Source organism: Microcaecilia unicolor, chromosome 1, assembly GCF_901765095.1.
Source record: "Microcaecilia unicolor chromosome 1, aMicUni1.1, whole genome shotgun sequence".
In the NCBI taxonomy this organism is placed as follows: Eukaryota; Metazoa; Chordata; class Amphibia; order Gymnophiona; family Siphonopidae; genus Microcaecilia; species Microcaecilia unicolor.
This window is the reverse complement of record NC_044031.1, coordinates 692,056,987-692,129,075: the sequence shown is the minus strand read 5'-3', so window position 1 is coordinate 692,129,075 and position 72,089 is coordinate 692,056,987.

The following is a 72,089-nucleotide window of genomic DNA, read 5'->3' as shown; positions in this document are numbered from 1 at the left end:
TCTGCAGAGGGAAATAAGTATTTAATCCCTCTGGCAAACAAGACCTAATACTTGGTGGCAAAACCCTTGTTGGCAAGCACAGCGGTCAGACGTCTTCTGTAGTTGATGATGAGGTTTGCACACATGTCAGGAGGAATTTTGGTCCACTCCTCTTTGCAGATCATCTCTAAATCATTAAGAGTTCTGGGCTGTCGCTTGGCAACTCGCAGCTTCAGCTCCCTCCATAAGTTTTCAATGGGATTAAGGTCTGGTGACTGGCTAGGCCACTCCATGACCCTAATGTGCTTCTTCCTGAGCCACTCCTTTGTTGCCTTGGCTGTATGTTTTGGGTCATTGTCGTGCTGGAAGACCCAGCCACGACCCATTTTTAAGGCCCTGGCGGAGGGAAGGAGGTTGTCACTCAGAATTGTACGGTACATGGCCCCATCCATTCTCCCATTGATGCGGTGAAGTAGTCCTGTGCCCTTAGCAGAGAAACACCCCCAAAACATAACATTTCCACCTCCATGCTTGACAGTGGGGACGGTGTTCTTTGGGTCATAGGCAGCATTTCTCTTCCTCCAAACACGGCGAGTTGAGTTCATGCCAAAGAGCTCAATTTTTGTCTCATCTGACCACAGTACCTTCTCCCAATCACTCTCGGCATCATCCAGGTGTTCACTGGCAAACTTCAGACGGGCCGTCACATGTGCCTTCCGGAGCAGGGGGACCTTGCGGGCACTGCAGGATTGCAATCCGTTATGTCGTAATGTGTTACCAATGGTTTTCGTGGTGACAGTGGTCCCAGCTGCCTTGAGATCATTGACAAGTTCCCCCCTTGTAGTTGTAGGCTGATTTCTAACCTTCCTCATGATCAAGGATACCCCACGAGGTGAGATTTTGCGTGGAGCCCCAGATCTTTGTCGATTGACAGTCATTTTGTACTTCTTCCATTTTCTTACTATGGCACCAACAGTTGTCTCCTTCTCGCCCAGCGTCTTACTGATGGTTTTGTAGCCCATTCCAGCCTTGTGCAGGTGTATGATCTTGTCCCTGACATCCTTAGACAGCTCCTTGCTCTTGGCCATTTTGTAGAGGTTAGAATCTGACTGATTCACTGAGTCTGTGGACAGGTGTCTTTCATACAGGTGACCATTGCCGACAGCTGTCTGTCATGCAGGTAATGAGTTGATTTGGAGCATCTACCTGGTCTGTAGGGGCCAGATCTCTTACTGGTTGGTGGGGGATCAAATACTTATTTCCCTCTGCAGAATGCAAATAAATTCATATACTTTCCACAATGTGATTTTCCGGATTTAATTTGTGATGTGCTATCTCTCACTGTTACCAATAACCTACCCTTCAATTATGGGCTGCTCATGTCTTTGTCAGTGGGCAAACTTACAAAATCAGCAAGGGATCAAATACTTATTTCCCCCACTGTAGATTGTAAGCTCTGTTGAGCAGGAACTGTCTCTTCATGTTCAAGTGTACAGCGCTGTGTACGTCTAGTAGCGCTATAGAAATACTAAGTAGTAGTATAATATCATTTAAATAATTTTTTGTTTATTTGTATTGATACATATTTTAGCATGTTTATAGTTTTATTTAATCAATGTTTTATTCACATGTACATTAAACATTTCAACATATTGCTGTCTAGGAAAAATGGATATTTAAATTCAGTAATATATAAGCTTATTTGTTTGTTGGTTTTTATATGCTTCATGTATTTACATGGTTTATTTTCAAGATTTTGTGAAGGCTGATGGACTCCTGATGTTGGCATCATTGCTGAAACACAGCCTTGTCGAGTCCCTTCAAGAGTATTACTTTAATATCATGGATTGTTTACTGTAACTCACTCCTCTTTCTCCTTTGTCCTCTTTATACCTCCTTCATATTTTTTTTCTTTTGTCATCTACAGTGAGAGCAATCGAATGGCTGTATGTGTGACAAGTGCTTTGTGACCCAGTCATTTACATCATGCTTTAGGTTTTTTTTTATTTGTTGCATTTGTATCCCACATTTTCCCACCTCTTTGCAGGCTCAATGTGGCTTACAATACATCATGAATAGTGAAAATACATGAGAAAGTATAAATTTAGTATAACAGAGGATTCTGGGTAACATGATAATGATAAAACATGATAGTATTTTAACAAGCAACATAGTAAGAAACGTTTAAATAATATATAAGAATTATACAGAAAATATACATTTAGTAATAGTAAAGGAGCTTGGGTGACATGATGATGCAAAAACATGATAGTAGTTTGGTAAGCAAATATTGTAGAGGTAGTTCTGGATATGTGTACAGGGGTTCATATTTGTTAATCATTTTGGAATGATGCCTTCATAGCTTTAGGAATGCGTTTAATTGTGCCTTATTTTTTATCCAGAAAAGAAAAACTAAGGGGCACCTTTATCAAGCGGTGGTAAAAGGTGGCCTGCGGTGGCATCGGCACGTGTGATTGCCATGTAGCCCGGCAGTAGTCCCAATTTGATGCACGGCAAAGCGGCGGTAACTCTACCATATCTCCCCATACTAGTACCATACCCTCCAGAATTCTATAAACACCACTATAAATACTAGCCGACTCTGGGCTTGCTCCCCACCTTTCCATCCTCAGAAGGAAAGACACCCATCCAGCCAATGAGAAGGAGGAGTTGGGGATGGAGCAGGAGGAGACCTCTTCAGCACCCAAGCTCAAGCCAGAGGAGGAAGAGGAGGACCTGGAGAGCTGGGGAGCAGCCTTGGCTCCATCACACTGCCAAGCCCCAGCAGGGCTCCCAAAGGGGCAACATAGAGAACAAGGATCCCCTCTAACTCTGGAGCATGTGGAGGAAGATGAGGAGGGGCAAGAAAGGGGAAAGAAGAGGAGGGTAGAGAAGAAGAAGGGGAGGCAGAGGTGGGAGTTGCATTGGGCCCAATGCCACCACTAAAGTCCATACCAGCACCACAAGACAAGCAGGAGAGCCTGGTGGACAACAGTTGCAAAGGCTGGACAGAGGACATGATGTAGCGGGTTCACTCCTGCAGCAGATTCCCCCCCCCCATCTAGTGCACGACTAATGCATAGGTGACTTTGAGGTGCATAAGCATGGGTTGGCTTTTGTGGAGGAGGAGTTTCAACTGTTGGCAAAGATGCTGAATGGCTGCCTTGTCAAAATGGAAGTTCCTTATGCACTGCTCCTCTATGAGGTCAAGCAATTGGCATGAGCCTATATATCCTGTGATAAAGATGTGGCCTGTTGACCTGCATGACCAACAATTCCCACCACCAACAACCAGACTGGCACACCATGCAGCAGCACAGCCAGTGTCATGGCTGCATATAGGGCTAGGAACTGAGAGGCAACAGTGCAAACAGACAGACTAAGTTGGGGCAGGGTCAATGATGGATGTGGAGGGGGCTCCACTGGGTATGGAAAAAGGTAGCAGGGAGATGTTTGTCAGGGCAGGCAAGGTAGAGGGGTGAGAGATGAGCTCCAGGGAGATTGTGACATGGGTGGAACTGATAGAGGTGAACAATGGACAGAAGTAGATGGACAAAGATGGCAATAGGGCTCACAAACTCTTATATCAGCACTCCTCCAGTCGGCACCAATGCAAGCTATCACAAAGATATGCTGCAGTGGCACTTATTTGCCCTTTATATGAGGTGTTTAGTGACTTGCCCAGGACTGGCCAAAATGTCTCCAGCCTGGACCTGGGTAACTAAGTTGGCATCTCTGGAATATCAGTCAGTTATATCCTGGCTCCACAGCAGAACGCAAGCCTTTCCATACAGCTAGATAAGATACTAGAAGAACTTTGTGCCACTCCATCTACTCTAATTCATGTTGGAGTTGACGTCTCCTTGTGAATATTAGAAAATTCAATGTTTCCAGAGAAATGTGACTTTAAATGCTGCTAAGTGAACTTATATTTCCTAATATAAATGGGGATTTGGAGAGATAAAAGTTAATAATCATTGTAGAATTTTGAAAGATTTCTAAACATTTGTGGACCAGTGATGATTTAGGTGAAGAAACATCAGCTATGAATATATCAATCTGATATTCCCTCTGATGGTCCTAAAAAATGTTCTTATTTTTATACTCATGGAATTTAGAAGTTTTTTAGAATTGTTGTGACTTTTATTCCTCTGATAATTGAAAACACTATGGGACACTTTTACTAAACTGCATTAAGTATTAATATGTGCTTAATGCAGAAAAAATGGCCTAATGCAGGATGCAGTAAAGCTTATTGCATTAATTATGCAATTTTTGTGCGCTAACCATGCAATATTTATTTTAAAATATTTTTTGGGAGGGGATGTGTTAGGGCAGAGACTGGCTGTAGAAGTGCCAGTCAGCTAGTGTGCTGACGTTAGTGTGTGCTAATTGAGGGGCCCTTTTGTTATGTTGTGGTAAAAAGTGGCCTGCGGTAGTCTGGATGCGTGAAATTGACGCATTCTGGGTCATTTTTTACAGTGGCTGGGAAAAAGAGCTTTTTTTTAATGGGGTAGTAAATGGCTGTGCACTAAAATTAAAAGTAGTATGTGGCTATTTACTGTCTGAGCTGTTACCACCACCCATTGACCTACCAGTAAGGACTCACGTGCTACTTGCGCGGTAATCAGGTAGTGTGCACCAATGTGGCTGCACTGCTGATTACCGCCGGGAATGCTCCCTGTGGTAGAAAATAGAAAAATATTTTCTACCGTTGCAAAAAGCATGCGCCAACTTTGAAATTACCGCTGGGCGACTGCGCTAGCCCAGCAGTAGTATCAATTTGGTGCACACAATAGCCCTACCACAGCTTAGTAAAAGGCCCTCTGAATAACATTGTCTTAATGTAGGTGCCCTTAGCGCCAACTACATAGGAGGCTTTCATGTTAATTTTTTCCAGTGAATCCGAAGGAGTAGAGGATGAACCACTGACTTCCACACAGGGAGTATTGTTAAAAGTGTTCTTTATTAAGGCACCAGAAGAGACCTGACACAGGGCTGTGTTTCGGCACATTACAACAGTACTTGAAGCTGGAAGATGTTACACACAGTGCCTTGATAAAATGGCTCTAAATTTGAGCAGAGTTAAGGATATGCAAAGCCGCAGCTATGTTCAGACAGACACTGTGGCTCCAAAATTGCCACTACAACAGTTCCAAAGCAATTTTGGCACCAAATTTAGAGCCATTTTATCAAGGCAACACCTTCCAGCTTCAAGTACTGTTGTGTTGACCCCTGAGGCAGGCAGACGTTTCTGCCGAAACACGGTCCCATGTCGGGTCTCTTTTGGTGCTTTAATAAAGAATACTTTTGATGACACTCCCCGTGTGGAAATCAGTGGTTCATCCTCTACTCCTTTGGTTTCTTTGGACGCTTGAAGAGGTTACTTTCCTGTTCCCCTTTGGACTTTTTTCCAGTTGCCATGGGCTAAAGCTAACAGCGTACAGCCAGAAATAGAAATAAATAACACCAAATTTATGGCTTAGCACATGGGAAAGTCCTGTATTAGGATGCACCAAACCTGTGTACTAATGCAGCTTAGTGAATGGATTCCTAGCTACCTTATGATTCACTCTGGCACATTGCTTCCCTGTTTGAGAGAAAATTGACTTTATTAGTAATACTTCTCTTATTCTCTGTCTTAGGATAGTTATATGATCCAGCACACTCACCATCTGTTGATATTCCACATACAGCTTATCATATATTATATTATCCATCTACAATTTAAATAAATAAATAAATAAAATATAATGAGGCATCATTGTTTGTTTCAGCTTAAGAACTTCTAGTCTTAAGAACTCCCTACCTTTTGTGACCTTACTAAAGGCCCTGTTTACTAAGGCGCGCTAGCGTTTTTAGCGCACGCTAATGCTAGAGACACCGATATTCCTATGGTTGTCTCTAGCATTAGCACATGCTAAAAATGATAGCATACCTACAGCGCAGCTTAGTAAACAGGTCCCTAGGTTAATTAATTAATTAGAATTATATTTTAGTTCCTTATTATTTGTATTAAGTTTCCCATATAGTCCTACGCATCTTTGTTTCCATCCTCCCATTTCAACCCTAATAAATTTTGATTTGCAAACTGCTTAGATAATTGTTTATTTGTGGTATATTAAATAAAATTGAACTGTGAACTAGTTCCTAAAGAAATAACCCTCCCCCATTCCAGCTGAATGCATGGGAGAACCCTGCCAAATTTAGGTGCCCTTTTACTAAGCTAAAACGTTTCCAGTGCTATCCCTAGCATGGGTCTTTCCCATGTGATGAGGCCACTTTTAGTCCTATTAGCACATGGACGTTAGCATGTGAGCACTTACTGAAACCTATTTTCTAGGCGGTAAGGGCTCATGCACTATTTGGTTAGAGTGTGGTGATGTAGCTGTGCTAACTGATTAACACAAAACACATCTATTCTCCACCCCCAGACATGCTCCCAGTGCTAAAAAATAAATTCTATGTTTTAGCATGTGGTAAAAGCAGTTAGCTTAGCAGGGTTTAAAAAAGGTTTAAATAATTTCCTTAAAGGAATGTCCATAAGCCACTTGGGAAAATCTATGGCTTATTTCTAGGATAAGCAGCATAAAATCTGTTTTACTGTTCTGGGATCTTGCTAGGTACTTGTGGCTTGGATTGGCCACTGTTGGAAACAGGATACTGGGCTTGATGGACCTTCGGTCTGTCCCAGCATGACAACACTTATGTTCTTATGAAACACACGCTAATCTCAAAACTACTGGGGGATGCCCAAGCACACCCTGTGATAGTGCTTTTTACTCTGCGGTACTTGTTTCTTTCAGTTTATCATATAAATACAAAAAAATATTTGAGTTGTTGAAGGTAATAAATAGTAGCCTAACTTGTTTGGCCTTTTGCAATTAATATTTTCCTATAGGCACAGATTGGAAAAAAGTCAAATTTGATTAAGGTGCATGATTTTTTTTTTTTAATGCCCATAGGCACAACTGGAAGACTTCCCTGATGAACTGATGCAAGATTAATCTGCTCTTTAAAAAAAATGCAGACCTGTAAGGAAAAACAATTACACAGAATCACATTTAATATTCTATAAAATGTGCATGTTGTGCTACTGTTTCTCCCTGTAAAAACTCATATTGGGAATATATTCATACAGACAGTGCTAGCTCACATCAGATTAGCTATATTCCTACTTTAAACAGTGTAGTCACTGCAAAATAAGCTAGCCTTTTAAAAAATATATTGCACCTTTTAACAAGCTTCACATACTACTATTAATTTGTTGCAAATCACTTAGGAGTGGAATGTTTTTTGCTTTCAACATATTTTGATAAGAAAGGGCCAGAGGCAAAATCTGTTTAAACCAAGCCAATTAAGAAAAATGTTATTTTAAATTACATTTTTTGTGACAAATGTTCCCAGAAAGCCTGTTATCCTTAAGCAAAGGTACTTTATAATAAAATGGCCAATGCTCATGTTACAATAAATACAAAACAGTTCTCATGTAACTGTCTCCAAACATCCAAAATTTGACGGCTATCCAATGACATTCCACAAGAATTCTAAGACATTTAAGATGAATTCATTGATTTCAAACTGATTTGTTGAAAATAATCACTATGCAGTCCCCCATTCCTCTAGGAAATAATGCAGACATAGGTTAATTTACAAATGAATGCACATTATCATTGTCATCATAATGACAGAGAGACAATATACTATTTTTAGCAAAACTGTTCCGTGTTCTTTTCATTTCTTTTTTTTTTTTTTTGTGGAACGGAACCAGTGAGATTAGCAAGAAATACAGAGCTAGTAGACTGGTGATCATGTGCATGTGGATAAAAAGTTCAGTACCAATACTGAAGAAAAGAGTAGCTAAAACTTTATTATATTCACAAAAAGTCCCTAGGAACAGACCTTTCCTCATTGCCAGGTGTTCTGCGGCACAGAATGCTAGTGATTAATAGGAGTTATTCCTGCAGTAACCTCTAACTTTCTTTCTGGGCTAATCATGAAAGATCTGCCAGGGACTGGCCTGCTGGTTTTACCAGCATGTTCTAATCATAATGTTTAATTTTAGTGCGAAATAACAGCTGTATTACTATCATTTAAATGTGCATTTTATTTCCAGTTCTTTGCATTCCAGTAATTGTTATGGAACATGTCAGAACATAAGCATTGCCATACTGGGGCAGACTGAAGGTCCATCAAGCCTAGTGTCTTGTTTCCAACAGTGGCCAATCCAGGTCACAAGTACCTGGAAAGATCCCAAAACAGTAAAACAGGTTTTAAGCTGCTTATCCTAGGAATAAGCTGTGGATTTCCCCAAGTCCATCCTAATAATTGCTTATGGACTTTTGGGAAATTATCCACACCTTTTTTAAACCTTGATAAGCTAACTGCTTTTACCACATTCTCAGGCAACGAATTTCAGAGTTTAATTACTCGTTGAGTGAAGAAATATTTTCTCTGATTCATTTAAAATTTAGTACTTAGTAGCTTCATTGCATGACTCCTAGTCCTAGTTATTATTGGAAAGAGTAAATAAGCAATTCACATCTACCCACACAGTACTTTATAGACCTCCATCATATCTCCCCCCATCTGTCTCCTCCAAGTCGATGAGCCCTAGCCACTTTGGCCTTTCCTCATAGGGAAGTTGTCCCATCCCCTTTATCATTTCCATTGCCCTTCTCATATAAACATATAGATCAATATTCAGCCAGCGTGGTGAACAGTTTTTTTTAAACGTTGGCCATGGTGTTTTAAATGTATATTCAGTGCTGCCATAGGCGATCGGTGGCCCAACTGTTTGGGGAGGCTAAAGGGGGCGGGGTTAGGGGTGGGGCCCGGGGTGGAGCTTAAATCCATAATTGTCTGATAACACACAGAAAAAAAAATAAATAAAAAGTCACAATTAATACCTTTTATTAAATTTAGATATTAGATATGTATCATATGTCAAAGAATAAAGTGGTTGCTCAAAGCATATACTAACCACAATCGTAACTACAAAACACTATGCACAACTTTGTGCAAAAACATACTCAGAACCTTACTGTACCATACATATTACACTGGGCAGAACCTAATACACCAATATACCACCCATACGGAAAATGCAGACCGTCAACAATATGAAACAAGGATCATAATATCACAATTCTCATGTAGAGCCACAAAACATCCTAATTCATGTTTAATGTGGGATAAAATGCCATACATAAGTAAATAAATATAAACATTTAATGTTGAGCACCTGATTCTCAAGTGGACATATTCCAAGCACTATAATGAAAATAAAATTATCTTTTCTACCTTTGTTGTCTGGTGACTTTGTTTTTCTGATCATGCTGGCCCAGTATCAGATTCTGCTGCTATCTGTCCTCTTAACTCCGTTTCCAGGGCTTCCTTTCCATTTATTTCTTTACTTTCTGCCTTTCTTCTTCATTTCTTGTCCTTGCTCCCCTGCCCCCCCCCCTCCAGCCATCCATACCCACCCATTGATTCTCTCCTCTCCCCTGCCCCCCCTCCAGCCATCCACACCCACCCACCCATTGATTCTCTCCTCTCCTCTCTGTTCCCCGGGCAGATTTTCTAACAGGAGCTGCTCATCCAATCAGAGAGCTATATTTGAATGCAGATTAACATACAGTCACTCTAATGGGAATTGTTTAGTCAAAAACACTAGCTAAACCCTTCATTTTTGGATCAAAGTTCACATTTTTGATCAGAGCCATGCCCTAACATTAAGGCTGTAAACATTTCCAACATTTTTTACCCACAAATATGCAAATGAGAACCTCCCAAAAACGGACTAATTTGCATATGGCTTGAGCAATTTTGAGTACATAGCATACCAATCCCACTTCCTAGCACCTAAATTCTGCAATTAGATTTAATGCAAATACTTTTAAAACTTATTTTTAGCACTTTTAAAATTTCAGAGGTCAGTGCAAGTCTCTTTCGTGTGAATTGTTCATGTGCAAGTATTCATGATCCTAGTTAAATATCTCCCTGGCAACCCAGGACACCTCCAGCCAACCCCCCTCCCCTGCTCTGTTCTCCCAGCAGTAAAATGATCAAATTTCAACTGGTTATACACAAGGTTAGAGACGCTTTCACTGCAGCTGCTGCTATCCCAGAGCAGCAGGACTCTGCAAGAGAACTACTACTAATACTATTTAGCATTTCTATAGAAACAGCTGATCCATCCTGCTGTGGCTGGGAAGGCATAGCCTCCCCAAGCCTCTTATACCGGGCGCCTATGAGTGCTGCTTTCCAGATACTTCCTAATTCTATAAATTTGCACGCACAATTGTACCCTTAGGAGCAAATTCTATATATGTCACTGAAAAAATTGGCATAGAACGAACATGCTTAGTGCTATTCTATATACCACACTTAATATTAGGCATGGTTTATGTGTAGTACCTGGATCCATGACTAAATTTAGGTGCAACCATTTATGCCAACTAAAACCTGGTATAAATGTCCACGCCTAACTGAGGTGCAGATCGGGCATATTCTATAACAGTTTGTGTAATTTCTAGAAACATTCATGCCACTCCTATGGCCACACCCCCTTTTTAGATCCATTCATTAGAATTTACATGTACCACTTTACAGAATACACTTGAGGCGCTGTTTACTAAGGTGTGCTAGCGTTTTTAGTGCACGTTAAACGCTAGAGACACCGACTTAATAAGCAGGGCCCTTAGAAAGTTGCTTGTGTAAATTCTAATTCGTAACAATTGGTGCCGATAATTGCTTGCTATTGGCCAGTTATCAGCACTGATTGGCTTGTTATAATTAAGTTGTGCATGTAGTCTGGTTGCACTGCCAAATTTATGCACGTGCCACTTTAGTCACCTTATATTGAATCCAGGGGTTAGTGTGCAAGTTATAGAATAGTATGAGTTGCTGTGTAATTTAATATAATAATTAGCTAATTGGCATTAACAACCAATTATTTTATATAATTAGTATTGACACTAATTAGCATTTATGCATGTAACTGCCCTTAGTTGGGATTCTACAAGTTGTGTGCGCAAAACCCATAGCGTGCACAAAATCTATAGTGTGAAACTGCAAGAGGGATGTGGACTTGGAAGGGGTGTGGGCAGATCAGGGGACTGCTTGACACGTACCCACTTTGGTTACAGAATACTATCAGTTACACACACACCTGATTGACAGCAGTTAGGTGTAAGCTTTGCCGTAACACTGCCTTTCTCTTTTTCTACCCTTGCTTTTGGATTATCCCCACTCCCCTCAGCTCGGCCCTTTCTCCTCTAACCCTCCTCAAGTCTCACTTTTTTCTTTCCCTTTCCCCTCTGACCCCTCTTCCTATCATCAACATTATTTTACCTGTTTTTGTAAACTGTTTAGCTGCCTGTATGGATCTATCTGCAGTATATCAAGTTTGAGAAATGAATAAAAAATACAGCAGTCTTTGAGCTAGCGTAATGCTGGAATTAGGTTAGTATTCTATAACCAGAATTACATGCGTAATAGCTGATACAGAATTCATGCTTAGATATCCGAGTGCCTAACTTTTAGGAAATTTTTCAGAATTAAAGCGGGCTGACTGACAATATTCAGCCGCTATCCATACAGCAATGCATTTGAATTTAAGACAGCAAACATGGCTGCCCTAAATTCAACTGTATAGCTATATGAATAGTGGCTGAATATCTCTGATATCTTGGTTTAGTTTAGTTTGCTTGATATCCCACTGTTTGGACAATCCATCACAGCGAATTACAAAAACTAGAATACAATAGTCATACATAGAAAAAAAGGCAATAGAATAGTAAAATGTATATGTGCCTGCCTAGCTGCTGAGTTCACTGCTGTCCACCTTCCCAATTTATATACCAAAAACATGTTGGAATAGGAATGCTTTCAACTCTTTTCTAAAATGTATATATGAAAGTTCTTGTCACAGATAGTTTGGCAAACTGATCCAAAGTGAGGGACCCACTACGTTGAAAATAAAGGGGCCCTTTTACTAAGCCACGGTAAAAAGTGGCCTGCGGTAGTGTAGGCACATGTATTGGGCGCGCGCCGGACCAGATTTTACTGCATCTACAAAAAAGGGCTTTTTTTAATGGGACGAGAAAAGAGCCTTTGGTAAAAATGAAACCAGCATGCGCCCAAAACTGGCCTAAGCCCTTGACACCACCCATTGATCTAGCGGTAAAGGCTCACGCACTACATGCACGGTGACTGGTCGGCGTGCGCCAAGTGCTGATTACTGCCAGAACTGGGGCGTGTAGGAGGAAATAAATAAATAATTCATCTATGCATTATGGGCACGCGCCATGGAGGGTGCGCTGGCCTGGTGGTAGTCTTATTTGGGCATGTGCTGCACGTGCATAGAGCCTACCGTGGCTTACTAAAAGGGCTCCAGAGTCTCTTATTGAATCTAGGTGAATATGACAAAATGAGGCCACCACAAGTGGAATGATATCAAGGTTCCGTATAGAGAATATAGAATAATGTAATGAGACAATGATATAGGGAACCAAAAATGTAAAAGTTTATATACCAAACAGATTATATCTTAAAAGAGATCCTATGATTACCAGTAATTAATGATCTTCCTTTAACAATGGGGTAATATAATCCTATGTACATGCATTTTTCATTAACCTAAGAGCAGTATTTTGAAGTAGTTCTAAGCATCGCATATCAAGAACTACTACTACTACTTATAATTTCTATAGCACTACTAGACATACGCAACACTGTACACTTGAACATGAAGAGACAGTCCCTGCTTGACAGAGCTTACAATCTAATTAGGACAGACAAACAGGACAAATAAGACATAAGGGAATGTTAAGGTGAGGATGATAAAATACAAATTCCTTTCAACAGGGAATTACATTAATCAATATTACTTAATACTGTAGAAATAGTTATCATTCACAATGCATCCACAGTAATGAGATCTTACTGACCGTATTCCCCTGGATTCTATATATCACACCTAGCGTTCCGCCCTGAAATCAAAGTGTATTCTATAACAATGCGCGCAACTTAATTGGCTTAACAACCTAATCAGCATAGATAACAGCACTTAACAAGCAATAATGAGAACTAATTGGCAATAATTAGCATTTATGTGCATAACTCACTAAGCGTATTGTGTAATGAACAGTGCCTAAATTCTAATGCACGCAGTTGAAAAGGGGTATGGCTATGGTTGGAAAAATTGGCATTTTGTGGGTGTTTCAAAATTTATGTGTATAATTTTAGAATATGGCCCAGTGCACTGTCAGCTGGTTCCTCTTCCACCAACCAGCCAGGGCTGATCCAGTTTAGCTTCCACAGATTCACTGTAGGTCAGAATACTCAAACCACAGCCTTGTCCTTGACCGCACACTCCCTTTCTGCCACTCCTCTCAAGTAGGCACTACGCAAGATGTCTTAATGGTAGCGCTCACAAAAATGTGCAGCAACTCCAATACTCTTATAAGTTAGGGGTTTTTATTCACAGAATCTTTGATCACACAGTTCACCATTTTTACTTCTCACAATTGTTCCATTTTACCAACACAGTTCAAGCTTCTTTCCTCAGGAAGACTTAACTTCTGTTTAGCTTCTGCTGACACCACTTTATACTCTCCAATAGTTTGTCAGCTCCTTCAGCTCTTCACCATCATTTCATTTCATCAACATGGTTTCAGTTAATTTCATCAACATAGCTTCATTACATTTCATCATCATAGTTCAACTTTTCATAGCACTACCTTCTGCCCCTGAGTAGTTTGCTGGGCTAGCCTCCTCCACAGGCTCCTTCCAAACAGCACCAGCTTCTCCTCCCCAATCCTAAATAGTTGAGGTAATGTAGCAGCGAGGAAACCTTTCACCTTACCCCCTTGAGTCCGTGCTAATGCTGAAACCTTCATACTCTCCTCCCCCAGCACCTCAACCGCCTCCATTTTATCCCATTCCATAGCCTCCTCCTCACAGGGTTCCCCAGCTGCTTCTCCTCTCCCTGATCAGAGACCATTTCCCAATCATCTCCCCCACCCTCCAATTCCTGAGAGTCTTGCATAGGAACTGATGGCTTCTGGGGATGGTAGTTCCTACCCTTAGTCAGTAGTCTGACCGGCCTCTTGGCCACTAGGGAGCAAATCTCATGTTTATCAGGAATCTGTGAATGAAACTTTCTCTTCCTTAAAAACACATCTCCCTCAGGCCTCTGCCTCAGCCCCCCTTGAGACAGGCTCCTCTCCAATCCCTTACAGCATGTAAATCTACACACAGGGATTTATACCATGTTTTCACTGGTATACATGGAGGCACGTAGTTTTAGGTACTGGGATATCAACTAAGTGTATTCTATATACTGCCCCTAAATCTAGGTGCTGCTTATAGAATACGCTCAGTTGGATATGTTTACCACATGGATTTCATAGGTGCTATACATAGAATCTAGCCCATCATGTGCAATTTATAAAAACACTTTTTTGTAAGATATGAAATATATGGTTTAAATAAAAATTCTTCAATCCGGCTGATATTACATAAGAAAAGAGTAGCCATACTGGGTCAGACCAATGGTCCATCTAGCCCAGTATCCTGTTTTCAACAATTACCAAGCCAGGTCACAAGTACCTGGCAGAAACCCAAATTGTGGCAATATTCCATGCTACAAATCCCAGAGCAAGTAGTTGCTTCTCCATGTCTGTCTCTATTTATTTATTAACATTTCAAATTTTCAAACCAAGAAATATCTTGTACAGTAAAGTATAGCTATCTAACATAATTAGTTAGTTTTTCTTCTTAAGCATTAAAGATGTCCATTAAGGTAGCTTAAGTCCACAACTGTTGATCCAAGATTGCACATAGTAGAGTAAAAAAGGAAAATTTTAAATTAAAGATTTAGCCCTGATATACTAGGAAAACCCCCTTTAAAATTAGAGCTATTTACCCCAAGGTCAGATTGCCTGCAAGAAAAACAGTGAGTTGGGAAGGTTCAAAAAAGACATATTTTACATCTTGATGCCTAACGACACATTTACAGGGGTATCACAAGTAAAATGTAGCTTCTATCTGAAGAACACCTGGTTTAAGTAAAAGAAATGTTGATGTTTCTTTTGGGTTTCCCTTGTTACATCTGGGAAAATTTGAACTTTAAAACCCTGAAACGTTTTTTGTCTATTTTTGAAGAATAATTTCAACAGCCAGCCTTTATCTGGCGCAAGAGTAACAGTTACAAGCAATGTTGAAGGTAAAGCATTCTCTGTGTCCGAGGACTCCAAAATATCCGAAATATTCAAAGGAAGATTATCCTGAACCAAATCTTTTTACTGACCCTCTAAAATTTTTCTTTTTTCTGGCAAGTAATACACTTGGGGAAAACGGAAGTATATTGTCTTCAGAAACCCCTAGAGTTTCTTTAATATAACATTTTAACATCTCTCTAGGAGATATAGAACAAATCTTTAGAAAATTCAAAAAACGCAAGTTATTAGCTCTTGTTATATTCCCCAATGTCTCTATCTTCCTACAGTGATCAGTTGTATCTTTAATTATAACTTCCTGTATCTTCTGTATATTTTCCATTTCCTTCTCCTGTTTTTCAACCCTTCCCTTTAATTGCTTAAATTCAGAGTCAACTATTTCCAATTTTTTCCCTTGAGAGACAATTCGTTGTTCTGATTTTTGAACTTGAGGGCATAGCTCCTTATCCAGGTTTACAATTAGGACCCAAAGAGTGTCCAAGGTTACTTCAGCTGGTTTACTACTTAGAAGAGAAGAAAATTATGAGGAAGGCATCAAGTCTTGTATCTGGGGACTTACTTCTTGCTCACTGTCTGCTGCAATCGGATCACTCACATTAGGCTCACCTGGTGTAACGTGGAGTGGTTAGGAAAGGGATACCCTGAAGACCTGCAGTTTAAAACAGCTGACGTGGTGGGACTGAGGGAGGGGGAGGGAGTGCCGGAGATGTGTGGAGAAGGGTTTAGTAGTAGGTGTGGCGATGCGATTCGCTGAGTGTCATAGCCCTGCCCTCAATGTCATAACGTTGTGACGCGAGGGCGGGGCAGACAGTCATGGGTGAAAATTCCGATCTATGCCACCTCAAAACGGAAGTTGCAGCTTCATTTAGAACGTTGGAGTTGTGAATTATGTGCGGAAGGGGCGTGGCTGAGGGCGGGTCTATGAGTGACAGTGAGTGGTGCATGAGTGACAGTGAGTGGTGCTGACAGCCTCAACAGTGCAGGGCTTCAGTGTTTCCCTGCCACAGAGTGAGCTTCAGAATGTTTGAGGTGAGAATTATTTATATAGATACTGTACAAGTATCACTTTGGAGAAATGTTCTGTGAAACAAACTGTAAGGCAAAGTCAAGAGCCCTTCACCCACCCATAACATTAACAGAGAAACTTTAAAAATCTACCATCACAATAATACTTCCTAAAATTAGTTTGTACTAGATTCAATAAATCTACCCTGCAGAGACTGAGTTTGTTTTATTTGGATTTAGCTCATGCTTTTTGGTTACTACTTCATGGTGAGTTGTATTCAAGTTCTGGAGGTATTTCCTTGTCCCTAGAGGGCTTACAACCTAGACAAGGTTTACTAACTTGCATTAATATTAGTGATCAACTGATTTAAGTTTTGAATCCGGTTCAGAAACTGGCCTGAAATTCAGATTTGGCCATGGTTCAGTTTCAGCTGAAAATACTGGTACATTTTTGGCTGAAACTAAAACTCCCCCTGACCAAAACTGCCACCCACTCTCTGCCCCTGACCCAAACCACCACCCTCCCACCAACTCTAGCAGCCTAACTGGGGCAGGAATAATCCCCTAGAAGAGATGTCAGGGGCAGGAGTGACCAAGGATCGCTCCTGCCCCAGCTAGATCATTAGATCACCAGGGTTTAAGGTAGGCTGTGGAGGGAGGGGGTGAAGTGATGGGTGGGTCCAGGAGGGAGCTCTGCCTGGTTGTTGGGGGAGGGAGTGGATGCTGTTGGGGGGGGGGGGGAGGCTGGGCCAGTTTCGGTTTTATCTTCAGTTTCTGCCGAAAACGAGTGGTGAATTTCAGCCACAGATTCTGGTTCGGTTGGCCTCTAGTTAATATGCATTAATTTTCACAAGTTATTAGTAAACGGGCCTCAATGAAAACATAATGAAGCTTGTGTTTTTAATCCTGGGTAAATTTGAATTAATATTTGTTAGCATATCTAGCCCTAAATTTGTACCTCAGGCAATGGAAGGTGAAGTCACTTACCTAAAGTTACCAGGAAAGTCAGTGGGACTTGGAACATTAGTTTTTGCAGTTTGCAGACTAATGCTGTAACCAGTAGGCTACTCCTCCACTCCAATATAGACATGGCGTGGAGTCTGGTATTCAGTAATTAGGCAGGATTTTGTCCTATCAATTTTTGACAGGCTATAATCAAGCACTTGTCAGAAAATATTTTCTTGCAAAAAGGAATTACAGGTTCATTTACACTGGAATCAATTTGGATGCAGAACCATCACTACTATTCATGATGATGTAATTTTGTTTTTCAGCTGCCCATGTGGCATGCTCTTGACGGCAGTGCAAAATATTTCCAGGCTCAAAGTTGTCTAGCCACCCCCCCCCCCCCCCTTGTGATACTCTGAAAGTTTCCCAAAGGAGAAAGCCACTGAGAGCAAGTCGCAAATCACTTGACTCATGAAAGGTTTTCTGGTGCTGCTTTGATCCCGGGTGAAGACAGGTAGCAGGCTCTACACAGTGTAACCTTTTTACATAAAAAGGTAGAGCATCGATGATGATGATGAAGAAAATCATTTCATTATTTATGAAGCAGTTACAGAATCAAAAATATCACAATCATCATTGTCCAGAAAGCGTGGTTTACAAAAGGTTTGCACTAAAGTCTTAGAGTCCAATTTTCAAAATGTTTTCTACAGGTTAATCATTGAGGGGTCCTTTTACTAAGCTGCACTGAAAAATGGCCTATGCTGGTGTAGACGCGTGCATTGGACGCACACAGGTCCATTTTTCAGTGCAACTGCAAAAATGGCCTTTTTCGGGGGGGCTGAAATTGAACGTGTGGCAAATTGGCATGCGTCCATTTTGGGCCTGGGACCTTACCGCCATCCATTGACTTAGCGGTAAGTTCTCATGAGTTAAGCAGGCAGTAATGGTCTACGCATGTAGAATGACGATTACTGCCCGGTTTCCACCCTGTGCTCGAAAATAATAATTATTTTCCGGCATGTGTATCAGACGTACCTAAAAAACAAAATTACCGCCCAGGCCACGCGGTAGCCGGGTGGTAACTCCGAATTGATGTGCGTTGGGCACGTGTAGGCACCTACGCGCCTTAGTAAAAGGGCCCCTATATGCAGTCTTTGCAGACAGCTTGAAAATTTGATGCAATATAAAGAAATAAAGCAACATTTTAAAATAAAGATTAGAAACAGCAGCTGCAGCTCACCAGTTAGATCTTTACCATCCAGTTTGTGCAGAACATCATGCAGATAATAGTTTAATTTGAAATGTTTGTGCTGTGCTCTAAAGTGTAATTCTGAGAACAGCTGCTGCTTTTTCTATTGCTGTCTCTCAGAATTAGCTACTGAGATTTCATGACAGTAAATGTAAGATTGGCAAGGACAAGATTTCAAAATCTGAGACAGAACCACAGTACTGCATGCAGCTCTCATAAGTCTCCGGAAATCATGATCAGGGAATAATTTTCCCAACAGCACACTGCGAAAAGGAGGAAAATCTTGTCTGTGATATTTATTTATATTTATTTATGAACATCATTTGATATGCCAAACTTCTGGCTTGGGGCCAATCACAGCAAATTACAATGTGTCAGAGCATAAGATAATGAAAATAATCACTAACTAACAATTACAATTAACATTAAAAACACACAACTGTGTAAAATTCAACATAAATATGACAATTAACTAAAATTGGACCATATACAGGTCAACCAAATAAGACAATAGGGTTATACTACTACTAGTGGTTATACTACTACTAGTAGTTATCATTTCTATAGCACTACTGGACGTACATTGCACTGTATACTGAACATGTAAGAGACGGTCCCTGCTCAGCGGAGCTTACAATCTAATCAAGACAGACAAACAGGGCAAATATAGAATAAAGGAATTACTTAAAGTGGGAATTATAAAACAGACATGGGTACTGAACAAGTGAATAAGAAGAGTTAAAAGCAGCTTCAAAAAAAGTGGGCTTTTAGCCTAGTTTTGAAGATGGCCAGAGCTGGAGCTTGACACAATGATTCAGGAAGTTTATTCCAGGCATATGGTGCAGCAAGATATAAGGAACGGAGTCTGGAGTTCACAATGGAAGAGAAGAGTACAGATAAGAGAGAGTCATAGGCGGTCAGTGGCCCAACTGTTTGGGGAGGCTAAAGGGGGCGGGGTTAGGGGTGGAGCCATGGTGGAGCTTAAATCCATAATTGTCTGATAACACACAGAAAATATAAATAAATAAAAATAAAAGTCACAATTAATACCTTTTATTAAATTTAGATATTAGTTATGTATCATATGTCAAAGAATAAAGTGGTTGCTCAAAGCATATACTAACCACAATCGCTCAACTGCAAAACACTATGCACAACTTTGTGCAAAAACACACTCAGAACCTTACTGTACCATAAATATTACACTGGGCAGAACCTAATACACCAATATACTACCCATACAGAAAATGCAGACCGTCAACAATATGAAACAAGGAATCATAATATTACAATTCTCATGTAGAGCCACAAAACACCCTAATTCATGTTTAATGTGGGATAAAATGCCATAAATAAGTAAAAAATATAAACTTTTAATGTTGAGCACCTGATTCTCAAAGTGGACATATTCCAAACACTATAATGAAAATAAAATGATCTTTTCTACCTTTGTTGTCTGGTGACTGTTTTTCTGATCATGCTGGCCAAGTATCCGATTCTGCTGCTATCTGTCCTCTTAACTCCGTTTCCAGGGCTTCCTTTCCATTTATTTCTTTACTTTCCGCCTTTCTTCTTTATTTCTTGCCTTACATCCGTAAGTAAAAGCTGGGTCCTCTGCAGACTTGACTGTCCAGTGGATCCAGCTTCTGCCTATTTTCTCCATCGATGTGCAGGTTTTCTCCCTTTTCCCTCATCTTATCTCCTTCCTCTCTCTTCCCCTCCATCCATGCCCAGCATTTTTTCTCTCTCCCTTCCCCTCCATCCATGTGCATCTCCTTCCTCTGTCTTCCCTCCTCTCCATGCATGTCCACAATTTCTCCCCTTCATTCATGTGCATCTCCTTCCTGTCTTCCCTTCCCTCCATCCATGTTCAGCAACCTTCCTCTCTCCCCTGTCCTCCATCCATCCAAGTCCACCAACCCTCTTCTCCCCTCTAGCCACCCATGTCCAGCAACCCTCCTCTCCCCTGCCTCCCCTCCATCCACCCATGTACAACAACCCTCCTCTCCCCTCTAGCCACCCACCCATGTCCAGCAAATCTTCTCTCCCCTGACCTCCCCTCCACCCATGTCCAGCAACCCTCCTTTCTCCCCTGCCATCCCCTCTATCCACCCATTCCAGCAACCCTCCTCTCTCCCCTGCCCACCCCTCCATCCATGTCCAGCAACCCTGTTCTCTCCCCTGTACTCTATCCACCCATGTCCAGCAACCCTGCTCTCCCCTCTAGCCACCCACCCATGTCCAGCAACCCTCCTCTCTCCCCTGCTCTCCCCTCTAGCCACCCACCCATGTCCAGCAACCCTCCTCTCTCCCCTGCCATCCCCTATATCCACCCATTCCAGCAACCCTCCTCTCCCCTGCCCTCCATGCACATCCAGCAATTCACTTCTGTCCCCTGCCCCCCTCCATCCATACCCAGCCCGATTCTCCTCTCCCCTGCCTCCATCCATCTGGGCCAGCGGCGCCCTGGGTCTGGGTCTCCCCTTTCCCTCCCCTTGCTTACTATCTGCCCTGCGCCATCTTTAATTTACTTCCGCTCCGTCCCCAGCGTCGACTCGGCCGCATCATTTCAAAGCCCGCCCTGCTGCCCGTCTCTATTCTCCCCTCGCTTCCTTTGCGACGTGATTCGTGAAGCAGAGTCCCGCCTTCTGACATCATTTCCTCGAGGGCGGGACTCTGCAGAACGAATCACGTCGCGAAGGGAGCGAGGGGAGAATAGAGATGGGCAGCAGGGCGGGCTTTGAAATGATGCGGCTGAGTCGACGCTGGGGACGGAGCGGAGGTAAATTAAAGATGGCGCAGGGCAGATAGTAACAAACGGAAAGGGAGGGAAGGGGACACTCACTGCGCCACTCGCCCGGCTGGGGAGGCTTAGCCTCCCCAAGCCTCTTATACTGGGCGCCTATGGAGAGAGTTACCTGATGAATGGAGTTCCCGGGGAGGAGTGTAGGGACAGATAAGAGTGGAGAGGTACTGAGGAGCTGCAGAGTGAATGCACATGTAAGTCAATAAGAGGAGTTTGAATTGTATGCAGAAATGGATAGGTAGCCAATGAAGTGACTTCAGGAGAGGGCTAACATGAGCATAGTGACACTGGTGGAATATAAATCATGCAGCAGAATTTTGAACAGATTGATGGGGAGAGAGATGGCTTAGTCGGAGACCTATGAGAAGCAACTTGCAGTAGTCTAAGCGAGAGGTGATAAGAGTGTGGATAAGGGTTCTAGTAGTGTGCTCAGAAAAGAAGGGACACATTTTGGTGATGTTAGACAGAAAGAAATGACATGTTTTAGCAGTTTGTTGGATATGTGCAGAGAAAGAAAGGAGTGAAGGATGACCCCAAGGTTACGAGCTGATGAGACAGGGAAGATGAGTGTTATCCACAGAGACAGAGAATGGGGGAAGAGGAGAGGTAGGTTTAGAGGGAAAGATAAGAAGCTCAGTCTTGGCCATATTTAGTTTCTGATGGCAGTGACACATCCAGACAGCAATGTCAGACAGGCAGGCTGAGACTTGAGACTGGATTCCTGCTGAAATTTCTGATGTGGAGAGGTAAATCTGGGAGTCATCAGCATAAAGGTGATACTGAAAACCATGGGAGGAGATCAGAGCACCAAGGGAAGATATATAGATGGTGAAAAGAAGAGGTCCCAAGACAAAGCCCTGAGGTATACCAACTGATAGTGGGATAGAAGTGGAAAAGGATCCACCAGAGCATACACTAAAAGTGTGATGGGAGAAATAAGAAGAAAACAGAAAACTAAGAAAGAACAGAGCCCTGAAATCTAAGTGAGGACAGTGCATCAAGGACTAGGTGGTGATCAACAGTGGCAAAAGCAGCAGATAGATTGACATGGATGAGGATAGAATAGAGACCTTTGGATCTGGCCAGGAACAGGTCATTGGAGACTTTAGCAAAAGCTGTTTCAGTTGAGGGAAGAGGGCAAAAGCAATTTAGACTTCAGAGTCTTTAGTGTTTGGTGTTTACCGGCGCAGGGCTCATGAGATAAGTGGAAATACTTACTCTTATTATTGTTATTTTGATGCTCTGATATGCAGAGTGGCTGAGTTTGTTATTGAGAGTGCATTAGTTGGATTGGCAAGTTGAGATGTGCATAATAGCTCAATAGCACTTTGTACACACATAAAAAAAAGCACATTAGTGCACTAAAGTACCTCTGGAATTTGTTGCCAGAGACTGTGGTAAAGGCGGTTAGCTTAGCGGAGTTTTAAAAAGGTTTGGACGGCTTCCTAAAGGAAAAGTCCATAGACCGTTATTAAATGGACTTGGGGAATATCCACTATTTCTGGGATAAGCAGTATAAAATGTTTTCTACATTTTTGGAATCTTGCCAGGTATTTGTGACCTGGATTGGCCACTGTTGGAAACAGGAAAGTGGGCTCGATGGACCTTTGGCCTTTCCCAGTATGGCAATACTTATGTACTTATGATAGGAGTGAGCAACCCAATGAATGAAGTACAATACCTCACCCGCTAGTGGTCTTGTATGACTACCACATAGGTGCTCAAGTTTCTGAGGGTGCTCCTCCTCTATAATCGAATTGGGTACATTTTTCTGGTTTTGGTTTGGTATTACATTTAAGTAGAAGCAAATTGCTGGTAGTGATAATTTAAAAATGAATGTGGCAGCCCTTATAGAAAAAAAAATGGCACATAAGGCATGGGTAACATCTTCCATTATTCCTAGCACTTTTAAGAGATACATGTCTCTATGGTAGCATCAATTGACAGCTGCTCTTTCGTCATACTTAGAAAGCTGACATGATAAGGAACCTTTACTAAATTCATTTTAATTCAATTAGAGGGGCATAATTGAACGAAAACGTCTATCTCCATGGGCGTTTATCTCCGAGAACGGGTCCGTGAAGGGGCGGACCGAACCGTATTTTCGAAAAAAATAGACGTCCATGTTTTATTCGACAATTTGTGAGCTGGGCGTTTTTGTTTTTCAGTGATAATGGAAAATGAAAGCGCCCAGCTCAAAAACGAATAAATCCAAGGCATTTGTTCGTGGGAGGGGCCAGGATTCGTAGTGCACTGGTCTCCCTCACATGCCAGGACACCAACCGGGCACCCTAGGGGGCACTTTTACAAAAACAAAAAAAAAGGTAAAAGAGCTCCCAGGTGCATAGCACCCTTCCCTTGTGTGTTGAGTCCCCCAAATCCCCCTCAAAACCCACTGCCCACAAGTCTACACCATTACTATAGCCCTAAGGGGTGAAGGGGGGCACCTACATGTGGGTACAGTGGGTTTGGGGGGGTTGGACGACTAAGCATTAAGCAGCACAATTGTAACAGGTGGGGGGGGGGATGGGCCTGGGTCCACCTGTCTGAAGTCCACTGCACCCCCTAACAACTGCTCCAGGGACCTGCATACTGCTGCCAGGGAGGTGGGTATGACATTTGAGGGTGAAAATAAAAAGTTGTGAAACATCATTTTTTGTGGTGGGAGGGGGTTAGTGACCACTGGGGGAGTCAGGGGAGGTCATCCCCGATTCCCTCTGGGGGTAATCTGGTCATTTAGGGCACTTTTTGGGGCCTTATTCGTGAAAAAACAGGGTCCAGGAAAAGTGCCCTAAATTCTAGCTACAAACGCATACTTTTTTTCCATTATCGGCGAAAGGCACCTATCTCTCCTCGGCCGATAACCACGCCCCAGTTCCACCTTCGCCACGCCTCCGACACGCCCCCGTCAACTTTGTACGCTTCCGCGATGGAGTGCAGTTGAAAACGTCCAAAATCGGCTTTCCATTATACCGATTTATTCATTTTTGTGAGATAAACGTCTATCTCCCGATTTGGGTCGAAATCTAGGCGTTTTTCTCTTTCAATTATAAGGTGGTTAGTGTTGCATTACGGAGTCTACCATAAGGTTAGATAAGGAGCATATGTACTTAGAATGCAGTACAGGTCTTACTCTGCGGAGAACCTTACAAATTAAGCACAGAACAAATGCAACACTGGAGACATGGAATTTGTCATAGGCTGCCAGGACGAGGGACTACTTGGATAATATTTTGAACCACCTGATATGGAGATGGAAATTCTCACCATAGAGGTGTTCAGGAGAAAGTAGGTGAAAATTGGAAGAGCATCAATTTGTATCCATTAGCACAAGACTAGTAAGTGGGAGGTGCTGCAAATATTGTGAATTTGTTGTAAAGGTAGCACTTTGTCATGACTGAGGACACAGTAATAAGTCATAAGAAAACAGAATATGATGCCAGACAAGAACTTCAAGGTCCTCTAGTTTACTCATTTTGATTTTCTTTAATCTCTAGCATCCCTTTCACTTCAAGGAGCCCAGTGTAGGCAATCGTTATATATATATCTTGCTCCAATTAAAAAGACTGAATATGCCCCTGATGCAGGCAGTCCTGCTGCCCAAACATGTTGGGTGATGATTGAGATACATCTATGGTAGGACAGTACATATATCACACCTTGCCACCAAAAATTGCCACTAGTTGGTTCCTGTGGCTGCTTTTATGTGACCTTTGAACCTTTGCTGCAGCATTTTTGTACCTCTAGGTTTTCCCACACTGAATATAAAGTGGACATTGAAGCAACAATGCAAGAGAGAGAAAAGTGAAGATCCAAGGAAACATAACTGTGCTTTCATGTCTCTACTATACAGTTTTACTAAAAGTGTGCTGGTGCATCAAGGTCATTTACAAGAAATCATTAAAAAGGTGCTGGAGCAGAAATTGGTAATTGTTCTTTTATAATGAATCAGAAATTACTGCGAAAATCGTCTAAAACCCAGCTGTCAAAACAAGTCAGGCAAAGATTAATGGAAGCTAAATCCTCTGTCAGAATTCTTTCTTGAAAGCAGTAAATGGGTTTTAGTACTGTGTCTACAAATCTTGCAAAAAATACCTACCTCCTTTTGTTTCCGAATTCTGATTTCAGTAACTTAACCCAAAAGAATCCAAATTTTCTTTTAAAAGTCAGACGCCTTGACTAAAGTTTGCGCTAGTGTAGGTGTGTGTTTTGGGTTCATGCAGATCCATTTTACAGCACACCTGTACAAAAGGCCCATTTAAATTTTTTGCCAAAAATGGACGTGCGGCAAAATAAAAATTGGCACACGTCCATTTTGGGTCTCAGACCTTCCCGCCAGTCATTGACTTAGTGGTAAGGTCTCATGCCTTAACAGTGCGGTAATCATCTACGCACGTAGAATGATGATTACTGCCCGGTTTCTGCCACGCGCCAGAAAATAAAAATTATTTTCTGGCGCACATAGTGGATGCGTGTCAAAAATGAAATTACCGCAACAGCCATGCGGTAGCCAGGTGGTAACTCCAAATTGATGCGTGTTGGGCGTGTGCAGGCGCCTACACGGTTTAGTAAAAGGGCCCCTTATTTACTGTGGGGTCCTTTTACCAAGCTGTGGTAAAAGAGGGCCTGTGCTAGTGTCAGCGCATGTTTTTGACGCATGCTGAGGCCCTTTTTACTGCAGCGGGTAAAAGGCTGTCCTCTTTTTTTTTTTTTTTAAAGAACTGGCTGTGCGGAAAGTGAACCACTTGCCGTGCGGCCATTTCGAGGGGGAACACTTATCGCCACCCATTGAGGTGGCGGTAAGGGCTTCTGCACTAACCCAGTGCAACTGGGTAGCACACGGTGCTGCTCGTTTACCTTTGGGTAAGCACTGGCACTACAAAAATAGTAAAATATTTTTGTAGTGCCAGAAACAGTGCACGCTGGGGGTGGGAACTACCGCCGGGTTCCTGCAGTAGTCTGGCAGTAGTTTCAGATTGGCATGCTGCAAGCCCATTGCCGTGCGCCATCCTTTTAGTAAAAGGGACCCTGTGTTTGTGAAGAAATTTACTGAGAGTGGTTTACATAAAATGTAACCTGGCATAGACAATTTATAATTACAGTGACAGTCTGACTATAATAAAACATTTAGGAGCCAATATTTAAAAGCATTTATCTTGATAGCTGCACCTGGTACCCAGAAGAATGCTGCTGAAAAAGATATTCAGCAGCACTCTCCGGACAGCGCTGCAAAAAAAGCTATCGTGTTTTCTGGATAGCGACTAAATATCGCTGCTCTTTGGTTATTGCGGGAGGCTCACTGCTCTATCCCATTCAGTGGCAGTCACTATCCAGGTACTGTCGTTGGATATCTGGCAATTTTAGCCCATGACAGCAGAATTTAAAAAATAAAGTGCAGACTGCCATGGGCTCAAAATTAAGGAATCAAATGCCAGTATAATACAAAGTAGTAATAACAAATATAATAGTGCCAGCACAATACACAGCAAAACATTTGTATTGCAATATACATTAAAATATAGCAAAACATTCATACTCGGGGCTGCTGAAAGATAAAGCCAGGCCCAGGGCAAACAATCTTCAGGGTCCTGCCATTCCCCCCCCCCCCCCCCCCCCCCCCCGCTGCTGCCGTCCCAGCAGTACCAATCGAGAGAGACTATTCTGCTGGCCATGATCCTTTCTTCCTGCCACATCCCGCCTCCTGTGAAGTAACTTCCTGTTTCCGCATAGGTGGGATGCAGCAGGAAGAAGGACCTGTGGCCGGCAGAGCAGTCTCTCTCGATTGCTGACGCCAGGCCCTCCTTGGAGGCTTGGCCCGGAGAATCTTGCCCCCTCCTGCCCTCCCCTCTTGGCAGCCCTGTTCCTGGTGTGTAGAAGCATGATGCAATGTCAGTATAATACACATGAAAACATTTTAACAGATAGTGAAGGAGTCATGCCAAGATGGAACATAGAGCCAGATTACAAGTAACACAGTAAAATATTTGTTTAGCAATACACATTAAATCAAGTAAACATTCATATCATTTGAAGCATGACATAATGTCAATAAAATACATATGAAAACATTTTAACAGACAGTGAAGGAGTAATGCAGAGATGGAACATGTGGAGGGGCATTGTAAAAATGACATCCAACTCAGAATATGGACGTCCCAGTCAGTATGTCACAAATGGATGTCCATCTCAAGTGTATTTTAGAACAGTATACAACCTATTCTAAAATACATGTGAGATGGACATTATCTATGTACTGGAAATGTCCAGCAGGAGCATCCACTTTACAAACTGAAATATCCACAAATTATGAAGGGGACAAAATGAGGAACAGACATCTCTGTGGCAGTAGAGGCAGGTCCATATTATTAAGTGATCACTCAGACATCCACGTGGAAGAATAGCCTAATGGTTAAAGCAGCCAGCAGCCAGCCAGAGTAGAGAACTAGTGGTTACTGGTACAAGTCCTGCTGCAACCGTTTGTAATTTTTGTGTTTATTAAATTGTGATCACTCCAGGGACAGAAAAAACACCTACTGCACCTTCCTTTATCTCCATTCAGTGGAGAACTGCTCAATCAGAGCACCTTTCTGTATCCTGGACATGCCAAGTACCCGGTCTAAATATGGATGCTAATCTTTATGAATATGGATGTTGCTTCCCCCTCTGCAATCATAGCTGGACATCCATCTTTTGGCTCCTCCTTAGTTCCACCCAAAACACACACAGACCACCTTTAAATCTCTTAGGACAGGTCTCCCTCTTTATTTGTCATCTCTTACCATTCAGTATTCCCCTGCCCATCTTCTCCACTGTTTGAATGACTATCCTTTGATGCTGCCAGGTCCTAAACAAGCTCAACTGGAATCCACCAGGCCCTGAGCCATCTTTTTTGTGGCTCCATTTTTATGGAATTCCTTGCCCTTCCCCATCAGAGCTAAAATATCCTTAAAAAAAAAAATCAAGTCTACCTTAAAAACTTGACTTTTTCAGGTCACATTTGCTCCTCCCTAGGTTGGCTGCAATTCTATAGCATTGGGTTATGCTTTTTGTTTTTCTTTCTTTACCCTACCATTCCCTATAGTCTATTTCCCCTCTCTTGTATTTTTTCTCTCCTTTTCTAGGCTTACTTGGCCTGATAGGAATGAAATTTCACCCTTTCCTGTCAAGTTTTTGTAGTTCCTCTCTTTTAATTTTGCTTTATATATATTTTTTAAGATTGGAAACCGCTTTGATCTGCTTGTTAGCAAAGGTGGTATAGCAATTGTTATAAACTAAAAACCACTCCTCCTTGCCATATGGATGTACTGCAGTATTAGACATCCACATTCTGGTTTTATGAAATTGCTGTTTGGACATCCATGCAATACGGATATCTAAATGCCAATTTTCAGACATCCAAAACACAAACAGAGCTCCTAAAGTAAGCCCCATATCCACATTAACAACAACACAATACAACATTCATATAACACATTAAATCACGATACAACGTCAAATAAAATATACATGAAAACATCTTAATAGACAGCAAAGGATACATACAGAGGTAGAACTTATAGAGAGACATGAAAGGATATAATAAATGGGTTCAGAAAATGACATGTGCAGTAAATTAAGAAGTGAGCAACAAATCTCAGAGGTTGTATGATAAACTAGGCCTGTTGTGATACGTGCACATGAGATCAATCCAGCTGTGTAAAACTGGCTAGTCAGTTGGATCACTCATTAACCCCCAGAGTCTACAAATAGCAATTAAAAACACATGTGCAACTTACTTATTTAACAAGTTAATCAGTGTCAATAATTGACAACTAATGAGCAATTATCAGCACTAAATGCCACTAATTAGAATTTATGCACACAACTTTCTAAGTGTATTTTGTAAAGTGGTGTATGTAAATTCTAATGCACGGATCACAAAAAGGGGGCATAGTCATGGGAGGGGCATGGGCGTTCCTAAAATTTACACACATTGTTCCAGATTATGGCCGATCCACGCCTAAATAAGATGTAGGCATTTACACCAGGTTTTATTTGGCATAAATGGCTGCGCCTAAATTTGAGTTGAAAGATGGCCACTATGTATAGCCTATAAACCATACCTAACTTTAGGCGAGGTTTGTAGAATAGCATTAAGCACAGTTTTGTTCAGCACCAACATTTTTGGCGCCATGTATAGAATCTGGCCTTAAGTGGGTAATTCTATAAAGGAGTGTATATTTTTAGGCACCAAGAAAATGCCTATTCAGAGATTCTTCTGTAAGAAAAAGCAAGTGCCCACTTCCTTTACAGAATCAGGGTCGCCGAGAGACAGAGCCGGCCCCCCCCCCACACTCAGGCCACAGCCACCGGGCCCCCCCACTAGGGATGCAGCTGCCAGCCCCTCCCCCCCCACCCACACTCGAGATGCAGCCACTGGGCCCAACCCAGATTGCAGCCACTGCTGCTGCCCCTCACTCACTCTTGGGCTACCACCAGATCCCGGTGCCGGGCACTCATCGGAGGCTGGGGAGGAGCAAACTGTGAAAGATCCCTCCGTTCCTTTAAGGGAAACTCTGGCCTCCGGCCCAAGTTTTATATACAATAATCCACCAGGATACAACACCCTGTAATCTCCAGCTGTGTCCTCTGACCTGGAGTACATCAGCAGCACTATTTCAGCACAGCTCCTGAAATATACAGTCAGGAGAATAACTCCAGCACTTTCAAGAATGCAGTTCCAAAACAAACAGTTCAAAAAAAAAAAAAAAAACCAGTAGTTTTTAATAATGCAGTTCCAAAAGCAAAACAGTTCAGGAATCTCAACAGCTTCCAAAAATGCAGTTCATAAATACCCAGCTCAGAAATCCCCCATCAGCTTCAATACTGCAGTTCAACACAAACAGGGCATGAATCTCAGCAGTCACAATGATGCAATTCAAAATAAGCAATTCCAAAAACAAAAACCGTTCCAAAAACAAGCAGTTCAAAGAAAACAAGCACTTCCAAACAGGCAGTTCAAAAACAAGCAGTTTAAAAATCCCTCCCCTTCCGCAGTTCAGAGGGAGAGAGCATTCAGGGGTCCCACACTTCTCTGGCCAGCTCTATCTCCTGGCTTCCTCCCACTTGACCCTGTCGCTTCCTGGCTCCTCCACGATGGCCACTGCCTTCCTTTTTTTACCAAGACCCCGCACCAAGCGGTTACCTGCTGTTTGAACTTTCCACCTTTGGATCTTGCCAGAGCTGCAATATCCATCGGCTCCTCTTGCCTCACTTCCTCCTCCTTTTCTTCCCCCTTCCATTCCATGGGCTCCTCGCCCCACCCATTCTCCAGCTGATCTCCTCCCCCTGATTAGTTCTGCTTAGAGGCTCTCCCTCCATTCCTGGCCTCCCGACCGTGTCTTGGGTTTCACCTTTACCTGCCTTTCTCTTGGGCTCCACTGGGGGCTGTTGGGATAGGAAGTCTTTGATTCTGTTGTAAGACCACCTCAAGGGCTGCTGGGAATCGTAGATTTTACCCTGCCTCCAGCCCTCTGGGGAAAATGATCTATGCCTTCTCCTGACACGTGGAACTCCTTGAGCTAAGAATCTGGGTTGTCCCCTCCTCTGGGCCTTATCTTCTCCTCCGCCGCTACCCCCCTCTCTGTTCCCTTATCCCCTTCTTCACAAAATGCACTGACGTGGGGGGCTCTGCCCCCTACGTCAGTACATCTGCTCCTCCCTGGCCTCCGTGGGAGGCCCGGTGCCATAGTCTCTCACCTGCTCCAGTGTGCCCCCCGCGACAGCCCTGTACAGAATGCTAGTGTCAAATACACATCTATATTTTAGGCATCCATTGAGGTGGTGTAAATGCTTACATCCAGATTGCTGAAAAATGTGTCTAATTTATACAAATAACTATGTACCCTAGCTGTATTCTGCCCAGACTCTGTCATGTGTGCACCCAGCTTCAGACTATGTGCCACTGCATGTATGCACCATGTTACAGATTAACACAAAGCCAGAATATTGGGATTTACATATATATGTGCACAATTTTACATATATATGCCAGTATTCTGGTCATTTATGCACATTCATATGCATAAATGTTGGCAGCCTCCTTATAGAATTGCCATCTACGTACTTGGGAGAAGATGTACTATAAGTTAGTGAGCATTGAGCAAATCTCGGTGCTACTTGCTTATAATGTCATATGCAAATTTACAAAAAAGTGGTAACCCTTTGAGTTGTGCTTGCCATAAGAATTTAATCAGTACTTAACAAATCATCAATAGCAACTTGAACAAACAACTACAGTTTGCTATTAGTGAATGAAAACTACTTAGCAAGCTATTGATAGTCAGTTAGCTTAAATTAGCTAAACTGAATGGCTTTAAAAGAGCATTTAAATGTCATTTGAGAAGCTAGCTAATGCCAGATAATATTTCGCTAATTAACTTAGAATAACTGACCTGTTAGAGAACAATCAAATGCTTATTAAAAGAGGCCTAAGTTCAAGTATTGCCATAAGGGAATACAGTTCATTATCCAGGCACACCAAGTACATTCTGTTTAACTCAATAGTACTCAAACCAGTTCTTGTGCCTGATCGTTCACTCTTTCTGAGGACATCCCTCAAAAATAGGCAAGAGATATATTTTCATTTCACTGGGCTTGAGAACCAGGATAATGAATGCAAATATTATATAATTTCTTCAAAAAGTGGTACATGCCCTTTATTCTGGTATATGTTTGAAGCATGTGAACATCACAGTACAGAGGCATCTTTACTGGGAGTTACTACTTATATTTGCTATCATTTGGACCATGCCAATTCTGTGCTTCTAACATAGTAACGTAGTAGATGACGGCAGAAAAAGACCTGCACGGTCCATCCAGTCTGCTCAACAAGATAAACTCATATGTGTATACCTTACCTTGATTTGTACCTGTCTTTTTCAGGGCACAGACCGTATAAGTCTGCCCAGCACTATCCCCTCCTCCCAACCACCAGCCCCGCCTCCCACCACCGGCTCTGGCACAGACCGTATAAGTCTGCCCAGCACTATTCCCCGCCTCCCAACCACCAGTCCCGCCTCCCACCACTGGCTCTGGCACAGACTGTATAAGTCTGCCCTCCACTATCCTCGCCTCCCAACCACCGACCCCTCTTCCCCCCACTGGCTCCGCCACTCAATTTCAGCTAAGCTCCTGAGGATCCATTCCTTCTGCACAGGATTCCTTTATGTATATCCCACGCATGTTTGAATTCCGTTACCGTTTTCATCTCCACCACCTCCTGCGGGAGGGCATTCCAAGCATCCACCACTCTCTCTGTGAAAAAATACTTCCTGACATCTTTTTTGAGTCTGCCCCCCTTCAATCTCATTTCATGTCCTCTCGTTCTACCACCTTCCCATCTCTGGAAAATATTTGTTTGCGGATTAATACCTTTCAAATATTTGAACGTCTGTATCATATCACCCCTGTTCCTCCTTTCCTCTAGGATATACATGGTCAGGTCAGCAAGTCTCTCCTCATACATCTTGGAACGCAAATCCCATACCAATCTCATAGCTTTTCTTTGCACCACTTCAATTTTTTTTACATCCTTAGCAAGGTACGGCCTCCAAAACTGAACACAATACTCCAGGTGGGACTTCACCAATGACTTGTACAGGGGCTTCAACACTTCCTTTCTTCTGCTGGTCACATCTCTCTCTATACAGCCTAGCAACCTTCTCGCTACGGCAACCGCCTTGTCACACTGTTTCGTCGCCTTCAGATCCTTGGATACTATCACCCCAAGATCCCTCTCCCCCTCAGTACATATCAGACTCTCACTGCCTAACACGTAAGTCTCTCGTGGGTTTCTACTCCCTAAGTGCATCACTTTGCATTTCTTCGCATTGAATTTTAATTGCCAAACCTTAGACCATTCTTCTAGCTTCCGCAGATCCTTTTTCATGTTTCCACTCCCTACCGGGTGTCCACTCTGTTACAAATCTTAGTATCATCCGCAAATAGGCAAACTTTACCTTCTAGCCCTTCGGCAATGTCACTCACAAATATATTGAACAGAATCGGCCCCAGCACCGATCCCTGAGGCACTCCACTACTCACCTTTCCCTCCTCTGAGCGAACTCCATTTACCACCACCTGCTTTCTATAGATCTCTCTGCCACGTTCAATCTTCTGGATCATACCATCTTTCTCAATGACTCATGACTCATCTCTATTGGTATCATAGGCAGGGTTCTAGATTGGTTTGCATCCTTTCTATCATCCTGAAAATACCAAATATATTCCCAAGGAATGCTCTCTGGATCCTGTTCTATACCTTGTGGAGTACCACAGGGTCCATCCTGGCACCTACTCTATTCAATATATTCTTGGCACCTCTTTTAACTCTAATTCAGTCCGTAGAACTTACCAGCTTCATATATGCAGATGATATTCAGATATTGGCATTACTAGATCTCAATAATCCTCAGAAGATTCATTCCATCAATAAGAAATTTACATAAGTATCCACCTGGCTACATGAGAATAAAATGAAACTCAATCCTGACAAATTCAAGGTTGTATTATTCTCTACAACACCTGATCTGACTCTTGCTGAATCACTTATGCTATGTGGGGTACAGGTCCACTAGTCCCTTGCCTTTAGCTTCTCAGCATTTTTCTCAATCATACCCTAAGTTTTCAACCTCAACTTTCATTTCTAATACAACGTTTTTTCAAACTGAGTTGGAGTTGAAGTTGGAGAACAAGGACAGTGCTTGACAAGACTTCTATGGCCTATTCCCTGAAAATGGCAAGGACCAGGGGCGTATCTGCGTGGGGCCACAGGGGCCTGGGCCCCCGCAGATTTTGCCCTGGACCCCCCTGCCGCCGTCACCTACCTTTGCTGGCGGGGGACCCCAACCCCCTCCAGCCGAGGTCCGCTTCCTCCAGCCGCTGCCGTTAAAAATATTCCTTCGGCTGGCGGGGGATCCAACCCCCGCCAGCCAAACCGAGGTCTTTTAAAGTTCTTTTTCGTCCTCCGGAGTCCGTGCTGTTCAAAGTTGCTCCTTTCGGAGTCTGACGTCCCTGCACGTACAACGTCTTGCACCCCGGAATTCAGGGAGGTCCAGAGAAACTAACCTCGCTGTACACTCTCAAAGAGATGTACAGGGAAAAAAAAACTAAAGGACTATTCCTGAATTTGAGAGAACACAGTCACGACTTTCTTCTCAATAAAATAACATTTCTTTTCTTTTTTTTTAACAATCCAATAACTAATAGTCAATTCTATTTTAAATTGTACATTTAATGTTTCTTTTTATTTTAGGTCTATTCTACTCTGGAGCACCTCCCTGCACACACATCAGTTAAGTATTCCCCTCTCTAACACAAAAAATTATACCCCTTAGTTAAAGTAAGTTTCACAATGTCTCTATTAAAAAAAAATGATACTTTGTGTGCAATTTTTGTATTTTTCAGGTCACGTGACAGCTGCACCACTAGGTAAGTTTGATGTTGTATGTTTGTTTGTCTGTTGATTATATTCACCACTGCCGCCGCTGCTGTGCTGGATATCTGTCTTGCGCTGGGGCCCGAAGTTCCAGATTTTCTGTTCACGTCTTTTCTTTACCTAAACCTAACACTTAACAACTAAAATGGAATAAAAAACCCTAACTCCTTAACAAATCCCTTATCCCCACGCTAAATGACTTTAACAATATAACATTTGGACATTCTAACTATATAAAAAGAAAATAACCAAACAACCCTTTCCTAATTTTCCTAAACTCAAACTGTATTCCCTATTCTATAGAGCTTTCACATGTATACTTCCACTATAAATTAAACTCATTCATAAAACTACATCAAATTCTCCCAAAACACTCTCCCTCAGTAATCAATCACCCAATTGTACCCTCTTACACTTAACTCACTCACCTCCTCTAACTCTCCAATATCACTCACTCACTCTTAAAACACCAATCTCACCAGCTCACATAAAACACCTCCTTTCTCAACCACCGTCTCCAACGCTCTCCCAACTGCCTTACTGAACATCTCCTAGGCAACCGTCCCTTGGCTTGGAATTCTAATCCCAGCCAGCCAATCCCAGAGCCTGCCCAACATTCCAAATCCTCCTGCTGACAAGCGGAATGTTGGGCAGCACTGCTAAATCTCCATCTTTATTGGAAAAATCCCACTGAAGTCAATGGGAACTTTTCCAATTAAATAAAATAACCATTAAATTTTCTTCAAAAAATGTCCAATTTTCCCAATTAATAAAACTTCTAATTCCCTATCAAACTATGGTTTTAAAATTTAAAAATACTAAATTTCAACCCCAGCCCCAAAATAACCTTCCCAAACTTCCCAAAAGTATTTCCAAAAAATACAAAACCACTTTCAAAAATTCCAAAACCATTCCCCGGACCCGCTCTTTCCTAACCCTATTAAACCCACGCCCATCAAAAACCCCTATTTAAAAATTAAAAATTCAAAAACTGACTCACCACAAAAATTCTAAAAAATTCCCAGAGCACAAAACCGAAATCAGAATTTAAATAACTTTAACCCTTTATTTTTAAAAAATAAAAGAATGCATTTACACAATTTAAAATTAAACTAATTAAAATTTTTAAATACAAACCCCCTTACCTTGAAGATGATTTTCTCCACACGTGTAGACTGCCATCCGTTTCGATCCCGGACGTCCACCAACGAAAACGGAGCTAAAAACAAAAAAGCTCCGAAGCCGGCCCAAAGTTTAGGCCCCGGCTTCGGCCTACACGGAGCTTCGCGCCGCCTCATGCACATGCGCGCCGACGTCCTCTTCCAGCCGGCCATGCTCCTCCTCCCTTCCCCTGCCCGAATCACCGCGACGCCGCCTCCCTGCCGCCCCTGCAGCACTGCCTCCCCCCACGAGCGGCCCAGCAGGGCCCGAAGATACCGGGAATGCCCGGTTCTCGGCCACATGTCCGGGGACGTGCCCAATCGTCCCCGAACCCACAAAATGGACGCGCCGCCTCCCACAGCGCACTTCCCGGCCCCAACTCGGGCCCGAAATCCTCTTCGCTCCCGGAGACGTGTTCAATCGTCTCCGGGAGCCCAAAAGATCCAGCGCTCACTCCCGGAGCGCCCCCCCCCCCCTGCCTCCAGCCACCAGGTCAGTAAAATAAAAAAAAACTTATTCTGTTTTTTTTCTTTATTTAAACCCCCGGTTACACTACTACTACTTAACATTTCTAAAGCGCTACTAGGGTTACGCAGCGCTGTACAGTTTAACAAAGAAGGACAGTTCCTGCTCAAAGGAGCTTACGGCTACCCATCACACATAGGATCACCTACACAATTCTTTTATTAGTCTTCAAAATTAGAAAGCATGAACCCCCCTCTTTCTTGGCATGTGCTTTGACTCCATATGCCCCTTCTCGAGCACATCATTCATCCCATCAACTTTTAGCTGTGCCATTCTTCGGTCATATTAGACTCGATATTACATGAGAGTCTATTCTGTTGCAGGTCTCACTTTATGGAATACTCTGCCCTTTCACCTCAAATCACAGACCTTTCTAGGAAAATTCAAAACAGACCAGTGGTTAGTGCAGTGGGTTTTGATCCTGATGAACTAGGTTCGATTCCCACTGCAGTTCCTTGTGACTCTGGGCAAGTCACTTGTAATCTGAATGTATATTGATTTGTATTTATGTTCATTTATAGACCCCTGACGCAGGCCTATACGGCCGAAACACGATTTCGTGTCGGGCTGTTGTTTTTATTCATTTTTATTCACTTTACAATAAAGAACTTGTTTAAGAAGACACCATCTGAGAGGTTTTTTGGATCCACTGTTGTTTTTGCTTCAAGTCACTTAACCCTCCATTGCCCAGGTACAAAATAAGTACCTGTATATAATATGAAAACTGCTTTGATTATAACCACAGAAAGACAGTATATCAAATCCCATCTCCTGTTCCCTATAAAACATTCCTCTTTGAGGATGCAGTTATTTACTTAGATTATCTAGGTGATGAGCCTGTCAACCAGCTCAGACATACCAATTCCTACCCTATTCCTGCTGATACCATATCTTTCCATTAATTGTAGTTCAGTTTCTCCTTCCCTACTCGTTTTTTTCTCTTATTCTTCCCCTTTGATTATTTCTTTCTTTTATCTTTTTAGAATTGTAAGCCACATAGATATTTTATTTGACTTACAGGATAGTAAGACTAGAATAAACTTGGAAACTTGCAATTGAATTCAATAAATTCAGAACACAGCTGCCCATATGAAACTGCAAAAATCAAGATATGACCATGTGTTTCTCTTGCTGATACACCTTCATTGGTTACCTCTGAAGGCCTGCATTTTGTTAAAATTATGCTAGTTAGTTTTCAAAGCTCTGGAAGGATATTCTCCCAAGACTCTGTCTTCCTGTATGCAGTTATTGAGCTCTAGTGGTTCTTGTCAAAATACAGACTGTCTTCTTCTGTGTTTCCCTCCGATAAATGGTCTGAGATTTAAGACCTTACACGAGAACTCATTTTTATATCAGTCTTTAAAAGCTTGGAAGTCCTTAATGCAGGAAATGTGATCTAATCCTTCTTACCTTCAATTTTGTAAAATGTTGAAATCTTATTTAGAGAATATCTTCTTTTGCAATTTTGAGCTAAATTGTTTTGACCACACTTATATGATTGTGTATCATCCAAATTGCTGATTTTGACTTGTCTTATTATATACTCCTGCTCTGAACACTGAGTTGGGGATATAACATAACATAACATAAATCCAAATAAAAATTCACGTATTTATATTCTGAACATTTATTAGAGATATCTTGAAAACCAGACAGACTTGGTTGGTGGGATCTTTCACATTCATGGTTTAGTTCATCGACCAAAAATCAAGGCAAAAGTACAATACCTACTATGTTATTCAAGATATGTTGATTCAGAAATTTAGCCCACTGAAGTAATTCTTCAACATGGATATCCAGGATCTCCAACTCCATGGAACATGTCGGTCTAACCACAGCATCACCAATGAACTCACAAACTCTCATTTGAATTAAATTAAATGCTGTAGCTTTATTGTTTATCAGGGCAACTTGCGCTAAAAATTAGCCTCAAGTCTTAACCAAGGGCCTGAGGATGGCTGCCTCCCCTTGTCTACTAAGGAAGTTTCCCAAGCCCTCTAACCAGACCTTAAATACCACCAGGTGGCAAGATTCATGAGTACCAGACCCCATTGTAAACTAGAGAGAGTCCTTATCAGGCATGCCCATTTGGCCTACTTCTGGCTTTCAAATGCTTAGTTCATAAGCCCCAGGGTGAACCAACAATTTCTCCCATCTCAGACAGACTTATATTACTTGGCCATCAGTCTCCACCTCTTTCCCCAACTATACTACAAGCCTGGGTACAAAAACTTCATTCCTCATACCACAAATCTCTCCAAAAAGGAGGGTGAGTAGTTCCCTCAGACAAGAGGGAAAGGAAGGACCATTACCTGGGTCCTTCCTTGTATTCCCCTTAGTCAAACCTGTATCCTCACCCCCAACAATAGCAAGGTTTTTCCTATGGCATGATTTGAAACTATGAAATCCTTAAAAAAATTCAAAATCTGCATAGAGAGAATGCTAAAGATAACCATACAAAAAAAAAACTCTCAAAAATATATACAAAATAAACCACTTCATTCCCAAAGGAAGCTGGATACTCACACAACAAAAGAGAAATTATAATTAATTGATATAGGATCTTTCAGTGTGTCACTTCTGGGCTGTTCTAAAGCCTCCAAAGAATACAGATATAGAGCCTTACATAGGCCACTATCACTCTTATTGGTGACTACATTCACACATCCTTGAGGTCCTATGTTGTAAACCTATTAATTTATACTACTATCAGCAACCATTAGGAGTTTGTGTTCAATAAGTTGTGACAAAATAAATGTGCCCACATACAAATTGCTCAAAAACCGACCACTATAAGAGCCACTTATCTGTGCTTCAATCATAATACATAGCAGACTGATTAAACTGCAGCTCAACGAGGAGACCTGTTTTGAATTCTTCTTCAGGAGCCGTTGCTCCAGATAAACATTGTCTGTTCTATCTCATAGTGTAAATCACTCACACATTGGTAAAATAGCCAGTATTCCTTTTCTAAGTTAATTGAATCCTATCACGCTTATTTTCGAAAGAGAAGGACGCCCATCTTTCGACACAAATTGGGAGATGAGAGCGTCCTTCTTGCAAGGTCGTCCAAATTGGCATAATTGAAAGCCGATTTTTTGACACCCTCGACTGCTTTCCGTCGTGAGGACGACCAAAGTTCACGAGGGCTTGTCAGCAGGGTAGCAAAGGCGGGACTGGGGCGTGATTAGGAGATGGTTGTCTTCGGCCAATAATAGAAAAAAGAAGGGCGTCCCTGACGAGCACTTGGCTGACTTTACTTAGTGCTTTTTTTTTTCACGACCAAGCCTCAAAAAGGTGTCCCAACTGACCAGATGACCACTGGAGGGAATCGGGGATGACCTCCCCTTACTCCCCCAGTGTTCACTAACCCTCTCCCACCATAAAAAACAAGTTTAAAAATAGTTTTTTGCCAGCCTCTATGCTAGCCTCAAATGCCATACTCATGTCCATCGCAGCAGTATACAGGTCTCTGGAGCAGTTGTAGTGGGTGCAGTGTACTTCAGGCAGGCGGACCTGGGGGGGGGGGGGTTGTGGAGCTCAGCACCCAAGGTAAGGGAGCTATGCACCTGGGAGCAATTTCTGAAGTCCACTGCAGTGCCCCCTAGGGTGCCCGGTTGGTGTCCTGGCATGTGAGGGGGACCAGTGCACTACAAATGCTGGCTCCTCCCACGACCAAAGGGATTGGATTTGGACGTTTTTGAGATAGACGTCTTTGGTTTCCATTATCACTGAAAACCGAGGACGGCCATCTCTAAGGTCGACCTAAATGTCAAGATTTGGGCGCCCCCCAACCGTATTATCGAAACGAAAGATGGACGTCCATCTTGTTTCGATAATACGCATTGCCCTGCCCCTTCGCGGCACCGTTCTTAGAGTTGGGCGCCCTTAGAGATGGTCGTCCCTGTTCAAAAATGCCCCTCTATGTGAGTCAATTATTTTCTATGAAGGTCCACCGGGGTGGGGGAATGCCAAGATCCCATGACAAAATAATAACAGCACAGAAAGGAGTGGGAAATAGACCAGGTAACCCAGAATCAAATGATGAGACTTCAAATGATGATAAATAGTTTATTGATGAAGACTCGACACAGTACAGTGTTTCAGCTGTTAGCCTGTTTCAGGAGTCTGTCTATAAAATATATAAAGACATCAGTTGGTCAATGAGCACTGGTACAATGAGATGAGGAAATATGGTCATTACAAAGACCTTTTTATGAGAAATTCATAGGTCCTGTGTATGGTGAGCTGTCGCTTCTCTTCATTTGGAGTAGTGACAGCTCACCATACACCTACGGATTTTACAATGAGGTCATTTATAAATTATCTTCTCTTGCACTGATAAAAGGTGTCACAGCCTACAAACAAATTCCAATATTTTTCAGGACTAACACAGTTGACGGAAACCCAAGCTGTAGAAAAAATAAAAAAACATTTAAATCCTACAGTGTGCTCTTCTGGATTAACCAAGGATTAAATCTAGCAAATAGGTCAAAACTTTGCATACATTTATCAGACAGCAACATTTCATTTAACCAAACAGTAGACTCTGACATTTCAGTTATTTATCTATTTATTTATTTATTTATTTATTTTGATTTGATTTATGAAATACCTGCTCAAATTACTGTTCAAGGCAATTTACAATACATCCAGGAAATACTGCAATCATAACACTTCACTAAGCACCATACATATGTCATAAAATACAGTAAAAATGAGATCACCCTAGTCCAGCAGAATAAACAACTTCATCAGCTGACAGTCTGTCTTAAAAATCAAGTCTTAATGTGCTCTCTGAAACACAAAATACTACTATCACTACTTCTCATTTCTATAGCGCTACTAGACATACGCAGCACTGTACACTTGAACATGAAGAAACAGTCCCTGCTTGAAAGAGCTTACAATCTAATCAGGACAGACAAACAGGACAAATAAGTGATAAGGGAATTACTAAGGTTGGAATTATAAAACGGACATAGGTACTGAACGAGTGAATAGGTGTTAGGAGTTAAACCGAGCTTCTCATCTTTCCCCCTAAACCCACCTCTCCTCTTCCCCCTTTCTCTATTTCTGTGGATGGCACTCTCATTCTCCCTATCTCATCAGCTTGTAACCTTGGGGTCATCTTTGACTCCTTTCTCTCCTTCCCTGCTCACATTCAGCAGATTGCCAAAACCTGTCGTTTCTTTCTTTACAACATCAGCAAAATCCGTCACTTCCTCTCGGAACACTCTGTCAGAACCCTTATCCACACTCTTATCACCTCTTGCCTAGACTATTGCAACCTGCTTCTCACCGGTCTCCCACTTAGCCATCTCTCTCCTCTTCAATCAGTCCAAAACTATGCTGCGCGACTCATTTTCTGCCAGAGTCGCTATGCTCACATTAGCCCTCTCTTCAAGTCACTTCACTGGCTCCCTATCCTGCTTATAATCGAACGAGAAAAATGCCCAAGTTCCGACCTAAATCGGGAGATGGACGTTTATCTCACAAAAACGAATAACACGGTATAATCGAAAGCCGAACTTGGACGTTTTCCACTGCACTCCATCACGGAAGCATACAAAGTTGACGGGGGCATGTCGGAGGCGTGGTGAAGGTAGGACTGGGGCATGGTTATCACCCGAACAGAGATGGGCGCCTTTCGCCGATAATGGAAAAAAAGTATGCGTTTGTAGCTAGAATTTAGGGCACTTTTCCTGGACCCTGTTTTTTCACGAATAAGGCCCCAAAAAGTGCCCTAAATGACCAGATTACCCCCAGAGGGAATCGGGGATGACCTCCCCTGACTCCCCCAGTGGTCACTAACCCCCTCCCACCACAAAAAATGATGTTTCACAGCTTTTTATTTTCACCCTCAAATGTCATACCCACCTCCCTGGCAGCAGTATGCAGATCCCTGGAGCAGTTGTTAGGGGGTGCAGTGGACTTCAGGCAGGTGGACCCAGGCCCATCCCCCCCTACCTGTTACAATTGTGCTGCTTAATGCTTAGTCGTCCAACCCCCCCAAACCCACTGTACCCACATGTAGGTGCCCCCCTTCACCCCTTAGGGCTATAGTAATGGTGTAGACTTGTGGGCAGTGGGTTTTGAGGGGGATTTGGGGGGCTCAACACACAAGGGAAGGGTGCTATGCACCTGGGAGCTCTTTTACCTTTTTTTTTTGTTTTTGTAAAAGTGTCCCCTACGGTGCCCGGTTGGTGTCCTGGCATGTGAGGGGGACCAGTGCACTACAAATCCTGGCCCCTCCCATGAACAAATGCCTTGGATTTATTTGTTTTTGAGCCGGGCGCTTTCATTTTCCATTATCGCTGAAAAGCAAAAACGCCCAGCTCACAAATTGTCAAATAAAACACGGACATCTATTTTTTTCGAAAATACGGTTCGGTCCGCCCCTTCACGGACCCCGTTCTCGGAGATAAACGCCCATGGAGATAGACGTTTTCGTTCGATTATGCCCCTCCACCTGTTTCCGCATTCAATTCAAACTTCTCTTACTGACATATACTGTAAGTGCATTCACTCTACCGCTCCCCAGTACCTCTCCACTCTTGTCTCCCCCTACGCCCCCCCTCGGGTACTCTGTTCTGTGGATAAATCTCTCTTGTCTGTCCCCTTCTCCTCTACTGCTAATTCCAGGCTCTGTTCCTTTTATCTCGCTGCACCTCACGCCTGGAATAGACTTCCCGAGCCTGTACATCTAGCCCTGTCTTTGGCCATATTCAAATCCAGACTAAAAGCCCACCTCTTTAACGTTGCTTTTTACTCCTAACCACTACTCACTTGCCCTGTTCCTTTATCCTCACCTCTCTTTAATTCCCTTACATCTTAGTTGTCTGTCTGTATGTTTGTCCTATTTAGATTGTGAGCTCTTTGAACAGGGACTGTCTTTTTCATGTATGGTGTACAGCGCTGCGTATGCCTTGTAGCGCTATAGAAGTGATAAGTAGTAGTAGTTAAAATACTGTAATCGGGACATGGATCTGATCTCGACAGGAGCCTTGCTGCACAAATTAAAATCAGAACTTAACGTCAGAAACAGCAAGTCAAACCCAATAAATCATCTTGCAAAAAACAACTGGACTTGTAACATATCACTCTCTTTCACACAAGCCTGAGCTTCCTTAAAGACGGTTTTTATAAACAAAACAGGACTTTAAATGAAGAGCATCCAACAATGGGGTGATATGATTTGTAAGCCTTAGACCCATCAAAACTCTAGCTGCAGTATTCAAACCATGCTGCAAACCAACTTGTTTTCTTATGAAGACCCATGTCAAGTATGCCAGGATAACCCAGAGGACAAAGTACCAATGCATGCATAACCATAGCTAGGTCTTCAGTAGACAAAAACAAAAAAAATTTACAGATTATGAACTATCCATAGTGGAAAACAAAGCTAAAGATGGTGCTATAAAATGACTGCATGAAGCTCATTGTTAGAGAGTGCCCTCTTCTTTCTGAATCTGTAGCAATGCTGTCTCAGTGAATAATGCATTAGGGGCCCTTTTATTAAGCCGCAGCAAAAAGTGGCCTGCAGCAGTGCGAGCATGTCTTTTGGGTGCGTGCCAGGCCATTTTTTGCCGCTTCCTGGAAAAAAGGCCTTTTATAAGGGGTCGGAAAATGGATTTGTGGCAAAATAAAAACCAACATGCATCCATTTTTGGCCTGAGCCCTTACTGCCACCCATTGACTTAGCGGTAAGGTCTCACATGCTACCTGGGCGGTAGGCATGCAGTACATGACCACTACCATTTACCTCTGGGTAAGCACCATGTGTTTTTGGTGCATGCCAAATTCAGAATTACTGCCCGGGGCATGCGGTAGCTGGGCGGTAATGCCGATTTGGCGTGCGCTGCACGCGTGTAGGCTCTGACGCAGCTTTGTAAAAGGGCCCCTTAATGAATAAAGACAAATAATTGAACAGATCTTAACAGTGCAAACAAACAAACAAACAAACAGAGGAATGACATATCCTTTGAGTGTTAAATACTTCCCACCAATATGAAGATGCATGGGTACACATTTCAATTAATTGCATTTGTTCTGTCTTATTATTGATTTAAAAGTGTCTCGCAAGGTTGTGTTCCAAACACAAGATAAAATATCAGGAAATCAGGATTATTATTTCATAAAACAACACTATGAGAAAACATATGATTAAAAGGCAGCCATACCCTCTGTTTAAAAATATAAATGTCTGGTGTACATGACAAATGGTAGTGCTCAGTCTGTATCACTAACTAGTAAGCATTAAAAAAAAACCTGTTAATCAGTTTTCCTGTAATTCTTTGAGACCTACTGGAAACAGATATATCAGCAAGGGAGTCAAAACTTACTTCATATGTGTTTCATTTGGTTAGTTCATGTGGTGTAAGATGCCACAAACGATATCAAATATCCTGCATGCACCTATCAGGTCCCATTACTGACAGGGTCCCAAGCTTGGCCATTTCCTGGGGTATTTCCAGGCGAGCAGCTTAAATGAAAAACTGATGACATAAGTAAAACATTAAACATGCCGTCTGGCTGTATGTGACATTGGTGCTTGTGAAGTATCGCATGGTACACAGAGGGTTAATGACAGCGGCAGGAGGAAATAGAAATGAACTGCCACAGAAGCACAAGATGATTTTGCTTATAATTTGACTGAGTTGTTATTCATTGGTATTTATGACCTTCCTACAGAAATCATTTCTGTACAAGTCTTGTGTGCTAGGCACTACTATGCCCGAAGGTGCTAAACAGAAATATTTTATGCAGACTATAGGATGCAAAAAATGCAAAAATCAATGAAGTGCTACCTCCACTCTGCATCAAAGCCAGTGCTACAGTATTAAATGCCCTAGGTGAACCTTTAGTGTTATGCCCCCCTCCAATTATCTTTCATGCCCCCAGGCCCCTCAAGATTTTTATAATTAGACTCAACAATCAATATCAACAAAATCAACAATCAATATCATCGCAGTATCACCTACCCCAGATCAATCCTGCAAAAAGGCATAGACATATGTCACACTTTTAAACACTATATTTTATTTATTTTCTAGTTATTTGATTTTAGTGAACACCTTTTATGTAGTAGCTCAAAATGATTTACATAGGAATACGTTAGGCATCTTCCAACCCTACAGGGTTTACAATCTCTGGGCGCTCTTTTACTACTCTGCTCTAAAATGTGGCCTGCTATGACTAGCACATGAGTTTCAGCTATAAAAATGGCTAATTTGTCATTTCCACAATTAATGGCTGATTTCCCAATTAGTGAGTGGTCAATAGCATTTGAGCCCTTACCAACACCTTTTTAGTAGGCGGAAAGGACGCACGCATTAACCATACACTAATCGAAAGAAGTGTGGCACTGTCGCTGCACTAATTGATTAGCACTGGGCATATCTAGTCTCCACCCCCCAAACACACTCCCAGCGATTTAAAAAAAAATATTTTTTTAGTGTGTGGGAAGTGTGTGTAGATGCCAACACTACCACAGGACGCTTCAGTGCACCCCACGGTAGTGCATTTTCCCGCATTGTAAGCACACGTTAGTGCTTACTGCTACTTAGTAAAAGGACCCTATGTTTGGACCTAAGGTAATGGCGGGTTAAATGACTTGTCCACAATCACAGGACATGGCAGCAGGATTTGAACCCTGGTTTCCTTGCTTGTCGACCTGCCGCATTATCAATAGGCTGCTCCTCCACATTTAAAATATGTGCATAAGTAATTAAGGTAGGAAAAAACACTGGCGACACCACTCAAAAATGTGTAAACAAAAAACCAAAAAACCAAGAGCAGTGTGACAAAATCCTCTCTTGTATGTTCACTTTTGTATAACTTTTTAACATTTTTTATGATGTTTCTTTAATATAATATTTTGCAATTCAAGTCTAATATAATTATCATACTAATCACAGAAGCCCAGATTCATTTACTAAAGGTAAAAAAGGAGCAAAGGAGGAAAAAGGACCTTAGTAGACGGTGGTTTGTTGCTCACAATGGTAATTTGATAATCACCTTAACTGGGCTGCAATACTGTCTATACCACAGTGCACAGAATCGATCATTGGTCTAGAAAAAAACCTCCAACGTATTTTAGCTAATGTCCAACTGCTCCTAATAACAACATTATCAACCTCTTTAATTTAATCTTCAAAACCTGAAGCTTTGGGATCGTGCTAAGTGATGCACGCTGGCAGTGAGCTCCATTTCCCTGAGGAAGCCAAATGGTGAAACGGGTCCCCGTTGGGACCGCTCCTGCTACAAGAAAGAGCTAAGTTATGTTCTTTCTGTTCTATCAGCAAAACAATTGTGGATGAAGCATTATTTCATACTGAAGCCCAACGTTGCAAGAGGTTTTGAAGATTTGAAGAGGTTGATAATGTTGTTATTAGGAGCAGTTGAACATTAACAAAATACACTGGAGGTTTTTTTCTGGACCGATGATCGATTCTGTGCACTGTGGTACTGACAATATTATAACCCAGTTAGGGTGATTATCAAATTGTCATTGTGAGCAACAAACCACAGTCTACTAAGGTCCTTTTTCCTCCTTTGCTCCTTTTTTACCTTTAGTAAATGAATCTGGGCTTCTGTGATTAGTATGATAATTATATTAGACTTTAATTGCAAAATATTATATTAAAAAAACCTTATAGAAAATTTAAAAAGTTATAACAAAAGTGCACCTACAAGAGAGAATTTTGTCACACTGCTCTTTGGTTTTTGTTTATTTATTTATTTATTACATTTGTATCCCACATTTCCCCGCATAGCAGTATGCTCAATGTGGTTTACAGGTTCCGGAGAGGAGAGTACTAACTCCGGTAATATATACAGAGTGGAAAATAGAGTAACCGTAGGTGCAAGGAAGCACAAATAATGACGGCAATTTCTTATGCTATTTAACTGGGTAAATAAGCTATTTGAACTTTACATTACTCGTTCTCCCTGCAGGTAAAAAACATGTACTGGTGATTATGTTTAATTTATTCTGGAACTTAATAAACCACCAAATTTGCCAAGCAAGTCAAGGCGGTATACAAACAATAAAATATACATTAAAGAAAAAGAACTGCAAAATTATATAGGAAAGACACATATGAGTTGTCTGGCTGTCAGGACCTCTTGTTTTGCCTTGACTGCAGTTCCTTATTGCCACCCGCCCCCCAGAAGAAAGTGCCCTAGGTAGCCATTTAGTTTGCCTAATGGTTAAGCTGTCCTGCTCTGCATTCTTTATAATTTTAGTTAAAATGATAAATTAAGAAAAAGCTTTATATTTCCTAGTAAATGTTTGACTGATTTGAAGATAAGAGAAATGGGTTTTTGGATCCATTGTAGCTTGAGAATTCCCTTGTTGGGAAACCAATAAAGGAGAAACCAGACTGCAATTGATTTTCTTTATTATTTAGTGGTTGAGGAATGATAAATAAAGTTCAGAGATGTTAATAGCTAACTTGAAACTCATTATCTTAATTTTCTTTGGGAGAGTTTTCTCCTTTTGTGTATTCTTTGAAGTCTTCAGCGATGATGTAAGGTACCTTCTATGATGTGGACTTGAATTTAAGTATTGTATTTTGGTTGTCTTGGAAAGATCTTTATGTATTTTCATGTTAGTTTCTTCTATATTTTATAAATTCTTAATTTAAAGAAAAGAAAGAAAGAAAGAGGTTCAGTTGTTCTACAATTATTACAAAACAAGTTAATATTTTCTCTGGTTACTTAACTTGGTGAGAGCAATTCTGAAATTGGCTGTGGGGCTTGCATGAGTTTTCCTTGAAAAATCCATACAATGCAAGTACAGAACTACTTACAGATGTTGCAGCCACGTGGACATTTCAAAATGAAGACATACATACTCTGATGCCTCTGAACTGGCCCCAGGACTGGTCTTAGGCATGGGCAACAGGGGTGGTCGCACAGGGCCCCATGCTCCTAGGGGCCCCACATCTCTGGCACTTCTGTCCTCCTGTCTCAGAACACCTCCCTGCTCCGTACCGTAATGTACATTCACATTTTAGTAGAGAGCATCAGGCAGCGGCAGCAATTTTCATATCCCGTCAGCTGCCAAGCCCAGTGCTTCCTCGCTGCTGCATCCTGCTCCTTTTTTATGTCACTTCCTGCTTCCACAAGGGCAGGATGTAGCAGTGAGGAGGATCTGGGCTCGGCAGCTGACGGGATAAGAAAATCACTGCCGCTGTCTGTCACTCTCTACTGAAACGTGGCGGATGCACATCACGGTACAGGGTGAGATGGGGTTCCAAGAGCTCTAAATCTCCTTTTAAACTCTGATAAATTATGGCTTATGGTGTCGGGCACTGGGGGTGGGGGGTGGGGGGCACTGAACTGGTCTGCACAGGGCCCCGCAATTGCTAAGACCAGCCCTGACTGGCCCATCCCTTTTTCACTGTTCATGGAGGTGGAATTTTCAAAGATTTGTTTTGAAGAGCAGAGGGTGTTAGATGCCTGGAATGCCCTTCCAGAGGAGACAGTCAAGAGAAAAAGCATAGATGGTATTCAGAAAGAAATGGGATATACAAATGACAAGTCTGTAAACTAAGTATTGAGCATTTCACCTAAACACACCTATAAAAAGAGGAGGCACACACATTTATACCACCTATCAGGTTGGTATAAGTAGTCACACCTAGTTTCTACCTCTTGCACTAGCATTTCCTAGAGCAGGGGTTCTCAACCCAGTTTTCAGGACACACCTAGCCAGTCAGGCTTTCAGGATATCCACAATGAACATGCTTGAGATATTTGTATGCCCTACCTCAAATGAATGCAAATGTTATGCATATTCATTGTGGGTATCCTGAAACCTGACTGGCTAGGTCTGTACCAAGGACTGGGTTGAGAACCCCTGCTCTAGAGAAAAGTAGGTGCCTGCTCTTCTTGATAGAACAGAGTTAAAATAGGTGCCATAACCAGCACCTATAGTAGGTGCCCTTTTTTAGTATTACCTTGGGGGGTACAGCATGGGTGGTAATAAGTATCTGAATAGCAGTAATATTCAGCCACTATCACTATAGTTATTTAAGCAGTTGAATTTAGGGCCTGTTAGAAAGCAAAGTCAACCACACTGGCATACGACCATGGGGCTAGGTGAGAGGAGACGATGACAGCGAGAATAAATAAATATGGGACGTGATATATGCCATTCTGTGTTTTTTGTAACTACATTCAAAGCAGTTTACTTAGTATGTGCAGGTACTTATTTGTATTTGGGGCACATGGAGGGTTAAGTGACTTGTCCATAATCACAAGGAGCTCCAGTAGGAATCAAACACAGTTCCCCAAGGTCAAAATCTACTGCACTAACCACTAGGTTACTCCTCCATGATGACTGAAGCTATTCGATCTTAGTGGTGAAAAGTGAGAGAAATCAGAAGCTGAAATATATGGGTATGTGAAAGTTGGAGTAATAGTAGATAATTGGGTAGCTAGAGAAAATAGCTTCCTAGGATAGTTACAGGAGATGTTGTCTAAATTTGTGCAGTATTGGTGACAAACAGTTCTTAGTTGAAATCAGTATTGTTTCATGAGATCTTTGCAATGGTGAAGAGCATCTGGGGACCAAGACTGATGCCAAATGTGTTTCAGGACCTGGAGATCACCTTAATACCTGAGGTTTGGGTGAATGTTTGTGTATTATTAGAGAGAGACAACCATAGAAATTACATTTGTAAGGAGGAATCCCAGAACTGAGCCTACTCAGTTATTGCTAGTGAGGGAAAATCAGTAGGGAGAGAAGAAAAGAGAGGAGGAAAATGTCATAGGGTCAACAGTATGAAGATCTTGATGGAGAGTGTGGCTCAGTTCTTTAGGCTGGAGTGGAATAGGAAGGTGGAGTGAGAAGGAAATGAGAAAGTGATCAGTCCAAGGACAAGGATTGTAGGAGAAATTACTAAGAGAGAGAGAGAGAGAGAGAGAGAGAGAGAGAGAATCTGAAGGGTGAGGAAGCATCAAATCAAAAGTATGCCCAGCCTGATGCATGGGGAATCAAGCATACCAGGTAAATTCAAGTTCAAAACAGAGGGGGACAAGATGTCTACCAAGTAGTCGGAGGCAAGGGCTAAGGTAGACATTAAAGTCACCAAGAATCAGCAAGTTAGGGAAATGAATAGCTGCATCAGAGAGATAGTGGAATAGATTGTCCTGTAAAGAAATATTGAGTGGAGGGACATATAATAGGAGGAGGTGGAGAGGTGGGAGGAATCAAGATGGAGAAGTAGAGTCAGAGAAAGGGAGTAATTGAATAGATACGTCAGAGATAGGTAGGGATGCTGGGCTAGCAAAGCCACACCCCTGCCCCTCTTGTTGGTAGATCTGGGAGAAGAATATGCGGAACAGTCAGCAGGAAGACATTGGACTAAAATGGCTTCCTCACCAGACTGGAGCCACATCTCTGAGAAAGAGAAGAGACTGAGACTGGACCAGTAGGATATCATTAATGAAGGGACTACCAGGGTGATTGAGAGCAAGGTCGTCTGGAGAGGAGGAGAGGACTGGGGAAGTGAGGCAGTAAGAGCACATGGATAGAGAACCCTTGGTCTGAGTGGCTGAGGAAGGTATGAAAGAGGACAATTGCCCCATACGACAGGAATCGTGGCCATATGGAAAAGAAGAAAGCAAACATACCTGGAGGAGGGGCTGGGAAGAAGGCAAGGAAAGGGGAATGGAGTTTAAGAAAAGACTGACATTCGTCATCACTCCGGAGAGGCCCCAAGGAGGTCACCCACGGGAAGTGCCACCTCAGCACAGATGCTACTAGGAGGTTCAGTATTATTCTGGCAAGAGGCGTCGCTCAAGCTGGGAAGTAGGCAGGTCTTTTCAGTGGAAGGAGGCAGAGCTGGACATTTACAGCAGAGGAACTGAAAGACAGCAAAGAGCAAGAAGTCAGGTACAGATTTTCACAGATAGAGCAGGGTATTAGATACAGACGCCGCTGGAAGGCTCAGTATTATGCTGGCAAGAGATGTCACTCACATGTTCCAGGAGGAAGGCATGGCTTTCCAGCAGGAGAAGGCAGAGCTAGTCACCAACAGTGGGGAAAACGTGCTGGGAGGTAAGTGGGACTGGACACCAACAGCGTGGGAAATGCACTGGGAGGTAGACAGGGCTTCCCAGTGGGAGAAGGCAGAGCTGGACACTAACAGCGGAGGAAACGTGCCAGGAGGTAGGTGGGGACAGGTAAGGGTTAGGAAAGGTAAACACTCACTGTACCCTTTCTTTGCACCATAGACATAAGCTAAATTCAGTAAGGATACAAAAGAGAAGTTAGAACAGCTTGGTGCTCAGGGACACAGCAGCTAATAAGCCATTTATGTTAGACTTTTTAATTCTTCTTGATCCTGAAGAACATGGAAATAACCTGCTTAAATGAGGAACCCATATGCTAGTATCTCTGATCTCTTATAGAGTTATATGGAATCTTTTGTGCTAAATTAAGTTTTCATATTTGGGGAGTAGACGGTCAGACTAATTTTTCAGTCTAAAATGCCACGGGGAATAGATACTCTAGTGCTGCACAATTAAACTGAATAAGGAAGTAGTGAAGCAAAAAAAAAAAAAAGAATCTTTTTTTTCCAAATGGAGGCATATTATGAATCAAAGGTCACAAGAGGAAAAGGAATAACACAACAGCACTTATATTATGAGTGAGGACAGTGATAAACAATGGATACAACTAAATATTGACCTCAGACAACTAGCCATTTTGCATTGATTTCACATAGAAATTAGCAAACTAGCAAAGAATAAGAAAGAATGTTTTTCCACATGTTCAGTTGAATAGGCTCTTATGAGAATAAGCCTTCTTATTCACTAGTAGGAAGAAAATGATGAGACAAGTTGGTATATTAGGTTACAACAGTCTGCCATAAATTTGGAGGATAACATTTCAGCTGCCACTTGATAAAGCATGCCCCGAATCCTGTAGTGCTGTAGCATATCTTTCAGTCCAGTGAAGGAAATTCATTTGTTCAGTGCTCTTTGAGATACCAACAGATGCAGGTGGAAATTCATCGCAGCCAAATGTATGTGAGCTGTTATAGCTGATTTACCATCCCTTGTAACAATAAGATCAATCTCATTCACTCGTGCTTCTCTGTGTGACAGATTTACCTCACATTCATAGAGCATATCGTATTTATTTGAACTAACAGGATAATGAAAATAGATCGACTCTTACATATTTTTCGGTGTCCCCCTCTAGTAAGTACCATTCAGCTATCTCACAGATTAAACCGTGTAAAGCTCTGCAGTCTGTGGTTGTTGTTTGTGCTGGGTCACATCTGGTTGAGGGGTGGTGTCATTGCTATCCTGCTCATCTTAGGGAAGATACTGATAAATGCATGACATCAACCAAGATCAATAATAATCTGAACCATTACATTTTATATAGATTCAGACTCTTGGAAAAATGAATTGGGAAGAAAAATTTCCAAAGCCGTATACATGTATAGATGGCAGCTCACCACATGATATTCAGTTGGTGGCAGTCAGCGTTTTCAAGGGCATTGAACATCGTCAGCTGAATATGATCTGGATATGCAGTACTGGACCTAATCTGGGCACGAGAATTGAATATCCAGGCCGCTAAAATTTATCCGGATATCTGCAATATTCAGACCAATACCAGTGTGAGTGCTTGGTTTTGTTGTTCTAACTTTATCTGAGCATTTAGGGGGTCCTTTTATGACGCTGCAGCAAAAGAGGGCCTGCACTGGTGTCGGTGCATGTTTTTGTCACGCATTGAGGCCCCCTTTTACTGTAGCGGGTAAAAGACGGGTTTTTGTTTTTTTCAAGAAATGGCTATACGGCAAGTAAAGCACTTGCCACGTGGCCATTTGGGGGGGGGCACTTACCGCCACCCATTGATGTGGCGGTAAGGGCTCCCACGCTAACCCGGCAGTAATTGGGCAGCTCGTGGCACTGCCCAATTACCGCCTTGTACACACTAGTGCTACAAAAATTGAAATATTTTTGCAGCGCTGGAAATGGCGTACGCTGGGGGAGGGAACTACCGCTGGGCTGTTGCAGTTGCCCGGTGGTACTTCCCTTTTAGCGAGCGGTAAGTCCGTATTGGACTTACCACCATAAAAAGGCCCCTCACTCAGTGGACTGAATATTTCAAGAGTCCTGAGAAGACTGGAACCTCTTTCCACTTCCTTTCAGTACTGCAGTCACTAAAAATCCTCTTCTCTTACACCAGCAGTTTTATCTTAACAAGCATGAAAAATGAACAAAAAACTAAACAAACATACAAATTAAAAAAAAAAAAAACATAACTGCCCAGCTGCTCTTGAAAGCCTGTGCCTGTCACTGCTTTTGTTCCTCCACTAAGTACATCAGGAGCCCAACAAACAAGGCAGCAGCACAGGTAGAAATCACCTCTCATAGGAAATTTTGTAAGCCTCCCATTTGTTTATTTAGTTTTTTTCTCTTTCTCTTTTATTTATATTGAATTTATCCTTACAATCAACTGCACCATTATTTTACCAATGGCCACAACGTTTACAAAACTAAAGATGGTGTCACTTTCATGTAGGAAAGCAGTACACTTGAAGCATGATTTTTTTTTCGACTGAGATTTGGTGCACAGGATTTGTTGTTTCTTGAGAGTCACAAGAATTTATGCAGATGAATGATATTGTTTTGCAAGCGACAGTTAACATGATCCCTGAGGAAGCTACAGCGAAATGGGCGCCTGTTGGGGTCCTGCCGTTTTAAGATAAGTGTCACTCCACACTGCTCATAACTGCTATACACAACAGAGATAAGCAACGTTTTTTGTTAATTGGGAATTAAAAGAAGAGTTTGTTTCCCATTTGTGAGAAATTGCTCTGTATATGAAAACAAGTGTGTCGCCTGCTAACTTCATTTCAATATACATAAAGAAAAGAACCTGCACATGATTTCAAAATATAATTAAAAAATAACCACAAAATAGTAAAAAAAAATTGTTTGAAAAAATTAATTGCAATAAATGAACTAAGGAGGTTTTTTGACCTATGATTGAATTGTCGCCAAAGACTTTTTTCCCTACCTAGAAAACAATAAGGTTGGTAAAAGTGTCTTGCAATGTGTGAGGTCTTTCCCCCCATTTATCATAAGAAGCTGTTCATTTGTATTTGCATGTCTAACATATTAGAATGGGCACATTATTGCCATCTTGTTTGCTGAAATGACTGCCATGGCTGATGATTGTCCAACCAACTCTTTCAGCTTGTTTGTCTAATATCTGTATGTGACCAATGGGCAGTTCCTTTTGAGAGTTCAATTTTGAGTTTCATATGTATGATAACAATATACAGTTGTGTCCATTTTGCAGGGTCCTAGGGTTATTGTAGGCTAAACTGTTAGACTGTATGACACAAGGAAGTGCTGAGTGTCTCAGAATGCATTAGCCATGAATTTAAAATAATACTGAATCACTGTAGATAAACTGTGCTTTGGTATTCCAGATAGGTTTCACCTAGAAGCTAGCAGTGCTGCTCAAAGTACTAGGTCATAGTATTTAAGTAACAATAACAATAATTGTATATTTTAATACTTGAAGAACACATAAAAAAATTTACTTAAGTGAAAGTAAAAATGTTATTGCCTAATGTAATACTTTTTGAGTAAAAAGTAAAAATATTGCAATCACAATGAATGCAATGATTGCATTCATTGTGAATGCACAATTGTTAATGTTTTTATCCCAACAACTTTATTGCTCTACAATTCAATCTATTTTGCTTTTAAAATTGAATTTTTGATAATGACTGCACTCAAAATTACTCTGAGTTTTCAGTGTGATAACACTTTAAAACTCAATTCATACGTTGGTCACACTGTTAAATCTTGTTTTTATCATCTTCGTATGCTGTGCCAATTGAAACCTGTACTGACCAGAAATAATCTTAACAAGTTACTATAAGTGTTTGTTACAAGCAGTTTTGATTATTGCATTTCCCTTTTGGTCGCATTGAGTAAATCAAGCCTGCAAAGTTTGCAACTAGTGCAGAATACAGCTGCACATTTGATAACAGGGTCTAAGAGATCGGATCACATTACTCCTGTGCTTTTAGTTGCCTATTGCAGCTCATTTTAGTTTTAAGCTGCTGTGTTTGGTTTACAAATCAAATCAATTCTTGTATACTGCTAATATCCCCTTTCCAGGGTTCAGTGCAGTTTACATTCTAGGTGAGACAAAAGCCGACAATATTAGTGTGAGGTATGAGCATAGGAGCCAACTTTTCGTAATTATTGGGGGTGCTAAGCCCAATGGAAATAACCCCTCCCTGGATACATACAAGGAATTTTCTCAATATTGGGGGTGCTCAAGCACCCACAGCACCCACAAAGTCAGCTCCTATGGGTATGAGAACAGTTAGAGACCATTGGTGTAATGCATGAGACCAAAAACATTATAGGAAAGGATAATGGATGATACTAGGAGGTAGAAGTCAATGGATTGTTATGAAGCAGTCTTTGGGAAGAGAAAGATTTTTAGCCTCTTCCTCAAGCTAAGGTAGCTGTTTCCTGTTCTGATGGCAATAGGTAGAGAGTTCTATATTTTAACTCCAAGCACAGGGAATAGAGAACAGAAAATCTTCTGATTTCGAATTGTCTAATATATGGCCTTTTTCATGAGTTGCACCCTAGGAGAATGTAGTTAGTTTGCAGTCCTTCAGGAATGATTTGAAATTGTGGGCATTGGTGTCTGCATCATTTTCCAAGTGTAGGTTTAAGTCTCCAAGGAAGATAATCCTAGAAAATTTGGACATGGCAGAGGAAGTAATCTCTACAAGTAGAGGTTCTGCCTTGGATCAAGCTCCTGGAGGACGGTAAGTGAGGAGTAGGGCGATTTGATTTGCCTCTTTTGAATCATCGCAGAATTTGCACAGCATGTATTCCAGTTCAGGGAAAACCTCAGAACTAACTAAAGACACATGGATAAAGCTCTTAAATATAAAAGCAAGTCTGCCGCCTTTTTTACCTTGTCTTAGAGAGTGAAGAATACCATAACTGGGTGGACAGATGTTAGGCAATATCGGACTATAAGCTTCTGTGAGCCATGTTTCCGAGATAAACTGAAAGCCCACATCTGAAGATACTAGCAGATCCCTGAGTGAGAGTCTTGTTCCCCACAGACCTGGTGTTGATATAAATGGCAGGGAAGGAGTGATTTGAGACTTGTGTTCGAAAGGGGAGACTTCTTTGGATAATTTCAAAAGGTAATGAGTTTTTTTAGGCCATTGAATGTTAGCCATTTGGTTCTGGTCTGAAACAATAGTAGTGTTCTGATAGTATATATTGGCATTGTCTAGCAGGTATCTGACATTACAGTTAGGGTGTTTCTTAGTACAGTGTTTTCTAGATGGATTATAGATTATGGGGATAGGATTATAAGTACATAAGTACTGTCACACTGGGACAGACCAAAAGTCCATCAAGCCCAGCATCCTGTTTCCAACAGTGGCCAATCCAGGTCATAAATACTTGACAGGATCCCAAGCACTAAGTTATCTGGTCAGTTGCTGCCCGGCGTGCTCAAAAGGGCTAAGTAAATCCATGTGAGCCATTTCATGGTGATAGCTTTTGGAGCTAATTTGTTAGTTGGGTTTAGTGCTCTTTATCAGTCCTAAATGTGCGCTGTTAAAGACTTCAGAACAGAGTCCTCCCTGAGGGTAGCAGCCACTGATGGTTAGGAGAGAGCATGGTGTCTCAGGAGCTCATAAGGTGGGGGTGTGTGGATGTACCATTGTGGCAGACTCCAAAACAGTAGCATAGCCAGACTTACCATTTTGGATGGGCCCAGAGTAAGCATGGGTAGGCCCTTCCAAAACTCCCCCCCCCCCCACACACACCTTTTTCCTGTTATCTGCTCCTGCTCACAACTCTCCCTCTCTCTGAACCTCCTCCCTCCCCACTCTACCTGAGAACTGCCGACAGCAGCAGTGATTCACATCCACTGCTTGAGCCAGCCCTGCAGGCTTCCCTCTGCCATGTCCCGCCCTATCAACATCACATCCTGTTTCCTCTATGATGGCTCATAGCAGAGGGAAATCTCTGGGACGGCGCAGGCAGCAGAAGTGAATCGTTGCTGCTGCTACCAGTGTCTCTCAGGTAGAGCAGGAAGGAGAGGAGAAAGGGGGAGTTGCTGGGCCAGGAAAAGGAAGATGTAGGATCTAGGACAGAGAAGAGGGAGACAGGGGGAATGAGGTGGCAGCCGCTGAGGTGCTCTGGGGACCTCATTGACCAGACTGGGTGAGCCTGAGCCAAGAATGGGTGGGCCAATGCAACATTGGTTGCTAATTATCTGGTGGGTAAAATTCAAGATATCAATATTGTTGTTTCATGACGTACATGATGATATTCCTGTTTATCTAAAGTCAATGACTTCCTGACAGTCCTCTATGTGGGTATTATAGTCGTGCAATATAGGGTTATCAGCTGTTTCCCTGATTCATGCTATAGTTATTAGCATGACTTGTGATCATACTTTTTCTGTTGTGGCCCTAGGCTATGGAATACTCTGCCTCTGGAGATTTGACTTGAATGTGATTATCTTGTGTTTTGGCTGAAAGTTAAAAAATCTTATCTCTTTTTGAAGACATTTCCTGAGTCTTGATTGTTTGGGGATTTTAAGGTAGGGTTCCCCCCCCCCCCCCCCCCCTTTTTGTCTGTATTTCATGTGTGGTTTTTGTTATTAGCATTGAACTAATATTTTTTTGGATTTGCGGCTGAAAGTGTTTGAAATAAAGTTCAGCAAGGATTGTGCTGTAAACTTCCACAGTAACAATCACTCCTCATAGAGTTCTTCAGACACAAGAGCTGTAATCATCTCAAAATATGTTACAGAGCCAAGCTATTTTCCTCATGGCACCTGGAAGGTTTTATAATGAATCATAATTAAACAACCAAACTCAGAACTTCTTGGATGCGGGTTGATCAGGTGCTGACAAGTTCTATACTATATACTCCATAGTATGACAAGCCAGAGTCCTCAACATAAAGTTTAGAAAAGACCACACCTTCACTTTAAACCAAACATTCATAGACCTTGAAGCTAACTAGAATGACAACAAATCACCTACTGTAATACAACAGTCGCTTCAAACAATTTACAATGCCATTGCCTAGAAAAATAGCAGTTCACCAGGTACATTGGCCTGTACAAAAACTCTTTTCTACCTGGCTACAATTATGCATGGGTTTCCGTAGAAACTAAACTTTCAGCTGGGTTAAAACGATACATTTATAGAGTTGTACATTGATTATAGGAGAAAAACTGTGTACATACTTGGCGTTTTTGAAAGTACCCACACTCCTTGCACAAACAGCAGGAGCAAAATCTGTGGCTTCAGCAACCTGTAGGATCTCAGTACTGCAGATTGCTGAATCCTGTGGTAAAAGAATAACACTGCTTGTGAGCCACCCGCAAGCAACATTATTCTATGTGTCCTGGAATATCGGGCTGCAAAGCCACAGCCCAGTGCTCCCGGGCTGAAAGAGCAAGGCCCCCTGGCTTTCGGGCACCCCTCTCCAGATCAAGCTGTGCCCACCCCCACCCCCCACAAAGTCCAACCCCCCCAACTTCCTCCCTCCCTACTGCCACCTCTAAGGTAACCCTTGCCTCCCCAAAGGGCCACATTTAAAACACTGGTGGCCCGGCAGGGGGTCTTTGGGCAGAAGTGATGCCCAGTCACTATGGTAATTTTAGGCAGTATTAGGGCCACTTAATTTACATTAAGGGACAAATAACATGGCTTAAATCTCTAACCCAGCTTGGTGAATTCCCCCCCCCCCCCCCCCCCCCCCCCAACAGTTGTTTAGCTCTGGCAGTTTTCAAAGGCTTTCATCTAGCTGACTAATTCCTTAAATTACATTGACATTTATACCCCACAAGAGTTCAATGTGGTTTACAGGAAAGATAACTGGGCATACCCATGAAGATAACAATAATCTTGTTCTTGTTGAACCAAAAAACACATTATCATCAACACTAAGCCACATACTTCCTAAGCAAATAGATCTTCAATAATTTGTGAAATGCACCATAATTAGGTTGATTTCTAATTGCACGTGAAAGCTCATTCCAATACTTAGCAACCTGATACACAAATGTAGCTGAGAAGAACTAAACAACCTTTCTGGGATTAGGCTAATATAATGTTAAAAATTTCATAGATCCTGGATTCGAGTTTCTAGCCGATAAATGGATAAGTGAAACCATATAACCAGGGGCTTGCATTTAGTAGATTAGACCATTTCCAATAATGACTGCCATATGTTGTCTGTTTGTTTTACATTTGATTGCCTACCTTGAATCCGAAAATGAATAATAAAACAAAAACAACCACATCTAAACACCCCAAATTCCCTCTTCAGCCCCAAACTATACATATCAAATCATCCTCCTTTTGCCCCCAGTCTCTTAATCTTCCTCTGTTCCCCTACCCATAACTCCTTAATTCACATCAAAGATATTCCCAGTACACATCATAAAATAATTCACTACTGAAACCACACATTCATACATCTATTCCCCTATTCTCAGTAAAGGGAGAGGGGGAAAGAGGAGGATAAACCCAAATCTCTAATATGTATTACCCAACTAAAATAGCATTCTTGTTCCCAGCACTTTCTACTTCTAAATCATCCAAACATCTGCCCTAATAACTTAGGACCCGATATTCAGCCAGCATTTTGCTGTCTGCCACCAGCGCTAAACCCAGAAATTCAATCCTGGACTATGTCCAGGCACCAGCATTGAACTAACACATAGGGGCCCTTTTACTAAGCTGCGTAGGTGCCTGCACGTGTACAACGTGTGTCAAATTAGAACTACTGCCTGGCTACCGCTTGCCCCAGGCGGTAATTCTAATTTCTACCCATGTCCAAAATGCGCAGCAGAAAATAATTTCTATCTTATACCGTGTGACGCTAACCGGCGGTATTCAGCAGTGTATGTGCTCTGATGATTACTGCCGAGTAAACGTGTGAGACCTTGCCGCTAAGTCAATAGGTGGAGGTAAGGTCTTAGGCCCAAAATGGACGCGTGCAGATTTTGCCAAAGGTCCATTTTTGGCGAAAAAAAGGCCTTTTTTGCAGGCGCACTGAAAAATGGACCTAAGTCCAATACACGTGTCTATACCAGCAAAGGCCATTTTTCAGCGCACCTTAGTAAAAGGGACCCATAGCCGGTTAATTGTGACATTCAGCACTTAACTGGCTATTGGTTACCACATAACGATAGGACTGATTTTTATGTGGTACTATTTATGTAGTTACCCTGGCCAGTTAACTTCTGAATATCAGCAATTAACCAGCTAAGTGCTGACTCCAACCCCAAAATAGCCAGTTTTGAGTTCATTGCTAACCAGTTAAGTGCTGCTGAAAATGATCAGTTAGCCCTGAACAGATGGGTTAAATCGCACCGATTACTGACCTCTTTGCATTTATCTTCTTACAAAATGCTAAATAATTCAATTCTAGTCATGTACCTAAGGGGATGGGATTCCACAGCCTTAGCCCAAAACAAAAGAAAGCATCATAAATGATGCTCACCAATTCTACTGCTGGAAACGTAGGTGTGGATTGTAATGCTTCCTGTTAAGATCATAATCACCTCTGAGATTCATACTGTTGGAGTAATTTTATTAAATAAACAAACGTTAGAGCATAGTTATCAATGTGTGCAGTTTTTTTTTTTTGGGGGGGGGGGGGGACAATCTGGGTTACATAATTATACATAAATTTCCGAGCTTATTTTACACACATATATAAATATTTTGTATTTAGTCCAAAAACTTCCACCAGGACTACCACAACACAGGTTGGATAGACTTGTGTATATGTAGGCAATATTCACATATGTTTAAGTGCATATTGTCTAGGCTATTTTATTCAAGGCTATTTCAGTGCTTAAAACACTTTCACTTTGGGAAATGCCTTTTAAAATATCCTCTTTGTAAAAAGCCACAGAGAACCTATGCAGCAAATTCCAGGAGCTCAGACAGCCATAACCCAATATATGAAAAGGCAATGTCACAAATAATACATTAGGCCCTAAATAAATAAATAGAACACTGATATGCCTACTTTTTTTTTTTTTTTTTTCATATTTTTATTAAGGTTTTACAAGTATAACACAAAACAACCAAAAAGAAACAGTAACAATAATCCATGGCAAAGTTAATAACAAAAATAAAAAGGCAGAACAACATACCATGACAATACCCATAGCAAATTAGCAATTATACAATTATCAGGTAGTGCTATTAGGAGTCTGACAAAATGAATCTAAACGAGCCCAGGTCTTCAAGACAGATTGAACACAACGGTGCTTATGGGCTAGTATAGTTTCATATTTCCTAATCACACACACGTTACTCCACCATTCATTATAATTGAGATGTACATTATTTTTCCAGTTTAAAACAATTAAATGTAAAGCAACCGCTAACAAAATATTAAACAATTTCTTATCGGATTCTAAAAGAGAGAGGATAGGAGAAGAGGCCCTTAAAAGCACAATATCATAAGAGATCACGGTTAATGCAGGCAACTGAAAAATAAGGCGCAACTTAGCCCAAATGAGTCGCCAGTATGCTCTTACGTTCTTACAGTAAAAAACCATATGGTATGCCTACTATTGGAAAAACAGATCAAACCCCCACACAAAAAAACTAAACACTAGTAACATACCTCGCACTGGTCACATGCTGAACACAAACCAGCTCTCACCTAATAAAGAATAAGGCACCACAGCTTAAAATGCATGCAGTCAAAAACTGATATGGAAACAGTCCAGCCCTGGAGAACTAGAAACAGTAACAGTAATGCATTTCCACCTATAATGAGCAAAAGGCAAAGATATAAGAAATGGCCATTTTCAAAGGTGACGTATTCCAAACTGAAAATGAACCTTTTTTCCTACCTTTGTTTGAGCTTTTTTCTAATTGGTCCCAATTTCTCTTCACTTTCCTACTGTAGCAGCCTTCTGATCCAGCTCTCACCAACCCTAATAAAAAAAGAATATGCAGGGTCAATAGTCTCTTGGATTCCTCCTCCCAGCCATCCAATTTCTGAAAAAACATTGATCTGCTGGCTTTCTTTCCCATACTGAAAAAAAATATTTATACACAGATTCCAGAATTTAACCAGGAATTAACAACAGCCTAGACATCTGAAAAATCATCTTGCATTCATTATACCATCCTGCCTCCCATGCCTGTCTCCCAAATACCCCTCAAAAGCTCCTGAAGCCAAGCTGGAAGGAATTGGCAGTCTTCCATCCCACTGGCTCATTGTCCACTATTGCTGTAGCCACTCCCAGTAGAAGAACACTGCTGGTAAACTGGAATCTTCTGCCAGATGAGGAGCTCTGAGGGTGAGGTTCCAAGAGGGGGAGGAGCTGTAGGAACTGTACTTTTCTAATTAAGGGGTCCTTTTACAAAGACACACTGAAAAATGGCTTGCGGTGGTGTAGGCATGGGTTTGGGTGTGTGCAGAATCATTTTTCAGCACACCTGTAAAAAGGCCTCTTTTTTTCCCCCAAAAATGGGCATGTGGCAAACTCAAAATTGCCGCATGTCCATTTCGGGTCAGACCTCACCGCCAGCTATAGACCTAGTGGTAAAGAATTTGGGTGGTAATGACCTACGCGTGTCGGATACCACTTGGCGTGCATCTGCTACGTGCGCCAGAAATAAAAAATATTTTTCAGATGTGCGTAGTGTACCTGCGCCAAAATCAAGATTACAGCAAGGGCCATGCGATAACCACTGCTACTTATCATTTCTAAAGCGCTACTAGACGTACGCAGCGCTGTACACTTGAACATGAAGAGACAGTCCCTGCTCGACAAAGCTTACAATCTAACTAGGACAGACAGGACAAACAAGAGATAAGGGAATATTAAAGTGAGGATGATAAAATAAGGGTTCTGAACAAGAGAATAAGGGTTAGGAGTTAAAAGCAGAATCAAAAAGGTGGGCTTTTAGCTTAGATTTGAAGACGGCCAGAGATGGAGCTTGACGTACCAGGCATATGGTGCAGCAAGATAAAAGGAACGGAGTCTAGAGTTAGCAGTGGAGGAGAAGGGTGCAGATAAGAGAGATTGACCCAGTGAACGGAGTTCCCGGGGAGGAGTGAAGGGAGAGATGAGAGTGGAGAGGTATTGAGGAGCTGCAGAGTGAATGCACTTATAAGTCAATAAGAGGAGTTTGAACTGTATGCGGAAATGGATAGGAAGCCAGTGAAGTGACTTGAAGAGAGAGCTAATATGAGCATAATGACACTGGCGGAATATTAATCATGCAGCAGAGTTTTGAACAGATTGAAGAGGAGCGAGATGGCTAAGTGGGAGACCTGTGAGAAGCAAGTTGCAATAGTCTAAGCGAGAGGTGATAAGAGTGTGGATGAGGGTTCTGGTAGTGTGCTCAGAAAGGAAGGTGCGAATTTTGGTGATATTATAGAGAAAGAAACGACAGGTTTTTGCAGTCTGCTGAATATGTGCAGAGAAGGAGAGGGAGGAGTTGAAGATGACCCCAAGGTTATGAGCAGTTGAGACAGGAAGGATGAGAGTATTATCCACAGAAATAGAGAATGGGGGAAGAGGAGAGGTTGGTTTAGGGGGAAAGATAAGAAGCTCAGTCTTGGTCATGTTTAGTTTCAGATGGCGCTGAGACATCCAGGCAGCAATGTCAGACAGGCAGGCTGATACTTTAGTCTGGATTTTGGCTGAGATTTCTGGTGTGGAGAGGTAGATCTGGGAGTCATCAGCGTAAAGATGATACTGAAAACCATGGGATGAGATCAGAGTACCAAGGGAAGAAGTATAGATGGAGAAAAGAAGAGGTCCCAGGACAGATCCCTGAGGTACATCAACTGACAGTGGGTAGAAGTAGACGAGGATCCACTAGAGTATACACTAAAGGTACGCTGGGAGAGATAAGAAGAAAACCAGGAAAGAACAGAGTCCTGAAATCCAAGTGAGGACAGCGTATCAAGGAGTAAGCTGTGATCAAAAGTGTCAAAAGCAGCAGATAGATTGAGAAGGATGAGGATAGAATACAGACCTTTGGATCTGGCCAGGAACAGATCATTGGAGACTTTAGCAAGCGCTGTTTCAGTTGAATGAAGGGGCGAAAGCCAGATTGAAGTGGATCAAGAATAGTTTGAGATGAAAGAAAGTCAAGGCAACGGCGGTGAACAGCATAGGCGGTCGGTGGCCCAACTGTTTGTGGAGGCTAAAGGGGGTGGGGTTAGGGGTGGGGCCAGGGGTGGAGCTTAAATCCATAATTGTCTGATCACACACAGAAAAAAAAAATAAATGTCACAATTAATACCTTTTATTAAATTTAGATATTAGCTATGTATCATATGTCAAAGAATAAAGTGGTTGCTCAAAGCATATACTAACCACAATCGCTCAACTGCAAAACACTATGCACAACTTTGTGCAAAAACACACTCTGAATCTTACTGTACCATAAATATTACACTGGGCAGAACCTAATACACCAATATACCACCCATATGGAAAATGCAGACCGTCAACAATATTGAAACAAGGGATCATAATATCACAATTCTCATGTAGAGCCACAAAACATCCTAATTCATGTTTAATGTGGGATAAAATGTCATAAATAAGTAAATAAACTTTTAATATTGAACACCTAATTCTCAAAGTGGACATATTCCAAACACTATAATGAAAATAAAATGATCTTTTCTACCTTTGTTGTCTGGTGACTTTGTTTTTCTGATTGTGCTGGCCCAGTATCCGATTCTGCTGCTATCTGTCCTCTTAACTCCGTTTCCAGGGCTTCCTTTCCATTTATTTGTTTACTTTCCGCCTTTCTTCTTCATTTCTTGTCCTACATCCGTAAGTAAAAGCTGGGTCCTCCGCAAACTTGACTGTCCAGTGGATCCAGTTTTTTACTATTTTCTTCATCCATGTGCAATTTTTCTACTCTCTTCCTTTTCTGTTATCTCATCTCCTTCCTCACTCCTCCCTCCCCCTCCATGTCCAGCAACCCTCCTCTCCCCCTCCCCTCCCCTCCATTCCACCCATGTCCAGCAACTCTCCTCTCCCCTTCTTCCACCATGTCCAGCAACCCTCCTCTCCCCTTCCCTCCATCCAGCAACCCTCCTCTCCCCTGCCCTCTCCTCTCCCCTTCTTCCACCATGTCCAGCAACCCTCCTCTCCCCTTCCCTCCATCCATCAACCCTCCTCTCCCCTTCTTCCACCATGTCCAGCAACCCTCCTCTCCCCTTCCCTCCATCCAGCAACCCTCCTCTCCCCTTCTTCCACCATGTCCAGCAACCCTCCTCTCCCCTTCCCTCCATCCAGCAACCCTCCTCTCCCCTTCTTCCACCATGTGCAGCAACCCTCCTCTCCTCTCCAGTCTGCCCTATTTCCTTCCTGCCACCCCCCCCCCCCCGCCGTACCTTTAAATATTATAGTTTTGCTGGAGTCGCGGGCACCCGGCATTGAAGACATCGGCAGGCTTACGCCGGTTCCAGCAGCCTTCCCTTCCCTCGTTGCAAGTTGGATGATGGCTCCGCCCTCTTCTGACATATTTCCTGTTTCTACGAGGGCGGAGCCATCATCCGACTTGCAACGAGGGAAGGGAAGGCTGCTGGAACCGGCGTAAGCCTGCCGATGTCTTCAATGCCGGCTGCCCGCGACTCCAGCAAAACTATAATATTTAAAGGTACGGCAGGCAGCGCGGGGCAGGGCGGGGCAGTGGCGGGCTGGGGAGGCTTAGCCTCCCCAAGCCTCTTATACAGGGCGCCTATGGTGAACAGCACATTCAAGTATCTTGGATAGGAAAGGGAGAAGGGAGATAGGGCGATAGTTGGAAGGACAGGTAGGGTCCAATGAAGGTTTTTTAAGGAGTGGTGTGACTACGGCATGTTTGAAGGCATCAGGAACAGTCACAGTGGAAATTGAAAGATTGAGGATATGACAGATAAAAGGGATGACAGTAGGAGAGATAGTGTTAAGTAGATGGGTGGGAATAGGATCAGAGGAACAGGCGGTAACTTCAATTTGGTGCACGTTGGGCACGCGTAGGCGCCTTTGTGACTTAGTAAAAGGGGTCCTAAGTGTGTGGTAGAGGGGGCTGGAGCTTGGGGATTGAAGGATGACCAAAGTTTTAAAGACATCACTTGCCAAGAGAGAATAAGGAGTGATTGGAGGGAAGGGGAAGATTGGTGAGTATCATTAATGTAATAAAGCCAACTGACTAGACCAGTTAAGTGTTGAGTACTGAAAATTAGTACTACCCAGATAACTTTTGAGTCACATCCGCACCATAACCCCAGAGCTACCTAATTATTTGGCCATCTAAATTTTGACACCTTGCAAAACAAGGCTTATGCGTTTGAACGTTCAGCCAGGTTCATTTTTCATGGGGCCTATTTAGCCACTTACGCCCAGATTCTGTGTAGTGTAACTTAAGTTGCGTATACAATTCAGGTTGTATTCTGTATCTGTACAGAACTTAATTATCTTAACAAGCCAATCAGTGCTGATAATTGCCAATTAACAAGCAATTATTGGCATTAATTGACTTTAATTAGAATTTACGCACACAACTTCCTAAGTGTATTCTATAAAGTGACTCTCCTAAATTCTAATATGTGCTGCTGAAAAGGGGGCGTGGCCATGGGCATGGACTGGACGGATCATGAGCCTGTCTATGAATTATGCATGCTGTTATATAATACACCTGCTCCGCACCTAACTTAGTCATAAGCATTTACACCAAATTGTACTTGGCGTAAATTCCCGCAACTAGATTTAGTCACGTGGGCGGGCCCTAGAGGCACATTCTATAAATCACGCCTAACTTTAGACATAGTTTATAGAATATGCTTAGGCATATTTTTTTCAGTGCCAATTTTTAAGATGCCATATAGAATTTATCCCTTAAGGCCCAAAGTTAGGAGGCTAATAGCCCCATTTTACATAGAATGTAGAGATCACAAGTGAGACATTCCAGTTAGGACATGCTCAATTCTGGTGGTATTTTAGAGAAGACCTTTTCTAAAATTTACATGTACTCCTGAGCATGCATGAGAAGTTGGCTTGAGGAGGAGGGGAGCTGGCTGATGGGGCTTTGGCATCCCTGCCAGTCATTTAAAGGGTGTAATACAGGTTTGGAGAGGGCTTGGGCCCAAAGTGGGAGTGGGGGGAGTGCCCCCAAAGCCCCCCAGTCCCTCAAATAACAGCCTGACTCTTTTAAAACCTATACTTGCCTATGAACTGGTTTAAAACCTGACATGGAAAATTTTCCCTAGAGACAAGCATTCCTTTTGTAAATTTTAATCCTAAAAAATCATATCTCCTTGAAATCTGTGTGGAATGGCTCTCAACATGTAAACAGTGTTTTGTTTTGTTTTTTGAAATTGGTATTTATACATGTGTAAACGCCACTAGTTGCACATAGATATATTTCTTAAATAATGGCCTAAACCCTTTGAAAATTAATCCCAAGTAGTCATGAATGCATGCATATAGTTACTGATAAACAGACATATACTAGTCAAAGAACCAACAGTTTTGATCTTTATTGACAAGGGTTTCAGCATACTGCTTTATATGCGAACCTCAGCCGTCATAGAGTAGAATGATATAATTCCACAATCAAGGCCCAACCCCGTTAACATCTGAACTGTGTCAAGAAACTGGCAATGACAAAGGACTAGCAGTTTACAAGAGTTCATTGTTCAACAGCTCTCTCTTTACTGCCCCCTACTGGGATTTGATAACACCTTTAATATTCTGGAAAGTAAAGATAAGATGAGCACCATGCCTGTGAAAATTTAGTGTACCTATATTTCAAAATGCATGCATCTCTTTTTTCTCTTTTTACATCTGGATAATATTATTATAGTCATATAGCAAATCCTAGTTGCAGTAATAACTCTGTTACCATGACCACCTCAAGCTTTAAACAATGATTTTGGAATATAATTCCATCATATTTGAGCAATGCTCCATTAGTCAAGGCTTGTTTCTGCTTCTAGTGCTCACACTGATCACAAAGTAAGATTAATAGCAACGGTACTTTTCTCCGTTAACTAATCTCTACTTAGCCACTATCCCAGCATTCCTTCTCATTTTGATTGCATTTTGAAGTGCTTCTGTCCCAGTCTAGACACATTATTGAAATTACTGGCAGTTTCTTCATTTTCCATTTTGTGATTCTGCTGTTCATCACGCTGAAGGCTAAAAGCACTATATAAGTGATCAATATGTTTTTCCTCCTCTGTCACTTGAAAAAGAAATGCTCAGGGTGATATTTGGTAGCATTTATCTGGATCAATGACACCACTGGTGTTGTACCTGGATAGGTGCCTTTTTCAGTTGTAGTTCAAGGTGAGTTACCTTCAGGTACAGAAGATCCTGCAAGGTTTACAATCTAAAAGGGCAATTCTATAATGTAGTGCCAGGGCCACTGAGAAAGGGAGGGAGGCAGGGAGGGTGAGATACAACCGGGCCTGGGTTCCAAGGGGGCCCGGTGCTGGCAATAGAAAAGTAATTTTCTTCAGGCTTCTAGTGGCAGGCACAGGCAGAAGGCTGGATTGGTCTCCTGCTGTTGTGTAACGGGTTATTGCGTTAACTGTGCTCTGTCAGCTATGTCCCGACTCCTATGTGCTGCATCCCCTCCCACCTATGTGGAAATAGTCCCTATTTCCACATAGGTGGGAGGGGATGCAGCAGGAAGAAAGACCTGTGGCAGGCAGAGCAGCATTAACGCGATAACCTGGCACACAGGCGCAGGAGACAGACCGAGCGAGTAGTAAGCTATTGCCAGGTTGGGGGGGGGGGGGGGAAGGGGGCCACGGGGTGGGCTGGGAGCCGCTATCAAGATTGTTTGCCCTGGGCCCAGCTTGGTCTTTGCGATCCTGCTTGGGGCTTACACTTTTGCAGCACTTATGTGCATCACAAGCACCAAAATTGGCAGTAGGTGCTATTCTATAAGGTTGTACCTCAGCGTTATAGTTCGTAACTGCAAAGTGGGCTATAACTAGAGAATTATATAAATGGCACCTAAAGTGAGGCCCTAATTCCACACCCAACTTTCAGCAAGGAAACACATTCTAATGGATGCATTGTGCCGAAATGAGGCTGGAATGGAAGATCAGTTCATAAATACACTTATATGCTCAGTTACAGGATAGCGCCTAAGTGTAACATAAGAATAGCTATACTGGGTCACACCAATTGTCCATCTAGCCCAGTATCCTGTTTCCAATCCAGGTCACAAGTACCTGGCAAGATCCCAGATAGTAGCAACATTCCATGCTACCAATCCCAAGGCAAGCAGTGGCTTCCCCAAGGCCAACTCAATAACAGACTATGGACTTTTCCTCCAGGAACTTATCCAAACCATCTTTAATCCCAGATACGCTAACAGCGTAACCACATCCTCCAGCAATGAGTTCATTGAGTGAAAAAAATATTTCCTCCTATTTATTTTAAAAGTATTTCCATGTGTCCCTTAGCCTTTGTACTTTTTGAAAGAGTGAAAATTTGATTCACTTCTACTCGTTATACAACACTCAGGATTTTGTAGACCTCAATCATATCTCCCATCAGCCATCTCTTTTCCAAGCTGAAGAACCCTAACCTCTTTAGCCTTTCCTCCTATGGGAGGAGTTCCATCCCCTTTATCATTTTAGTCGCTCCTCTTTGAACCTTTTCTAATACCCATGCAAAACTGTACAGGGGGCATTCCCATAGAAGGGGCATAAGCGGGTCAGGCGCATGCTGGAAAATTGTGCATAGTATTATGGAATACTGTGGATGTGCACCTAACTTACGTGCCAGGATGTACACCTGGTTTCAGTTGGTGTAAATCCTTGTGCCGAATAATATTCTGAAAGGAGCACTCATCCTGGAACATTCTATATAATAGCTCTGGGTGCCGATTTTTTTTCAGTGCCCATATTTGGGCACCATTTACTGAATCTAGCCCTAATCATTTTTACAAATTACTCACATAATTTGTAGAATACTTTAGGTCAGTGTTTCCAAAGTCTGGTCCTTGAGTACCCCTTGCCATTCAAGTTTTCAGGACATCCACAATGAATATGCATGAAAGATTTGCATATAATGGAGGCAGTGTATGCAAACCAAGTTCATGCATATTCATTGTGGATATCCTGAAAACTTGACTGGCAAGGGGTACTAAAGGACTGGACTTGGGAAACACTGCTTTAGGTGACATACTTTACATTGTGGATTTAGGCATGCTCAATTACGCCACTGACCTGGAGTAAATGGTCATGCCTAAATTTAGGAGACTAAATATTGGGAAACGGAAGAAGGCTCCGCAAACAATGGGACTTGCAGTAAAACAGTACTTTAATTGCACTTAAAACAATCCTTGAGTTGTATAAAACACCCTTCTTTAAATGCTGCTACAGATTCAACATGGCACCATGTTTCGGCTCAAAGTGCTGTCGCGAGTATTTTATGTAACAGCATTTAAAGAAGAATGTTTTGTATAACTCAAGGATTGTTTTATGTCCAATTAAAGTACTGTTTTACTCCAAGTCCCATCATTTGCTGAGCCTTCTTCCGTTTCCCACTACTTTGTCACCTGTTGTCTTTTTTTGCATTCAGTCACTACGTGGTTTTACGCCTAAATTTAGGTATGCCAAGTACAGGGTTACACTAGTATTCCATAGTGCCATCTTGGTGCACAGGTGCTGTTGTAGAGAATTGGTGCTCAGAATCAGCATCTAAATGGAGGCCCCTAAGTTTGCACCTGAGGCAATTGAGGGTTATAGAGTCCTGTTACTAAAGCTTAGCATGCTAATGGACATTAGTGTGTGCTAAATACCATGTGACCCTTAGGTATAAAGGACTTGCAGCATTTAGAGAGCATTAACGTCCATTAGCACACACTAAGCTTAAGTAAAAAAACTCCTAAATGACCTGTAAGTGATCAGACGGAGAAGCAGTCAGACTTGAACCTGGCTCCCTGATATTCAGCCTACTGTTTAAATCATTAGGCTACGCCTCCACTCATTGCTGTACCCAGATATGCAGTAGTAGCTGAAATCCAGACACTGATGAGGAATATCTAGGTATAAAAATAATGCAATGACCATTGCTAATGTTGACAGCCACAGCTGAATATCAGGCAGGCTGTTTTTAATGAGTATTTGCAAGGTCATACTAGAGTGCAGGGACCAGTACTGATTTTGTCTTCTAAAGACACATATCTCTCTATTTGCTAATTAACTTTCTATTTTAGTCACTTACCCTCGGATTCTATAAATGGCAAATAAAGTTCTGTGTGCAAATGAGCACATGTAGCCGATCTGCACTTGGAACTTAATTAGTTAACAAGCCAATCAGTGCTGATAATTGGATGTTAACAGTTATTGGTACCATTGGCACTAATTAGGATTTATGCGCATAGCTCGCTAAAGGGGAGATTTTATATATGGTGCCTAATAAATCCAGATGGAAAACATTTCCACTTAAGCATATCCTAAAAGCGGCGCCTAGATCTAGGCGCAGTATATAGAATGTGATTTGTCAATATCCCAGCGTCTAAAACTATGTGTCTCCATTTACACCAATGAAAATGTGGCCTAAATCCTGGTGCATAGATTTAAGCGCACAGAACCATATTCCATAACTATGCATGTAAATTT